At 41.3% G+C, this 59,605-nt stretch overlaps 1 protein-coding gene across 1 annotated transcript; it reads right to left on the bottom strand.

The window, feature by feature from the left end:
• Positions 1–517: 517 nt before the first annotated feature.
• gucy2g (guanylate cyclase 2g) lies at positions 518–41,885 on the bottom strand. The gene is made up of 20 exons (XM_031800029.1): positions 41,838–41,885; positions 38,648–38,830; positions 31,107–31,251; positions 30,277–30,412; positions 30,016–30,119; positions 28,082–28,248; positions 27,779–27,922; positions 27,351–27,439; positions 20,501–20,600; positions 19,320–19,391; positions 19,056–19,224; positions 18,415–18,570; positions 18,007–18,184; positions 14,593–14,733; positions 14,194–14,386; positions 10,939–11,113; positions 7,898–7,996; positions 7,106–7,197; positions 3,380–3,487; positions 518–1,297 (listed from the first exon to the last, which is right to left on the bottom strand). Exons 1-20 carry the CDS (start codon positions 41,883–41,885, stop codon positions 1,220–1,222), a joined length of 2,577 nt encoding a protein of 858 aa, XP_031655889.1. The 3' UTR covers positions 518–1,219.
• Positions 41,886–59,605: the final 17,720 nt, after the last annotated feature.

Genomic DNA, 59,605 nt, shown 5'->3' with positions numbered 1-59,605 from the left:
CTTACATTCCTGTGCCAATCCTCATGAGAGCCAGTTTCATCATAGCGCTTGATGGTTTTTGCGACTGCACTTGAAGAAACTTTCAAAGTTATTGAAATGACTGACCTTCATGTCTTAAAGTAATGATGGACTGTCACTTCTCTTTGCCTTTTGAGCTGTTCTTGCCATAATGTGGATTTGGTCTTTTACCAAATAGGGCTATCTACTGTATACCCCTCTACCTTGTCACAACACAACTGATTGGCTCAAATGCATTAAGGAAAGAAATTACACAAATTTACTTTTAAGAATGCACACCTGTTAACTGAAATGCATTCCAGGTGACTACCTCATGAATCTGGTTGAGAGAATGCCAAGAGTGGTGTCTTTTTGAAGAATCTCAAATATGAAATTGATTTTTGATTTGTTTCACACTATTTTGGTTACTACTTGATTCCATATGTGTTAATTCATGGTGTTGATGCCTTCACTATCATTCTACAATGTTGAAAATAGTAAAAATAAAGAAATACCCTTGAATGAGTAGGTTTTCTAAAACTTTTGACCGGTAGTGTATTTAAGTGCTATCACACGTGGAAACAAAGAAACATACATGCACACATGCTCATCAGGTCTCAGGGAGTGTACGTACACATTCCATACTGTATTAAGCTTTACAAACTGTGCAGTACATTCACAGTGACATTACAGTAACATCCACCTATGTTCTCAGCGCTTCTAGTTATCAGTACATACTTTTACAATTCTAACAATATTCATGTTTAATGTAACCTGCAGTACAAGTATCCTGTTTCAAAATAATAAAGAAGTACAATAATTGTTCCCCATTAGTCTATTTTATATATTAAATTAATTCTAACCTTGTTGACAAAAAGTACACATCTCCACATACATTAATTTACATGTAACTACATTCCATTCAAACCTCGTATAACAAAGGCATGTGACAACAAAGATCAAAAACATGTCTGAAAACATGTAAAATGCCCTTTCTGCAAATAAATTATTCTGCTAAGAAATGACCCGTTTTCATGTGAACAAATCCAGAAACCAGTAATGTGTTGACTAATTCATCTTTGTATTAATGTACTAAACAAGATCATTACTAGAAAAATAGCTGCCATTAACAACCATGTTGGCAAAAAAAATAAAGACTTTCAGTGTGGCCTGAGTTCGCCTATAGGTCATCCTCTCCCTGCCGTCAGCGTGCGTGCCTTGGTCATGTGAAAGTGGTCAGAGTTCTCTGTCCTCTTCCCCTCGCTTTGCTCTCTTGGTCTTTGGATGTTGCTGGTTTGACCTAACAAAGAAATGACCAGGGCTCTGTTTAGAAGGATGTAATGTTACAAAGCATTTAGATATCATAGAACTGTATTGTGTAGAACATCTTTATCGGGAATCATGTTAACTCTATTCATTACATTTCAAATTCACATCATTGAACACACCCCAGGATTATCACCATATGCTTATTTAATTTGGTTCACATCAAACATCTACATTTACTCAAGAAAGGTGTTACCATAACATTTCCTATAATCATCATGTGTCGTCACTAGGGACCTTTTCAGACCGGAGATAAGTTGCCTTAATTAAACATGGACTTAAAGGCACAGTGCAGTAAAAATGATATATTTTCTGTGTTTTGTTTCATATTGTACAACAGCTGATGAAACTAATACTGTAAAAGTGTGAGGAAATTTGATCCGTGTTATTTCCTGATAGTTGCTGGTTGAAAATACAATCTACACAGGACCTTCTAATCAGCAGGTTTGCAGGACGGGAGTTTTGGCTTTCCATGGTGACATCAACATGCGGTAAATAACAACGAGAGTTCCAAACCTCTCTGCCAATAACAGCTACACTGCCTTCAGAAAGGATTCACACCCCTTGACTTTTTCCACATTTTGTTTAGTTACAAGGTCAGATAAAATGTATTTAATTGTCATTTTCTTGTCAATGATCTACACAAAATACTCGGATGTCAAAATGGGTGAAAAAAATTGTAACACAAATCATGAAAAATAAAACACTAATCTCTTAATTACATAAGTATTCACCACCGTGAGTGAATACATGTTAGAATCACCTTTGGCATCGATTACAGCTGTGTGTCTTTCTGGGTAAGTCTATAATTGTAGAACATTTGCACATTATTCTTTAAAAATTCTTCAAGCTCTGTCAAGTTGGTTGTTGATCATTGTTGTTGGTTGTTGATCATCGTTGTTGATCACAGCCATTTTCAAGTCTTGAAATAGATTTTCAAGTTGATTTAAGTCAAAACTAAGTAGGCCAGGAAAATTCAATGTCATCTTGGTAAGCAACTCCAGTGTATATTTGGCCATGTGTTTTAGGTTATTAACCTAAAAGCACTAGTGCTCCCAAATGTAAAAAGTTAGGAGCACAAAATAACATTTATGAGCACCAGAAAATACGATATCTTAAATTGATTGAGATTTAGGCTCTATGAATTATAGCTACTTCTGAAGCACATGTTGTGCCCTAGAAACTACTATGTAAATCAAATAAAATGTTATTTGTCACATGCGCCGAATACAACAGGGGGGGGTAACACCTTACAGTGAAATGCTTACTTACAAGCCCTTAACAAACAATACCGTTTTAAGAAAATACCCCCCAAAAAATAAACAAAAAGTGGCAGATAAGAATAACAAATTATTAAAGATCTCGGGGGGGGGGGGGGGGGGGGGGGGGGTGCAGTACCTGTATTTGAAATTAAGCCATATGTGGAATATTAGGTTGTCGATTATGTAAATGAACTATTTTCCAATTGCAATGCATTACATTGAAAATTGTACACTGCATCTTTAAGAGTGTCAAGTTTGTGACGACTACACAAGATATCGGTCATTCATTCATTGCTATGATCATTGATCTCCTGAAGAAGCTATCCCTTTTCCTTTCATTCTGGATATACTGGTAAAGTTACCAGGTTGTTAACTAGCTAGCTAGTGAGGTGACAAATATGACTGAACAAGGTGTAAAACAAATGAGGACTGCAAGTAGTTTTAGAACATGATTTATGAATGTAAAATGTGCCCCGCCCCCTCCAATCAGTGACAGAATTCTTTAAAAAAGAATTGTGCCGATAATATGCGTCAGATCTTTTGAACTGTTTGGGTTAGCAACAAGCGGTTTTCATTGTATTAATGGTGCAAGTATGACGCAAACAAATCTGTGATTGGGTAACAATTGTACAGCGAAGCCTTATCGTTACAACAATTATCAACAAAACTAAATATTGGATTTTCACCAAATTTCCCAAATTAAAACCAGGTGCAAAATAGATTGGTCCACTTTAGAGACCTGCAGAGGCGTGTATTCTGTTGAAAAGCAAGCAGAGGAATCAACTTGCAAGTACCTCAGTTGGTGGTTTGAGACATGAAGCTGGGGGAGAGGTGTGGACTGGTAGAGGAGGGTTGAAGCCTTCTTTACCCAGCAGCCAGAAGGTCTTCTGACAGCCCTTTCCCTTATGGCATGGATGGATATACACAGAGTTTGTGTCACTCACACACATTACATTGAGGTAACACTGTATTTGAAGGGTACCTACATAAGGACATAACACATTTATAATCAATTCATAAGTCAAATAAGCATTAATTATACTTATGCCAACTTATGTCAACAACCACAAACTAATATTTGCGTAATGTCTTCCTATAACATTTGTTGATATAGATAACAAAAAATGCAGGTGTTGTGTATTAGGGTTGTACCATTTGCACCTCCATACTTACTGTAGTTGTATACGCAGAGCATCATGGGTAATATGTGTTGAGATGAGCACGCTCAGATAAATGATTGAACTTATTCCCGTCTCCTGTTTATCATTATTGAATTGCTACAAAGACCTGGTTATGAAACCACGAGACATAACACAAGATTGGCGAAGAGTAAGTTTGAACCTACGGTTACTATTCTGTCTAGAAGAAGTTGGTTTTACAAGTTTAGAACTGTTATTTTCTGTGGTAAATTCTAGGCTAATGTTAACACAGTGTATTGCGAGCAGAGGCAAGTGCATGGTCGAGCTACCTAGAAAAAGAGTTAGCATCGTCATGGCCAGCAGAAAACATGATTAAAAAAGGAGGAATAAATATACAGTTAGTATAGGAAAGGACTTTTATTAAACTGTGAAGACGAACTTTGGAAATAAAAACTGCTAAACGAAGGAACTTGATGATATAACGTCAGTGAGTGAAGTGAATGAAGATCATGTGAGTGAGGAAAACATTGCTGTGGCTGAGGACAATATTGACGTGAGTGACAATCAAGTGGCTAATGAGAAAAGAAAAATGGCTGGAATTGGTTGTTACATTGGACAGTTTGATGAAACTATTGAGCAGTGGAACTCGTATGCAGAACGGTTTAAATATTTTGTTCTTGCAAATGACACTAACCACGTTTCCATCCACAGTTTTTATGTGAGTAAAGTCAAATCATATGAAAACAAATCATGACAGCTGTGATGCTTCGGTGTAATTTTATAAATGCCGGCAGATCATTTGTTTGTTTGACATGGTGGGATTTTTTGTGTCTGTAAAATGAATCATGCGGGAAATGTCGGTGGAAATGCCTTTCTGCAAATATTAATATAATAACCATCATATCGAAGTCAATTTGGAATCTCGTGATGATATGGTGTGTGGTCCTCCCACTATGACTCAGGAAACCATACAGTTTATTAGGCTACAGATGAAATAAGTTATGATGAACTTCATTGGTGGTGAAAGTGCAAGGTGATGAGCTTGATGCTGCTTTCCAATAAATGTTGAGTGTCTTATTCTGGTGACATGATGATCGATGCTTGACTGCCATTTGACAAATACAAATATCAATAATAATCTCATCATGTAGACTACACAACCCGCACAGCTTACCCACACTGTATCTGCCAGCTGTTGGCTAGAGCGCAGGTCGCAAGACCAAAGTAGGCACATTTGCTATTTAGCGCAAAAGTTTTTGTGATAAAACTTTAGATTTTTATTCGGTACATGAAAACGTCATCACTCACAAATGTATATCTGCAACAAGTCCATTTGGTGGAAACATACAGTACCACTGGTGGGAAAATGTACATATTTTCTTTATGCATATTCTAGAATATTCACATAAAAATATGTCGCCAGTTGGATGGGAACCTAGCTACTGATGAGGACAAAATTGTACCTACATTGTTTGGTGTAATGGGGCCAATTTCATTTAATACGCAGCCTGCTACAGCCAGACAGGCCAGGTAATAAGACATATTGGGATGTTGTGGAAATACTGAAAGGCCACTTTTCACCAAAACCACTAGTTATTGCTGAAAGTGTATTTAATGCAGCAGCAAACATTGTCCCTGATTCTCCATCTTCCTGATTTCTTCTGTGGAGCCTAAACCTATCAGAGCACTGTGAGTTTAATTATGTTCTAAATGACACCATTAGAGACAGACTAGTATGTGGGATACGCAGTGAAGCTACACAAAAGAGACTATTGATTGAAAGTAACCTGACCTTGGCAAAGTCTATTGAAGTCAGAGTGTCCAGGGAACTAGCTGCTAAAGAGGCTCAGCAGTTGAGTTCATTGGGAAAAGTGCACAGAGTTCCAACAAAAAAATCAGAGACAGGGAAATCAAGGTACATGCTTCTGGAGATCAGGCGTCTACATGCTGGTGTAAGGACATGGATTGCCTAGCTTGTGGTAAAAAGGGCAACAAAAAGAACTCAGAGAAAACATCAAAGACAGAATACAAGAAAGACACATACCAACAAAACAAAGAGACAAGTTCACACTATTGATCTGGAGAACACTGAGGTGAGTGACTCATCAGACAAGGAAGTCCCACTGAATATACTGACCGTTGCTGGGGGGCCGCACGGCTACTATGTCTCTCCCTTGCTAGAGGGGCAGCCGGTGCGTATGGAGATTGACACAGGGGCAGCTGTAGCTCTTGTGTCAGGCACAGTCTACAAAAAGACACTGAAATACGTTCCACTTCAGCCAGCACACATCGTGTTAAAGACTTACACAGGTGAAGCTGTCGCCGTGATAAGCATCACTGGGGTCCCACTTCAGTTAAACGGACATACTGAAAAGCTGCCACTACGTCGTGAAAAGAGACTATCCATCACTACTGGGATGTTCGTGGCTGGAGAAAATCCCACTGGACTGGCGTACAATGACACGCGGAGACACAAGCCTACCCTCCATCTTATAGAAACATGGATAAGTCTTTAATGGAGAGCTGGGTAACATGAAATATATTACAGTGAAGCTTAGCATTAAGCCAGACAGTAAACCAAAGTTTCTGAAAGCATACCGTACGCTATCAGAGCAAAAGTTGATGCCAGTCAGTGTGAGTGAATTGGCGACACCCATAATACCAGTCCTTAATTAAGAAGGATGGTAGAATCAGGATATGTGGAGACTTTAAAGTCACAGTTAACCTTGTGTTGTCCACAGAGCAGCATCTGCTATAACACAGCAACAACCCTTTTGTGGGTTTAGCTGGGGGTCAAAAGTTCAGCAAAATCCACCTCAGCCAAGCCTACTTGAAGGTGCACATGGATGACAATGTCAAAGGAGCTGCTGACCGTCGTAACACACAAGAGGCTCTTCAGGTACTGTTGTTTACCGTTTGGAATCACAAGTGTGCAACGTTGTTCCAAAGGGCGATGGACGAGCTCTTGAGTGGATTGCCAGGAGTGCAATGCTACCTGGATGACATCCTCGTGACTGGAAAGAATGAAAATGACCATCTCCAGAACTTGGATGTGACCTCACAGAGATTGAATGACTATGGACTGGGAGTTTGTAAGGACAAATGTGCATTCTTCCAATCATTGGTTGAATACCTAGGAGCTCACAGTTACGTCCTCAGGACTTTTAGAACAGGTTCTCCCTACAGTTCATGTAGTTGTTGTATATTAAGGTTGTACCATTTGCACTTACCATAGTTGTATAAGCAGAGCATCATGAGTAATATGTGTTGAGATGAGCACGTTCAGATAAATGGTTGAACTAATTCCCGTCATCATTATTTCATTGTTATAAAGCGTGGTTATGAAACCCACGAGACAAAACAGAACGGTCAAATGTTCACCTTTATCTCAATGTCTCCTCTCTCCTCCAGCTCAAAGGAGCCTATCTGAGTGAGGATCTCAGCTGTGCTCTGGGATATGTGGATTTTCAGGGCTGTGGAATATATACAGATCAAATCAATAGGAGGGAAAAACTATTGTAATGTAGCTAATACAACAAGATCATTACCAATGTATGGAGAATGCACAATAGTATAAACTGGAGCTACAGCTAAGTGGAGTTGGGATGAAACAACACTATTCACACACACAAACTATGTTTGAGGAAATTCAATTACATTATATTCCATTTGATCCCTGTTAGGCAACTATGAATTTGAACATAGTCCAGAGACACCAAAATGAAACACAATATAATGTGGTTAAGATGATCACTGCACCTGTACATAGCTCATCTGTAAATATCCCATCCAATCTACCTCATCCCCATACTGTATTTATTTATTTACCTTGCTCCTTTGCACTCCAGTATCTCAACTTGCACATTCATCCTCTGCACATCCTACCATTCCAGTGTTTATTTGCTATACTTTGCCACCATGGCCTATTTATTGCCTTACCTCTCTTATTCTACGTCATTTGCACATGCTTTATATAGATTTTCCTGCTGTATTATTGATTGTATGTGTCGAACTGCTTTGCTTTATCTTGGTATCTCAGTTGCAAATGAGAACTTGTTCTCAACTAGCCTACCTGGTTAAATAAAGGTGAAATAAATAAAAATTATGTAGTATCAATTGAATTGACATCAATAGCTTTCCATTAGGTTTCAGGAGCAGGTGTATGGAACTCACGCAGGCTGTTGCTCTCCATCCTGGAAGCAGTGTTCACTGTGTCACCAAACAGACAGTACCGAGGCATGGTTGTGCCCACCACTCCAGCAACCACTGGACCTGCACACGTGCACAGGCACACACACACACACACACACACACACACACACACACACACACCAGTAACTTGCAGATTTTTGGCACAAATGTCCCATTGACATCAATGTGTGATTCCTGCAACAGTCCAAGTTAAAGGTTAACTGTCCCTTAGAACCAACTTCTCTGGTTTTAAACGGCCTATGTGGCATAGATATGAGTCCGAAACATTAATTATAGTGTCAAAATGGACTACAAAGTGTAAATAGGATGATTTTGGTCATAAAGTAATTCTCGTCCAAAAGTGATTTTTGTAAGTGAGTTTGTCACGACTTACTGGCGGGTTGGGTATGGATTATTTGCATGCCCACTTTTGCAAATGATGCGCGATTGCCCAGAGACAACACGTTGTGGTCCATCCCCAGCTGCCATGTGGACATTTGTTGTCAATTCTGAATATGGGTGCAACGCACGCACATTTCGTTTGGCAAATCGGAGTGAAAATGGGCTTCCATAAAGTTGGTGCAAACTTCCAATGCATGTCAACAGTATTGACAGATGGCCAGGAATGGATTACATACAACACGGTCCCTTCTGCTGCCTGTCAACCGTCAAACCACTGGTGTTGGTGAGTACATTAGGCAAGTAAATAGGTGGTACTAGCTAGCTAGTAGCTACTTTTGATTGTGCAACATTATTTGACAATGCTAGCGAGCCAGGCTAGCTAGCTATGATAACACAGATGAAAGGGGAATGATACTGTAGCTAGCTAAATACATCAAGCTAACATGTAATGTGATGTAGCAGGTCAGAGGAAGATGTGCATAGCTCACGTTAGTTAGCTACATTGCTAACAACAGCTAACTGTAGCCCATTGGCATTTGATCTGGTCAATGGTCAAAATACTATCTGTCCTGGAATTCACCTAACCACCATTGTCAAACATGTCAGGGAAATCCTGTCTTATACAAGACACCATACATGAAGGTATGTTATTTCCACTTTGTTATATTAGCAGAAGACACGCTTCTACAGTATAATGTGATGTATTGGTTATTCTACATGGAACTGTTACACTTGAAAGTTATGAACACACTCTAGTCAATCTGTATCGCTGAAGCACTACCGATTGCGCGCTACAAAGTATAGATGGTTTCCGATTGAGGCGACATATGCAGCATTTACCATGAATGCAGACTCTGCTAATACGGGAACGTTGCCTTTACATTTCAATCACGCTGTAACGGTGAATTTCCGCAATACGGATTGAATGGAGTTTAGTTTAGAATATCTTCATAAATTAGCCACTGCACTCTCTTCATATTTCTCTGTAGGCTACTGACCGATGCAAAGCTTCGTCCTGGAGGAAGCTTTGTATTGGCCAGTAGCCTACAGAGGAGTATGAGAAGAGTGCCATCCTCCTGCATCTCACATCTGCCTGTAGTTATTTAATTCTGCCTGCTGGATTAAATAACTACATTGTGACATTTTTGGTTGATTTCACGTTGAATTCATGCTAGTTGACAACTCATCCAAATGTAAATCAAATCTAGACGTTGAACTAACGTCTGTGCCCAGTGGGGTGCATGTCAGTGTGTGGTTAGACTGCCAAATTCTAGTTCTGGTTAGACAGCTGAAGTAGTACTCTACACACAACTTATTTTTATTTGATAGATAGGTGTAGGCGTACTGTCTTTATAAGCACATCAATATGATATTTACAGCACCGAATGTTTTGTCTTTGTATCATAAACACACTCATCGATTTTTGTTGTTGTTGATAAATGTATCTACACTCAAGCTGGGTGATGTTTGAGCAATGTCCACATGTAGCCTACACCTGTTGAAGGGATATCAGTAGTTCTGAGATATGTCCCCTGGGAAAGACCTTTACAGCAGACATAAGGAGAGATGACAATAGACAAAACTAGCCAGTTATAGCATATTGTGTTGTAGGACAACTGATTTGACTCAAGACCAGGCATACAACTCACAGTTGATACAGTTTCCACAGTAACATGTATTTACATGATATGATAAAGCGTTGAAACTAAGTTGCAAGCTACTTTTGTAGCAAGCTACTTTTGTAGCAAGGTGTTATAGAACGAGTGTCTTATAAAACACATTCGACACTGGCTCTTGTTATCTTGCCATAACTGATTTAGCAATGAAATATCAGCTAGATAGGATGGCCAGCTGCAGCTATCACCAAGCTATATGCTAGCTAGCTGTTGTCAGCTTGGCTAAACACAAGGTCAGCGCAGGCTTTAGCCTACACATAGAACGGAATGAGCTGACCATCTTGAGATGGTAAGTCAATCAGGGGGAGAGAAGTCCTCAACTTCAAAACTTTGTTCTCTCCATAGCGAAGCTAGCTTAGCTTACCTCGCCGTATTCACTACTGGCTTTCTTGTTTTGTGATTGAATGGCAAAAAAAAAACACCCAAGAAACTTCCACATTATTCCACACCCCCAAGACAACTCTCTTTTGCCATCCGTCATGGCTGCTAGCATTTCTTCATGGGCAACTCCATTACTTTTCAACATCATTTTCATTATCTCCAGCACAAACCAGTGTAAAAATATGTGAAAATGGTGCATTTCTATATTTCATAGAAAAATCTTTGAGTTCAAAACTGTGATTTTTAAACACTATGAGATTCAAGGTGATGTGGGGAGCAAGAAAATACATTTCCTTGGGCCAGACACTCATTCATTTTTAATGTCATTTCACCTTATGACCATTTGACCATGACCATTTGACCAATTCCTTTGACCTTATCTTTTTAACCACAGATCATAGAAACGTGCTGTTTTCACATATGTAGACACTGTTTTTGTGCCAAATCAGGAAATGCAGTAACCCTTTAAATTATACACACAGATCTCGAGTTAGGATTCGTTACTTCATGGCTGACAGCCGCTGTCTGGGTAATCGATTTGACAGATTGTTCGTACGTACTGACCTGAGTTGATCCCGATGCGGAGAGACAAGCTCTGATTGGGCAAGTGACGAATCTTGAAGAGCTTGATGGCACACAGGAAGTGAAGAGCCATTGTAGAAATCTCAGATGCGTGCTTCATGCCATTACTGATGGGTAGCCCACTAGCTACCATGTACGCATCCCCTATAGTCTCCACCTGATACACCATACACATAAATGGCCACAATATACACTGTACATTTTTACAATATACACTGTCAATTTTACAAGGCTACCTACTGTACAGTGCCTTCAGAAAGTATTCACACCCCTTGACTTTTTACACATTTCGTTGTGTTCAAAGTGGGATTATAATGTATTTAATTGTCCGTTTCTGTCAATGATCTACAATAAATACTTTGTAATGTCAAAGTGGAAGAAATACATGTTAGAATCACTTTTGGCAGATATTGGGTGATTCTCATGAAACTAGTTTTAAAATGTCTGTAGCAAATTGTGTTATAAAACCATGATGCATCTGCAAAAATCAACTATAATTCTGGGAAAACGTCTTATTTTAAATCCATTTAAAAATTTCACCAGAATTTTTAACATTTTTAACACAAATTCTCATTACCAAAATGCATCTGGATTAAATTCTTGGGTCATTTTTTTAAATTCATTTTTTTAGAAAAAACAAACATATTTGAATAAAACACAGTATTCTGCATTATTATCATTTATTTTACCTTTATTTAACTAGGCAAGTCAATTAATAGAAAATTCTTATTTTACATTGATGGCTTACCCCAGCCAATTATCTACAGGAGTATTGCTTAGATGAGCACAAATTAAGTCAATTTATTCACTTATATGCCTTCAGAATGAGGTTCTAATTCTCAAACACCCCCTTCACCTCACTTGGCCTTCTCATTACTGAAACAGCTAAAGAGCTCAAATTGGGAAAAAGTCTGATAATTTTATGATATATTCATATTTTTTGTTTAACTCAGACATTTTTATAAGGGGAGCAATGTAAAAAATGTTTTGGGGGAAATATTGATTTGTTTATTAATTTGTTGAACTTTACATTTTGTAAAAAAGTTTGTAAAATGCTTAATATTTGATCCAAAAACATAATTATGGAATTATGAGAGAATTTTTTTTGTTATTGATGTTTTTTTAGTTTTTTTTATAATGAGATTGACCCGATAACAGTTGACCCGATTACAATTCCACACCTGGATTGTGCAACATTTGCCAATTATAGTTTTCAAAATTCTTTAAGCTCTGTCAAATTGGTTGTTGATCATTGCTAGACAACCATTTTCAAATCTTGCCATAGATTTTCAAGCAGATTTAAGTGAAAACTGTAACTCGGCCACTCAGAAATAATCACTGTCTTCTTGGTAAGCAACTGCAGTGTAGATTTGGTCTTGTGTTTTAGGTTGTTGTCCTGCTGAAAGGTGATATCATCTCCCAGTTTCTGGTTCAAAGTAGACTGAACCAGGTTTTCGTCCAGGATTTTGCCTGTGCTTAGCTCCATTCCATTTATTTTTTATCCTGAAAAACTCCCCAGTCCTTAACGATTACAAGCATATCCATAACATGATGCTGCCACCACTATGCTTGAAAATGTGATGAGTGGTAATATCTAATGTGTTGTATTGGATTTGGCCAAAACATAACACTTTGTATTCAGGACCATTTTTTTTTGCAGTATTACTTTTGTGCCTTGTTGCACAGAGGATGCATGGATGCATGTTTTTGCACACAGGATGCTTCCTTCTTTTCACTATGTCAATTAGGTTACTATTTTGGAGTAACTACAATGTTGTTGGTCCATCCTCAGTTTTCTCCTATCACAGCCAATAAACTCTGTAACTGTTTTAAAGTCACCATTGGCCTCATAATCATTGGCCTCATAATCCCTGAGTGGTTACCTTTCTCTCCGGCAACTGAGTTAGGAAGGATGCCTGTATCTTTGCTGTGACTGGCTGTAATTGATACACCATCCAAAACTACAAGATTATGTTTAATTCTGTTGATGCATCAAATAAGGTTTCTCAGTACTCTCTCATCTATGTCTGTGGGACTTCGTTAGGCCTCTGGGGCTTGGCGCTAGCAATTGATTTATGATGGCTTGGTGATAGAACCTACAGCATGCATTCCATTGAATGATTTGTATCTGTGTGTTAAGGAGAATATAACCCTGTGTAAACGAGCAGTAAATGACCTAGAGACAGAAACCTGGCACAATGTAAATTTCGCTGTCTGTTGCTTGATAGCATAATGTACCTTTGTATAATTATACACATCTGTTGTTTGTCATGAACATTCAGAAGGATGTACTTTGCTATAAAGGGCTGTCAAATATTCTTGTTGGGCTCTTAACGATTATCGATGGGTGGTCGTTGACCAGCTTCATTATTGCAATTCTTAATTGATAATAAAGATTGATTGTTTGAATAAATAACAAAGTCTCTCTCACTTGGTTAGAATTACCACCACACCTTACTGGGTGCTCTTGAGTGGTGCAGCGGTATAAGGCACTGCATCTCAGTGCTAGAGGCGTCACTACAGACACTGGTTTGATACCAGGCTGTATCACAACAGGCCCTGATTGGGAGAACCATAGGGGGGTGCACAATTGGCCCAGCGTCGTTAGGGTTTGGTGGGGTAGGCCGTCATTGTAAATAAGAATTTGTTCTTAAATGACTTGCCTAGTTAAATAAAGGTTCAATTACTGATAATTGTATGTGTGGGGTAAAGAGATGAGGTAGTCATTGAAAAATCATGTTAAACACTATTTTTGCACACAGAGTGAGTCCAGGCAACGTATTATGCAACTTGTTTAGCAAATTTTTACTACTGAACTCATTTAGGCTTCCCATAACAATGGGGTTGAATACTTTTTGACTCAAGACATTATTCCACTTTGACACTATGTGGCATTGTGTGTAGACCAGTGACAGAAATCTAAATTGAATCAATTTTAAATTCAGGCGGTAACACAATTTTTTGGGGAAAAGTCACATGCAGTAGGCACATGCAGAACCCATAATGTATTCATAAACAATAGCCTACATCAGCATTTCATAAGTTATTTATTAAAATGCGTATTTACTGCTTATGCATTATGTAGGGGTTATGAATTCCTTATGTAGGTAACCTTCAATAAAGTTTTACCATGCCCTAATAACTATGTAAGTTAATGGTGTCACTTGAGGTAAAGTTGTACCCCAAAACACTGGGGTCTGTCTAACACTTGAAAAGTATTGTACAGGTATAATGTACCTTGTAGACATCGTAGAGCTTGATGATCTCATCAAAGAGACTGTAGAGGTCATTGAGGACGGTGACCACCTCCAGGGCGGAGCTAATGGAGCACATGGTGGTGAAGCCAACGATGTCAGAGAAAAAGATTGTCACCATGTCATAACCCTGAGGCTCCACCGACTTCCCAGCCATCAGATGGTCCGCTATGTACCTGTCAGTCAAGCCAGTCAATGGAGTGGGTTAAATACATATACAGGAAATGTTACATCAATGTTCTGTCCATAAGTTTCTGTTCACAAAGCAGCACAGAATTTTGCGAAAATAATATCTTATAAATCTCAATATTTGTAGCGTAATTATCTTGGAACGTTTATTTTTAAATAATCCAAATGCTTGTAGGTACAAGGCCTGTGTTACCTTGGTAACATACTGGAGAGAAGCTTGTCCGACCGGGTCTTCTCTGCTGTAAGCTGTTTGGTTCTCTCTTCAACCACCTCCTCCAGGTGGTTGGCATAGCTCTCCAACTTGTTCACCATGTTGTCAAGGATATTCGCATGACTGAGAAGTATAAAATAGATGAGTCGATACACGGTATAGACTGATGTGAGGTGAGGAAAACAATAATCATAGTGAAAACATCATTAGCTTAGGCAAGGGATGCCTGGGACCAAAAACCACCTCTTGCATTGCTAACACACCAGCCCATTTTATTAATTGAGGCCCCATTATTAGCCAGATAATTATAATTTTGTGCAACAAAAACAACAAGTCAGACAGGCCCACTAAGCAAAAAATGGACCAGCCCTTCTGACATTTGCCTGAGTTAAGGAGTGACTAAGTGAATGTTATTGTTTATGCATTAACATTCTATTAAGTATGGCCATTGTAATGTGAATTGGCTGAGGCCTGGTGGGAGTGGCTGCTAGGGGAGGAAGACAACATCGATGCTACAGCTGTCATCATTGAGTTACTCAGCCAGTCCTGCCATTCATCACGGCCGGGTTGGTGTAAGTCCTACCCTACTGATTTGCCATGTGAGGTGTACCACCAAGTGCAGTTGTTTCTCCTAGAGTTTTTAGGAGGTGGCGCCACCTGCTTGCACATCGGATTGTGAGTGGGCCACCCCAGTTCCTGGCTTTTCAGACCTGCAGCTGGAGCCGTCTGAGGCTTTGGGTTCTGATTTCTTGACTTATGAAATCATGAAATATACTTATTCCTTTCACTGAGGGAGAGAGGATGATTTATAACATTTACATTATGTCAGGATATGTTATTGTTAGCCATCAGGGATCCTCTGGGAGAAGGAAAGACACCGTCTGGTACGAGTCAACATGACAGCCGCGAGTTGGGGAGGAGTGAGCACTTTGGGGCAGAGGTCAGGTCAGATGAAGTGAGGAACTTCTGCTATCACTAAGGTTCTGTCTAGCAACAGAGATGCATTGGCTGTGGAGATGACTCAGCATAGGAGAAAGTGTTTACATGTCAGCGCTTGTGTGAATATGTCTTTTGTCTGATGCAGCCGTTTTGACCAAATGGGCGAATAAACTTGGTTTAAGCTTTCATAATGTCCGTTGAGTTCTTACTCTGATAATAAGAACCTAACACGATTGAGGAGACACCTTTATCTGAGGGGTTGGTGTCCCCTACTCTTCCAGCTGAGAGGGAGCTTCAACCGCTTTCTCTTGTCTAGGGCTGTGGCAGTCATTAAATGTAGTTAGCCCAGTGATTGTCAAGCAAATATCTGCCGGTCTCACGGTAATTGATCTTTAACATAAACACCTTTAGCGTCTCCTGGCTTCCACAGCCTACAAGCCACTGATGCAAACTTTTGGAACATCTACATTTTTTAAAAGTATAATAAATCCATAGCCTACACCATCACAATCAATCCATTATGTATTTTAGATAGGTCTGAAGAAACATGACATGAAGAAAATGTAGTCTATTTCAGAAGAACAGAATAGCATACTCTTTGTCCTGATGTTAGGCCCTGGTCTGGCTATGCCATATGTCTGTGGGCCACACTAGTTCATTTAGCAGAGAAGATTTGCTTAGAATTCTGCGGCATTATTTGATATTATTTTGTAGTATGAAGATTACAATTGAACGTAGCTGAATAAAATACTGTAGAAAGGATGTTTTCTCCAAAGGATTTCTGAGTGAGTGCGCACATGTGGCTATTCTGTGTTGAGCTGTTAACAAAGAAACATGTATTCCTATATGCTTGATATAGAGTTATTTATGCAACTTGAATGCCTTGAATATCCCGACAGCATCCCCCTTGTGTGGCCGCAATGCCCCTTCAAAAAATCCATCCCTTTTGCGGCCAGTGGCCGTTGTACCCTTGGGCTGAATAAAATAATTATAATTCCCTTCTCCAGGCTGATTTCTCTAAAGCACCTCTCACTCTCACAGATAGCTCAATTCCGTCCACATTTACTTTTCGTCAGGCTAAATATCGATCGACATGTTTAGGATGAAAATTATCTTCCACAAAGTTGAAACTCATGCCAATTAGGCTCTACACCCATTGTAAACTGGATTCATGTGCTTAATTTAAAAAAAGTTATTGATACAAACCTTATCAAAACATATAGGCCTATGGGCTAGGCTACATGAGGTGAGACTATGATTAGAAAATGTCGCCAACATATACCATGACCTGAAGAACCTTGGGAAAATATTCAAGTAGATATCTTCGGAGATCTACAAGCAGCTCTAGCTCACCAGAAGTACCTGATTGTTGTGACAGACCTGTACAGTAAAAGGCCTGAAGACATAGCCACAAGAAATGTGACCACAGCAACTGTGATCGATTGACTTTAAGATCTGTTCACACAACAATGCCTCAAGTTCTAGTGACTGATAATGGCCCGCAATTCCAAGCTGACTTCACGTCCTACAAAGAAAAAGATGGAATGGTGCACCAGAAGACCCTGTTATACTATCCATTAGCCAACACAGGTGTAGAGAGGTTTAACGAAGTCCTGAAGTATTGTCTTCGTGCCCTGCTCCAAGAAGGAAAACAGTTCTCTGACGGAAAAACACCTGTCGAGCTCATGATTGAAAGAACCTGGACAGTCCCGCTGGATACAGTCCTTCCACCGAACTCAAGAAGATTGTTTTGTACATACCAGCCCGCCATATAAGAAATATCTGGGTTGCCTGGGCTGGTTAGTTCCTGTCTAGGTTGGTCTCTACCTGTCTGGGCTGGCAGGTCTCTCCCTGTCTAGGTTTGTATTTGTATTTGTATTTATTATGGATCCCCATTAGTTGCTGCCAAAGCAGCAGCTACTCTTCCTGGGGTCCAGCGAAATTAAGGCAGATTATACAATTTTAAAAACATTACAATACATTCACAGATTTCGCAACACAATGTGTGCCTTCAGGCCCCTACTCCACTACGACCACATATCTACAGTACTAAATCCATGTGTATCTATAGTGCGTATGTTATCGTGTGTGTGTTTGTGTGTGTGTGTGTGTGTGTGTGTATGCATGTGTCTGTGCAAATGTTTGTGTTGCTTCACAGTCCCCACTGTTCCATAAGGGATTTTTTTATCTTTTTTTAAAATCAAATTTTACTGCTTGAGTCAGTTACTTGATGTGGAGTAGAGTTCCATGTAGTCATGGCTCTATGTAGTACTGTGTGCCTCCCATAGTCTGTTCGGGACTGTGAAGAGACCTCTTGTGGCATGTCTTGTGGGGTATGCATGGGTGTCCGAGCTGTGTGCCAGTAGTTTAGACAGACAGCTCGGTGCATTCAACATGTTGGTCTCTTCCTGTCTGGGCAAGGCTGTCCCTGTCTGGGCTGATCTCTCCACGACAGACCTTTCTGGGCTGGTCTCCTTCAGCTGTCTTCTGATGGAGCCAAAAGAGGGTCTGTAGTCAGGGTTCTCACTCCAGCAGGCCTTGAGAAGGTCGACCAGCCCCTCGTTGCACATCTGGGGGCACACGGTCGGCCTGAGGGGCTCCCCTAAGAGAGGGACCCGCAATTGCTTGATAATCTCTGGAGAAAACCAATGAGACACAAACACTTTCTACACAACGTGATACCAAGTACAACAAAACTACCATTTCCCAGTATCTAATGGACTTGATACAGATTTCACACATTCTTAGATCTACTTCAGGTAGCTCAAATCCAATGTTTTACCACTTTACATAATTTTTTCCCCCACAAAGGATGGATTATTTGTGGTGTTTTCGAGGACCTTCTAGAATGAATTAACAACGCACCTTTTGGCTCCAGCTGGATATCGTTGTATGGACCCATCTCTGAGCTATAGATCAGCTCACGCATAATCATTGCAAAGCTGTAGATGTCCCCCTTGGGTGTGCCATTGAACGTGAGCTGGTCTTGCCTCAGAAGTTCTGGAGCCGTCCAGTACATCTCTGGACAAAGTTGCATCAAACTATGGTTAATTCAACTTGTGGTAAGACTTTACTTGAGAGGGGCATACATTGATAAACACATTCATGAGCTCTGTCTCAACATTCGTAATGGATTTCATTACGTTTAATATAACATTGATGTAATTTATGTCCATTTAAGGTCCCACAAACAACAATTGATAAAGGCATCATAGGGTGTTCATTAGTCTTCATAAGCCCTACATAGATGCTTCACAAATTATTTTAAGCAAAGTAATACTACATAATGGTTAATATAAAAGGTCACTACATCTGTTGCTTTGCCAAATGCGGAATATCTCTTTTGCCCTACTTTATATAGCATGATATTTGCTTGTGAATGTTTTCAGAAGCATCTATAAAGGTCTTATAAAAGGAAGGCTTCATAAACATCTCCAAACACTGGTCTGAATAGTGATTACATCAAACTCCTCAGTTCTACTCCCATGATCAATTGAACTATTAACCTTCAAATTTGGGATTTTCCAGAGGGATGACTTTGTGTTTATTGCCGTATTTGAACTCCCACAGTCCAAAGCCAGAGAGTTTGACCTGAAGTCTGCTGTCCACCAGACACGTGCTGGGTTTCAAGTTGCCATGGGACTTCAGGCTACTCTTGTGGATGTACTCCATCCCCTGCAAGTAAATCAACAGGGTCAAACTAAACCGGGAAAAAGTCTAGCCCTGTTCACATAAAGGACGTACCAGTCTAAAGGGATTTTGCTACTCACATTAACAATATCATATGCAAAGGACAGTTTAAACATCCAATCCAGCTCAATGTCAGTGCATTTCAGAACATCCTGCAGTCACAAACAACAAAAAGGATACATTTTGTAGCAATCCTTTACAACCCAATGATTGACATCTGAGTCGTGTCCATTGGGGAGGGTTTTTTGGTAAACAGAGATAAATGAGAAAGTACTACCTGAACTTTCATTTTTTTACTAAACACAACGCACCACATAATATGATACCTCATACAGAGTGATACAAGAAAAGCAGCAGTGGTACCACTTTAAATGAACATCAACTTGAACCCTTCTCTTAGGTTCGATTCGGCTATACACAAGGTATGTTCTGGGTCAGTTTGATTCGGTACAGTGAACACAAAAGGTATGGTAAGTACAGTTACCCTTATCTAAATGTTGCTGAGAATGTCACCTTTCAGATTTTTTTCCCCATGGGTTGATAGCTCCAACCTTTCTAAACTTAGACCCACATGTTTGATTCATGTAAAAAGTCATAAATACGTAAGATCGTACAATCATAATTTGTCAAAACTCAGTTTTGTTGCTCAGATCAGTGTTGCTCAGCCTCAAGAGTTAGAAAATGGTCAAGTTCAAGGGTCAAATTGCGGGTCAAATTGACTTCAGATCTTTGTTGCTCAGCCATTGAGCGTCATAGGAAAAAAATACTGTGATCAGCATGGTTGCACCATTCCTGTGCAGAAAGCAGCTTGTTTCTAGGACATAACTTTCAAGAGATATATAGACCAAGCTCACGGTCAAATTCTCGGTCAAATTGACACAGAACATCATGGATGTCACTTTTCTTGTACCGGGTAGGGTTTTATTGTGTGTACATTACGCGTTTTACAAGTTTGAGACTCATACCTAGGAGAGTAGATTAAGTATGTCAGTGATAAAAATGTTTTTTTAAAATTTGTCAAATTGACCCGGAACATAAGAGATGGGTTAAAAACTTTATGAAGCCTTTATAAACTGTTTATATGGCATTCACAGATGTTTGACAAATAGCATTCTATATACATTGTTGTAACAGAGTTTATATAGTGTGAATTTGTTTATTTGTAAAGCATCTACGAAGGACTTATAAATAATTTATGGCGGCCTCATTAATTAAACTTGTTGTCATTTCAATCCGGACCATCACAGTCCTATGCTGTTACCTTCAGGCTGCCTTTCTTGCAGTACTGCATGACCATACAGACCTTTGGAGGGTCAATGCAAACCCCAAAGAACTGCACCAAGTTTTCATGCTTCATCTCTCTCAACTGTTTTATAAAAGGAGTACAGAGCATTATTTACAAAAATACTTACAAATGGGCTTTTCAATAATAATTCATTATTAATAAATATTAAGATTACATTTTTTTATTGAATTCATTGTGCAATTTAAAAAAAATGGAATAATCATAAGCATACAAACTTCAACTCCCAGCATTGTGTTTTGGACTCAATATTGTAAATCAATTATGTAAATAATAAATCAATTATATATATATATATATATATATATATATATATATATATATACACACACACATCATTGATTTATTATTTACATTTACAAAACAATTGCTGGGAGTTTAAGTTTGTATATGTGTGTATATGTGTGTATATATATATATATATATATATATATAACCAGCCAAAAGTTTGGACACACCTACTCATTCAAGGGCTTATCCTTATTTTTACTCATTTCTACATTGCAGAATAATAGTGAAGACATCAAAACTATGAAATAACACATATGGAATCAAATAGTAATCAAAAAAAGTGTTAAACAAATCAAAATATAGGTCATTTCAAGCAGCACTCCATCACTCTCCTTGGTCAAATAGCCCTTACACAGCCTGGAGGTGTGTTGGGTCAATGTCCTGTTGAAAAACAAATAATAGTCCCACTAAGCACAAACCAGATTGGATCGCGTATCACTGCAGAATGCTGTGGTAGCCATGCTGGTTAAGTGTGCCCTGTATTCTAAATACATCACTGACAGTGTCACTAGTAAAGCACCCCCACACCATCACACCTCCTCCTCCATGCCTTACGGTGGGAAATACACATACGGAGATCATCCGTTCACCCACACCGTGTCTCTCCAATTTGGACTCCAGACCAAAAAACAAATGTCCAATGGTCTAATGTCCATTGCTTGTATGTCTTGGCCCAGGCAAGTCTCTTCTTCTCATTGGTGTCCTTTAGTAGTTGTTTCTTTGCAGCAATTTGACCATGAAGGCCTGATTCACGCAGTCTCCTCTGAACAGTTGATGTTGAGATGTGTCTGTTACTGAACTCTGTGAAGCATTTATTGGGGCTGCAATTTCTGGGGCTGGTAACTCTAATGAACCTATCCTCTGCAGCAGAGGTAACTTCCTTTCCTGTGGTGGTCCTCATGAGAGCCAGTTTCATCATAGCACTTGAAGGTTTATGCAACTGCACTTGAAAAAATGTTCAAAGTTCTCTAAACGTCTTAATGTAATGATGGACGGTTGTTTCTCTTTGATTTGAGCTGTTCTGACCATAATATGGACTTCGTCTTATTACCAAGTCACAACACAAATGATTGGCTCAAATGCATTAAGAAGGAAATTGCCACAAATTAACTTTTAACAAGGCACACCTGTTGAAATGCATTCCAGGTGACTACCTCATGAAGCTGGTTGAGAGAATGCCAAGAGTGTGCAAAGCTGTCATCAGGCAAAGGGTTGCTACTTTGAAGAATCTCAAATATAAAATATATTTTGATTTGTTTATCACTTTTTTGGTTAGTACATGATTCCATATGTGTTATTTCATAGTTTTGATGTCTTCACTATTATTCCACAATGTAGAAAATAGACTCCCTGGTCTGCCACAAGTGGTGGAGAATGCGGGAAATCTGATAATGTGGTCAGATCAGGGTTGATGTTTACACAGCATCAGCATGGACGAGTTGATAGCTCAGTTTGTCCAGGCCCAACAAGCACAACAGGCGATTCAGGAATGAACGCTGGAGGAACAGCAGCTACAAAATATCCGCCTCGTTGAGGAAATCAGGAAGCTACAAGGAGGAGCGCCTACTGAATCGCATCCAAACGGAAGACGACCTCATCAAAACATACCTCTGCACGTTTGAACAGATAGCACTATGGGTAGGATAGCCAAGGCCGAAATGGACAAGTCTGCAGGCCCTGTTCCTCTTCGGGAATGCCCAAAAGGCATATTGGGACCTTAACGACGAACAGGCGGCTAACTACAACAGACTCAAACAGGAGATACTCAGCCGCTATGGGCACAGCCTGGCCCATCGGGCTCAACTGTTCCACAACTGGAGGTTCGTGGCCGACACATCCCCCGGAGCCCAGATGTGCGTCACCACGGCATGGCTCCTATTCGACGTATCCATCCTCTCCATCCTATTCAAAGTGGACCTGGATCGCTTCCTACAGGCGCTACCCCAACAACATGAAGAGTGCAGCGAGTCTATGCTAGCCCCAGACCTCGGAGGGCCTCCTGGGAGCCGTGGGGATGCATCAGAACACTGAGTCCCAGCTGATTGGGAGCCCGGCCGAGTCGGGGACCCGTCCGAGCGGACAGAAGGACAGCCCCACTGCTGTACACCCCGAACTGACAGTCCGCAGGGCCAAAGGGCCGCAGACCCCTGGAGAGACGGCTGGGGGAGAGCCGACCTGCCACCGACGACCCCAGATAGATGGAGATCAAAGGAGGTGTTTGAGTCTAGCACCGGGGGCACCTGGCCTGGAATTGCACTGCTCAACAGGAGTCAATGCCATCAGCAAGCACCGGAGGAAAGGTGGGTCATGCAGTGGACTACGTTACCTCCTGTTGGGCGCACCACAATCCAATGTCACCCATGGCCCGGTGAAGGTCGACGGACACGACACAGAAGCTCTATTAGACTCCGGAAGTATGGTTACGCTCGTAACCACGAGCCTGCTGTACCAGGGGACCAAACGTGGTTGGAAGATGTTAGTTTCCTGTGTCCATGGTGACACAAAGCGGCATCCAACCGTACGGGCCAATATCGTGACACCACAAGGGAGCTGCCAGATGATGGTGGGTGCCATACCGGAGTTGCCGGTACCCCTTCTCGTGGGACGAGATTGTCCACTGTTTGCGCCACTGTGAAGGCAGGAGCTGAGGAAAAAGGTGCGAGCCGGCCGAAGGCTAGAGCGAGGACGACCCGTCGCCTGGGCGGCCCAGAAGCAAGTGGTTGACAAACCTGTACCTACGGGTCCGGAGTTGGAGGGGGCGCCGGAATGCAACCCCACTGGTGAACCACTGGAGGAGAAGCCCATCCTCCCTCTCGGTTTCGAGGGACCAGTCGAGACCCTCGCTGGGGGCCAACTGAGTGAACAATTTGGGACTGCCCAGTGGGAGGATCCGAACTTGAAAGCCGCTGCAGCCCAAGTGATAGCAGTGGATAGAGAGCAACTTCCAGGGGTGAGTGACAGGCGATACCCCCATTTCCAAATGAAGAATAACCTTTTGTATCAGGTGTTGCGCCAACAGGGAGAATTTCGAGAGGTACTGTTGCTGCCCTGACGGTACGTGGGAACCGTACTTCAGCTTGCCCACACCCACCTGTTGGCGGCGCACCTGGGAATGGAGAAGACCCGGGAACGGATCGCTGCCCGGTTCCACTGTATGAGGAGGGCCATGGAAGACTATTGTCGCAGCTGCCCAGAGTGTCAAATCACTGCCCCAATAGCACACTTCCAAAACCCGCTGGTCCCCCCTACCAATTATCGGTGTGCCCTTTGAATGCATCACCGTGGACATAGTGGGACCCCTGGTAAAAACAGCATGAGGACACCGGTACATCCTGGTATTAGTAGATTATGCCACCCGGTATCCTGAGGACATTCCCCTATGGGTGGCGATATCCAAGGGAATCGCCCAGGAGTTGTCCCACCTCTTTAGCCGGGTGGGCATCCCGAACGAGATCCTGACAGACTAAGGTACTGAGTTTATGTCCCGTCTAATGAAAGATTTGTGTGCTCTCCTGCATTAAGCAGATCCGGAACTCCGTCTTTCACCTGCAGACGGATGGGCTCATCAAGCCGTTCAATAAAATGCTCAAACAAATGCCGTGGAAGGTCATCGAGGAGGACGAGAAGAACTAGGACCAGCTACGATCTCACCTAATGTTCTCTATCTGAGAAATATCCCAGTCCTCCACCGGTTTTCCCCTTTCAAACTCATCTACGGGAGGAGGCCATGCGGCCTACTGGGCCTCACCAAGGAGATGTGGGAAGCCCAACCGACCCCCTTACGCAGCATGGTAGAACACGTGGAAACGATGAAGGAGCGGATGACAGCCCTATGGTCAGTGGTAAGGGAACATATGGAGAAAGCCCAACACGCCCAAACCCAGGTCTACAATCAGGGAACCCAGCCCCGAGAATTCCAGGTGGGAGACAAGGTGTTGGGCTTAATCCCGACGGCCGAAAGCAAGTTCCTGGCAACATGAAGCAGGCCGTACGAGGTGATAGAGAAGCTGGGACCCGTCAATTACCTCGCACGGCAGCCAGGGAGACAGAAACCCCAACAGATTCACCATGTGAACCTGTTGAAGAAGTGGCACCATAGGACAGCCTTGGCCGTGTTATGGCCGGGACCCAAGAAGCCAACGATACCAGTGGTGGTCCCGAGCAATGAGGACCCAAAAGAAAGAGCTCAGGGAGCTCATCGATCAGAACATGGCGGTGTTCTTTGAGAAGCAAGGCGCACGACCCTCATTGAACACCACATCCGCATCTGGCCCGGGGAAATGGTACAAGAGGCCATATCGGCCGGCCGGGGGAAACGGTATAAAAGAGACCATATTGGTACCGGGTGCTCCCATTCGGTCTCCACGGAGCCCCACCCACATTCCAGCACCTGATGGACAAAGTACTTCGACCCCACCAACAGTACGCAGCGGCCTATTTGGATGATATCATCATCCACAGGAAGTGCTGGATGCGCTCAGGCAAGCCGGGTTGACAGCGAACACAAAGAAATGCAAACTTGGGTTCGATGGGGGAACGTCAAGCCCCAGGAGAGGAAGGTCCAGAGCCCAGAAGACGGTATCCCAGATAATTATTTTGTTTGTGTTTGTTTTTTAAATAAACACCTTTGAAACCGAGCTAATCCATTTCTGTCCGTGTCTGATCTGTGTAAACGTCTTGATCAAACCCCCTGGTCTGTCTCAAAATATACAGTATATACAGTGGGGCAAAAAAGTATTTAGTCAGCCACCAATTGTGCAAGTTCTCCCACTTAAAAAGATGAGAGAGGCCTGTCATTTTCATCATAGGTACACTTCAACTATGACAGACAAAATGAGAAAAAAATATCCAGAAAATCACATTGTAGGATTTTTTATGAATTTATTTGCAAATTATGGTGGAAAAAAAGTATTCGGTCAATAACAAAAGTTTATCTCAATACTTTATGATATACCCTTTGTTGGCAATGACAGAGGTCAAACGTTTTCTGTAAGTCTTCACAAGGTTTTCACACACTGTTGCTGGTATTTTGGCCCATTCCTCCATGCAGATCTCCTCTAGAGCAGTGATGTTTTGGGGCTGTTGCTGGGCAACACGGACTTTCAACTCCCTCCAAAGATTTTCTATGGGGTTGAGATCTGGAGACTGGCTAGGCCACTCCAGGACCTTGAAATGCTTCTTACGAAGCCACTCCTTCGTTGCCCGGACGGTGTGTTTGGGATCATTGTCATGCTGAAAGACCCAGCCACATTTCATCTTCAATGCCCTTGCTGATGGAAGGAGGTTTTCACTCAAAATCTCACGATACATGGCCCCATTCATTCTTTCCTTTATACGGATCAGTCGTCCTGGTCCCTTTGCAGAAAAACAGCCCCAAAGCATGATGTTTCCACCCCCATGCATCACAGTAGGTATGGTGTTCTTTGGATGCAACTCAGCATTCTTTGTCCTCCAAACACGACGAGTTGAGTTTTTACCAAAAAGTTATATTTTGGTTTCATCTGACATTCTCCCAATCTTCCTCTGGATTTTCCAAATGCTCTCTAGAAAACATCAGACGGGCCTGGACATGTACTGGCTTATGCAGGGGGACATGTCTGGCACTGCAGGATTTGAGTCCCTGGCGGCGTAGTGTGTTACTGATGGTAGGCTTTGTTACTTTGGTCCCAGCTCTCTGCAGGTCATTCACTAGGTCCCCCCGTGTGGTTCTGGGATTTTTGCTCACCGTTCTTGTGATCATTTTGACCCCACGGGGTGAGATGTTGCGTGGAGCCCCAGATCGAGGGAGATTATCAGTGGTCTTGTATGTCTTCCATTTCCTAATAATTGCTACCACGGTTGATTTCTTCAAACCAAGCTGCTTACCTATTGCAGATTCAGTCTTCCCAGCCTGGTGGGAATTTGGTTTCTGGTGTCCTTTGACAGCTCATTGGTCTTGGCCATAGTGGAGTTTGGAGTGTGACTGTTTGAGGTTGTGGACAGGTGTCTTTTATACTGATAACAAGTTCAAACAGGTGCCATTAATACAGGTAACGAGTGGAGGAAAGAGGAGCCTCTTAAAAAAGAAGTTACAGGTCTGTGAGAGCCAGAAATCTTGCTTGTTTGTAGGTGACCAAATACTTATTTTCCACCATAATTTGCAAATAAATTCATAAAAAATCCTACAACGTGATTTTCTGGATTTTATTTCTCATTTTGTCTGTCATAGTTGAAGTGTACCTATGATGAGAATTACAGGCCTCTCTCATCTTTTTAAGTGGGAGAACATGCACAATTGGTGGCTGACTAAATACTTTTTTGCCCCACTGTATGTATATATATATATATATATTTTTTTTTTACATAAGCCAGCAATTCAAAAGCTCAGTTCTTACCTTTCTAAATGTACTAACCATGTGATGTGTTTGTTGGATTTATACTTTAGAAATGGTTGGAAGTTAAAAAGGCATTGTACTAAAATTGTATGTTGTGTCGTTTGAAAATGCCACAAAAGGGCTTCAGTCTAGTGAAACCCAACTTTACCATGTTGAACTCTGCGATGATGGATGGCTTCCTGATATCGCTGACAGATTGATTCTGCATGTATTTGATGGCCACTTGATTTCCCTGAACAAAATAGAGGTAGGTAGTAACACAGTGTCAGTAACACATTGGCAGGCACACAGAGGCAGTTAAAACATATATTCTATTCTAATCTGTTAGATTGTATCAGTTGCAGGTAGGGGCCTTTTATGGATAACACTTTATTTGAAAGGGGTATACATTATGCATTCATAACACCTGACATGATAAACAGTTCAAAACATGAGTTTTGCTTCAACATTCCTAACGGCTTTCATGCTAACATCTATGTCATTTATGACATGGCTGTGGAACAGTATGTTAATTTAACCAGCAGAGTCATCCTGCTGTAGAGTAAATTGATTGTATTCTGTCAATGTATACCTGAAAAAGGCCTATAGTGGAGTAGATGTGCTCTTTCCCTGCATTGTCTCTCAGTCCGTAGCTAGTGGAGGAGAGGATGGTCTGATAGGAGCATCCACTTCCAGTCTTACTGGCTGTCGTGCTCAGAGATAGGGCCGGCACTCCCTAGACGTTAACCATATTTTTGTTAAGTTACATACATACTTTTGAATACATTCAGTTAGACAAGTGACTAGGTATCCCCTTTCCCTTTGGTTTCCATTGATACGCAATGTTTCAGACGAGAGGAATCTCAGACATGTCCATTTTTTAATTGGCTCATACTTTAGGCTCTTTGATAATAGTGATCTCATTGTAGTTGATGATACACCAGCAGGAGCCGTCCAGCCTGGTCTGCAGCCGGAACTTCTGCAGCATAAGGAGGCCAATGAAGACCAGGGCTGACACACCGATGAGAGGGGACACCACCAGCAAGATCACCAGAGATATATCTGTTTAAAAAAAGCCCAGGTTTCGCTTTAAAGTGACCATTTAAGGGACAATTGAACATAAAAGTTTCCAGATATTTTCAGACATCAATTGAAGACTAATATTGAGATACCACCACGTCCCAGGTCATCTGGTGTGTAGACACACTTATGTTTCGATCTTAAATACATGTAAAACATAAGCACCATATAATTTCCAGATTTTATTCTGCGCTGATCTTTTCCATTAATTTCAGGTTGAGGCATATAGCTGGATTGATACACAGACTCAAAGACATGGGACGTGGATTCATTTTGACGTTAGAATATTTTTGAGATTTAAAAACATTTGATCATCTTTGATTATGGAGTGTAATGTCCCTTTAACAGCAAGACCACAATGTACAGCTATGTATATATACATTAAAATGAGCATATGTATATTATAATACTGTTATAGTGAAATGGAAACACTTTAGGAGGTATTGCTAAGAAAATATATGTATTCAATCCACTAATATTAAATGTGCATTTTTACATAGAAACATCTCTATTTTTAACATTTTGAGCTTGAACAATGGTTTATTAGAGGTATGGGTAGCACCATCTTGAATTTACATAGTAACGACTGTTGCCAATGTGTCATTGGTAGGCTTGACCAAATTGTGAGGTTTAGCACCGTGACTGAAAGTGAATGCCGCCACCAGGAGGAAGCGCCTCGCCTCCACTGGACCTGAAAGGTTTCTCACAACTTTGACAGCTCTGCTTTTGAGATCAGGATGACAACATTAAGGTAAGAAACTGTGTACAATTAGTTTCTATGTTGGTAATTATAATATTTACATTTTAGAGGATAATAAATATATAATATGGTCTGTTTACATTTATTTTTGAGGCTATTTATAGAGATTTTTTTTAAATAAAACCTGTATAAACTGTATTTATAATTATATGATAATATTATAGCTTGATAATAATTCTATTACACTATTTCTGATATGTCTTACTGCCATTCATTCCAATTAGACTGATTTGGATTTCCCCCTCACCAATATGTCTGCCATTTGCACCCCATTATGGAACTTTGAAGGTTTATGACATTACATTTTTTAATACGATCTATATGATCTTCTACTACAATTTTTTGCACAGATATTCTTAATTTTAGGCAAAAAAAAGTGTGTCACTGGCCACTCTATATTCTGCTGTCTTTTGGATTTTTGTTTATTTTCCCAGTTTTTGCCATGGGTAACAGTGCATATGATTTATGCATTTGTAGGCCAATTTGGAAATTGTAGGAGGACTACATTACCCATAATGCTCAGTGACTGAACATTCCAAATTACGATGGCAAATTTGTATCACAATTGTAATTATATTTATATGGTGAAGGGCCTTCTATGATGTAGGGCAGGCCAGTAACTGATTTTACTGTGCATCACAATAGTCATCCTATTTCTATAGTAAAGGGTCAGTCATTTTTGTAAACAAAACATCTTATTGTCACACAAGATGCCACTGGTAGATTCAAAATGAGTAGCTTAATAATTATTTACATGTCCCAAGTTGCATTTGCAAACAAATTATTTTTCTGTATACATAATGTGAAAAGTGAGCAATGAGCAAAATAACCATAGACAGCAAATTGACAGTGTATAAATAGTATTTCTATGGATGCAGTCCTCAGAGTGAACTGCATTGAATTTTAATAATCAGATCCAATGATTTACCGCCTGTAGGGTGGGATGCGACTAGTGTAGATTATTGTTGCATGGTGATATTGGGAATTACCATTGGAGAGCCATTGACAAAGCTTGTTGTCAAAGCCACAGTCAGGGTTATCAGTCGGAGGCTTTCCCTTTGGCCAGATCACAGATACAAACTTTGGGGTCGGTCTGCAAAGGAACAACATGACATGTATTCTATAAACCTACTATCCGATATTCATGGCGGGCCCAATTATTTGTACGATACAGAAATGGCCAGGTATTTACAAAGAAATGACATGGTAAAATGGCAATATATTTGAAATTAACTTCTACATTGTGTCACCTGATAGATTTGGAGTTGCTGTCAAAATGAAGGATGGGCACAAATGTGGTGCCGTCATCAGTATGCTGCAGATCAAAAATGGAGTAGTCCAAGTTCCTCTCACCCTCCTCATCAAAGTGGACCAGTCCAGATGCTCCTGTAATACACAGGTCCCCACATACAACGATTATGCTTACATTACACTCTTTTATAAATCATCCATAGCAGTGCAACACCCATTATTAATATTCTGTAAATGGGTTAGCTGACAACATCATGAAAAACAATGTGCACGCTTCAATGGGGCAGAAGGCAGTGTGTTGTTATGATGGCCAGCTAGGAATAATGACAAGCAGCTGCCACGTGGGGAATTGTAGGTGGCTCGTTTCAGCTAGTTTTATTATTGACAATGGCAGCTGCTTCTCAACAGAAAAAAATCTGTGAACATGTAAATTCATTTAAATGAATGGATGAAATAATATAATTTAGCATATGCTCTTCTCCAGAGTGACTTACAGGAGCAATTAGGCTTAAGTGCATTGCTCAGGGGCACATTGAAAGATGTATCCCCATGTCAGCTTAGGGATTCAAACCAGCAACCTTTCGGTTACTGGCCCAACAAGCTTAACTGCTAGGCTACCTGGCCACCATTATCATGCTTTCCCATAGACTTGAGTGTAGACAGCTGCTCAGGGCTTGGATTTCTGAATGTCACTGCATTGTAATAGGACCAAATAAATGAAAGGTTTCATTTATTTGACAGGGACAATGAACATTCCAGAGTCTAGACATAAATGTGCTGGAGTTTTTTCTGTCTAGCCATGAATGAATAGAAGCTGAATTGAAGCTACCATAGAAGTGGATGTTATTCTTGTTCTTCAGTCTCTGGAGCAGTTCACTGCCGTCATGGGGGTCTTTGCCATCTTTGAGGACTTCCTTCAGTCCCATGGCGTAAAGCAGGACTGCATCGTGCAAGTAGGCAGAGTAAGGGCTAACCTGGAACACAACATCACCCACAGCAGAATCTCATGCTTTTACTAGATCTCAATGGAAAGGGTAAGACTTGCTTGAAGGGACTTCATAAAGCATTCACAACCCATTCATAAGCAATACATACAATACAGAGTTACTTTCTGCCAAGCTACAAGGGGTTAATGGGGGCATGGTTTTGGGCGACAAAGTTGAGACTGTTCTAAAGTGATCTTACCACACATGTGAATGTAATGTTGATCTGAAAGGTTTTTAGTAAAAAACCCTGTCTTCAGCTGTCCTAATTTACTAGTTGAGAGATGTGATGCAATGCTTATTGTCAACATCTGCAAGACATAACGAAATATCAACTTAAGTTGAAAAACTGCTAATGAATATTGTTTAAAATGCTCATGTATGTGATATGTATGAGGTATGAATGTGTTAGGAAGTCCTTATGTAGGTACTCATCAAGTAAAGTGTTACCTTAAAGATATTAGGTGCTTTTGAGTGGTAACACTAATGCAACTGACTGTCGAAGAAAGTCGAGGAGTGAAGTCAGACACTAATGTGGTTTTCCAACAGCAAGGCTCAGATTAACATGGCAGTGTTTCCATTGTTTATCAAAGTTGTTCTTGATAATGTTTAAATAAAATGTTTTTAACCCCATATCACACACTCACAAACTGAAATATATGTGTGTGTACATTGTACAATCAATTAGTGAGAGAGAGACAAAATATCACTTTCATTTGAATATCCACTGTAGCCTGCTATAAATCTTGGCAAAGTTGGTTCCTGTTCCAGTCATGTCTTCTGTCATGTTCCCGTGAGTCAAACAAAAACTCTCTAATGATTGGTTTACAATAGAGCCTGCCACAATGCAGGTGATGGCTGCGGGATGAAGTTTGTGAAGAGCAACTGCAGAAAGTTGCAGTCGACTGCAGTCAAATCTTCATAACCTTTGATCACATTTTGTAAAGTTTGGGACCATTTTTATCCCCATAACAGTTCAGCTCAGCTATGGCAAAGTGGGGGTTGGAAGTTGAAGCTCATTTACTGCATTTTTACACCATTTAAAAACTCTAAAATGCTATTTGGAGAACAGGAAAAAATGAAAAAAATTGACCCCAGCCTTTGACCCCAGCAAAAATAAAAGGTTTAAATATATGTGGAACGGCATATACAATGTTAACAACTACTGAACCTCATCATAAATTGACTAATTTACTTTTGAACGATGCATGCAGTGCAATGTGAAATAGATGCCTAATACATGCAAGTCACAACAAGGGCGACTTCAAATGCTGACATCCATAAGCGGTGCGTCAGTTTAAAGCTGTTTTTCACCATGAAATTTCACCTTTATAATAAAGGATTGCGTGCGTCTATCATCGCACTTGCAAACTAATGTAATATAAGCTACTATTCCTAATGTGATGAGTAGATTGCATAGTCATAATTTAGGCTAATAATATAACTCAATCATTGTTAGCAAAACAGACTGTTCTGAACAATGCATGCCTGAGCACTTAATGACATAGAGTAGGCATTTTATAAATACATTTCATGCAATTCTACTACATTTTATATGACTGGAAACTGGATATATTTTATATGACTGGAAGCTACCTCATCTTGAAAGCAACCATCTAATCTAGACCTACGAAAGGGAGAGAAACGAATTGTACAATATGACGTCCATCTAGCCTGGAGCAGGATATTAGTGCCCCCAAAAACATTTCCAGTGGTACTGATCCAATGATACAGTGCATTCGGAAAGTATTCAGACCCCTTGACTTTTTCCACAATTTCTTATGTTACAGCCTTATTCTAAAAGAGATTTTAAAAAATGTCCTCATCAATTTACACACAATACTCCATAATGACAAAGCAAAACAGGTTTTTAGACATTTTTGCAAATGTATAAAAAAAGAAAAAAACAGAAATACCTTATTTACATAAGTATTCATACCATTTGCTATGAGACTTGAAATTTAGCTCAGGTGTGTAAAAATGCAGTAAATGAGCTTCAACTTCCAACCCCCACGCACCCCACTTTGCCATAGCTGAGCTGAACTGACGCCACTGTTATGGGGATAAAAATGGTCCCCAAAAAATGTCAACTGCATGAACTTTACAAACGTCATGTGATCAAAGGTTATGAAGTACCACCTGTTGTACATTCAATTGATTGGACATGATTTAGACAGGCACACACCTGTCTATATAAGGTTCCACAGTTGACAGTGCATGTCAGAGCAAAAACCAAGCCATGAGAACAAAGGAATTTGAGCTCTGAGACAGGATTGTGTCGAGGCACAGATCAGGGGAAGGGTACCAAAACATTTCTACAGCATTGAAAGCCCCAAGAACACAGTGGCCTCCATCATTCTTAATGGAAGAAGTTTGGAACCATCAAGACTCTTCATAGAGCTGGCCTCCAGGCCAAACTGAGAAATCGGGGGAGAAGGGCCTTGGTCAGGGAGGTGACTAAGAACCCGATGGTCACTCTGACAGAGCTCAAGAGCTCCTCTGTGGAGATGAGAGAACCTTCCAGAATTATAACCGTATCTGTAAGACTCCACCAATCAGGCCTTTATGGTAGAGTGGCCAGAGAGAAGCCACTGCTCACTAAAAAGGCACATGACAGCCTGCTTGGAGTTTGCCAAAAGGCACCTAAAGGACTCTCTGTCACGACTTCCGCCGAGGTTTGCTCTCCTGCCCGTTCGGGCGGTGCTCGGCGTTCGTCGTCACCGTCCTACTAGCCACTACCGATCCCTTTTCGTGTATCTGTTGGTTTTGTCTGATTGGTTTCACCTGTGTGTTGTTTAGTTAATTAGTGTCTGTATTTAATGTAGGTTGTCCCACCCTTGTTTTGTGCGGGATTGTTTATTTTGTCATTCTTTTTCGTCTGTCGTGGTTTTCGTGTTTTCTTATTCTCCGGTTTGTTTGTTATCCTATGTTGGATCATTTCACCCTGTGTTTGTTTGGGTTGACCGTGTTTGTTTGTTTACCGGAGAATAAACTTCAAGATCGCATTCTGCTCTCTGCGCCTGATTCCACCCACCTTGATTAGACGTGACAGAATCCCGCAACACCATGGAATCAGCAGGAGCAGCAGCGTCTCCTCTCCCATCGATGGAGGAGAGGGTCCTCCATCATACCAGCCTGATTCACCGGATTGGTTCTGCTATGGACCAAATGATGGAGAAAATGGATCGATGGGAGAGGAGTGGCCTCCCCACCTCATCTTTAGCAACCCCTTCTCCAGCACCTCCTGTTTCTGCGACCACATCTGGCTCTGGGGCTCTTCGGCTGACACTCCCACGGGAGTTTGACGGATCGGCGGCTGGGTGCCAGGGTTTCCTCCTTCAGCTGGATCTATACCTGGCTACCGTGCGTCCTGCTCCCTCTGGAGAGGAGAGCGTGTGCGCCCTCGTCTCCTGTTTGACTGGGCGAGCCCTCGAGTGGGCCAACGCAGTGTGGAATGGTCCGGACTCGGCTAAGGATAATTACCCAGAGTTCATCCGCCGATTCTGAGCTGTTTTTGACCATCCACCCGAGTGTCACGAGGCGGGTGAACGGCTGTTTCACCTGCGTCAGGAGACGAGGAGCATACAGGATTTTGCCCTAGAGTTTAGGACTTTGGCAGCAGGAGCAGGATGGAACGACAGGGCCTTGATTCATCATTTTAGATGTAGTGTCAGTGAGGACGTCCGCAGGGAGCTGGCATGTCGGGACGCCACATTCACTCTGGATGGACTTATCGATCTGGCTATCCGTCTCGACAACCTGCTGGCTGCTTGCGGGCGTTCGGATCAGGTCCTGTCGTTTCCAATCCCCAGTCCCCCTGTTCCTATCCCTATGGAATTAGGAGGTACGGCTTCATGGGGGACCGGAGGAGGAGTGTCCTCCTGCACCAGTTGTGGTCGACGAGGGCACACGTCCGACCGGTGCTGGAGGAACTCGTCTAGGAGTCGGGAGGACAGGCGGAACACTGCTCGATCACCCCAGGTGAGTAAGCACCAAACTCAGAGCTTCCTGTCGGTCATGTGTTTGTATTGATTTCTTTCCCTGGTTTTTCCCCCTCTCTACAGCATAAGGCGCTAGTCGATTCAGGCGCAGCTGGGAATTTTATGGATCGCGGGCTTGCGTTAAGGCTAGGGATTCCCCTGGTGTCGTTAGATCGACCTTTCCCCGTGCACTCCTTAGATAGCCGACCATTAGGGTCAGGAGTAATTAGGGAGGCTACGGTGCCGCTGGACATGGTAACGCAGGGTAATCATAAGGAGCAGATTAGCCTGTTCCTTATAGATTCACCTGCGTTTCCAGTGGTGTTGGGGGTTCCCTGGTTAGCTCAACACAACCCGGTGATTTTCTGGCGACAGGGGGCTCTTAAGGGGTGGTCAGAGGAGTGTTCAGGTAGGTGTATAGGAGTTGCCGTTGGTGCGACTACGGTGGAGAGTCCAGACCAAGTTTCCACCGTGCGCATTCCCTCTGAATATGACGATTTGGCTATCGCCTTCAGTAAAGGGAAGGCGACCCAATTACCACCTCATTGTCGAGAGGACTGCGCGATAAACCTTCTGGAAAACGCTGCACTTCCTAGGAGTCACGTGTATCCATTGTCCCAGGAGGAGACAGTTGCGATGGAAACATATGTTTCCGAATTGCTGGGACAGGGGTACATTCAGCCCTTCATATCACCCGTCTCCTCAAGCTTCTTTTTTGTGAAGAAGAAGGATGGACGTCTGCGTCCGTGTATTGATTATAGAGGTCTAAATTCCATCACAGTGGGGTTTAGTTACCCACTACCTCTCATCGCTACGGCAATGGAATCATTTCACGGGGCGCGATTCTTCACAAAACTGGACCTGAGGAGCGCGTATAATCTGGTACGTATCCGGGGAGGAGATGAGTGGAAGACCGCATTTAGTACTACTTCTGGTCATTATGAGTACTGCGTCATGCCATACGGGTTGAAGAATGCTCCAGCCATTTTCCAATCCTTCGTAGATGAGATTCTCCGAGACCTGCTCAGGCAGGGAGTGGTAGTGTACATTGATGACATCTTGATCTATTCTGCCACATGCGCGGAGCATGTGTCTCTGGTGTGTAAGGTACTTGGGCGACTACTGGAGCATGACCTGTATTGCAGGTGGAGAAATGGCGGAGAGTTTTTCAAACAGTCCGTTTCCTTCCTGGGGTATCGTATTTCCACCTCCGTGCGTAATTGGCCGACTCCGACCACGGTGAAAGAAGTGCAGCGGTTTTTAGGGTTTGCCAATTACTACCGGAGGTTTATCCGGGGTTTTGGTCAGGTGGCTGCTCCCATCACCTCACTGCTGAAGGGAGGACCGGTGCGCTTGCGCTGGTCAGCAGAGGCGGGCAGAGCTTTCAGTCGTCTGAAAGAGCTGTTCACCAATGCGCCCGTGTTGGCGCATCCGGACCCCTCTTTAGCGTTCATAGTGGAGGTGGTGTCCCAACGCTCGGGCGTGCCATCCAAACTCCGCCCGTGTGCTTTCTATTCGAGCAAGCTCAGCCCAGCGGAGCGAAACTATGATGTGGGGGACCGGGAGTTGTTAGCTGTAGTCAAGGCTCTGAAGGTGTGGAGACATTGGCTTGAGGGGGCTAAACACCCTTTTCTCATCTGGACTGACCATCGTAATCTCGAGGACATCCGGGCAGCTAAGAGACTAAATCCACGTCAGGCTAGATGGGCCATGTTTTTTACTAGGTTCCAGTTTACCCTCACATATCGGCCAGGCTCCCAAAACACTAAAGCTGACGCACTGTCTCGCCTCTATGATACCGAGGAACGGTCAGTAGAGCCGACTCCCATCATTCCACCGTCATGTCTCGTGGCACCGGTGGTATGGGAGGTGGACTCTCAGACCATGGGAAACAAGATTCTCTGGTCTGATGAAACCAAGATTGGACTCTTTGGCCTGAATGCCAAGTGCCACATCTGTAGGAAACCTGGCACCATTCCTAAAGTGAAGCATGGTGGTGGCAGCATCATGTTGTGGGGATGTTTTTTCAGCAGCAGGGACTGGGAGAGTAGTCAGGATCGAGGGAAAGATGAACGGAACAAAGTACAGAGAGATCCTTGATGAAAACCTGCTCCAGAGCACTCAGGACATGTGAGGGTGAAGGTTCACCTTCCAACATGACAACGACCCTAAGCACTAAGCCAAGACAACGCAGAAGTGGCTTCGGGACAAATCTCTGAATATCCTTGAGTGACCCAGCCAGAGCCCGGACTTGAACCCGATTTGAACAATTCTGGAGAAACCTGAAAATAGCTATGCTGCGACGCTCCCCATTGAACCTGACAAAGCTTGAGCGGATCTGCAGAGAGGAATGGGAGAAACTCTCCAAATACAGGTGTGCCAAGCTTGTAGCGTCATACCCAAGAAGACTTGAGGCTGTAATCGCTTCCAAAGGTGCTTCAACAAAATACTGAGTAATGGGTCTGAATACCTATGTAAATGTGATATTTCAGTTTTGTATTTTTTTTTAATCAATTTGCAAAATTTTCTACAAACCTGTTTTTGCTTTGTCATTATGGGGTATTGTGTGTAGATTGAGGGGGGGGGGGATGCTATACATTTTAGAATAAGGCTGTAATGTAATAAAAGTGTGGATAAAGTTAAGGGGTCTGAATAGTTTTCGAATGCACTGTAAATAGTTAATAACTGCTAAATGACTTCTAAATAAATAAATAACTGCTAAATAGTTAACCTAATAGCTATCCGGACAATCTGCATTGACCCCATTTGACTCATCACATACACTGCTGTTACTGCTCATTATCTATCCTGTTGCCTAGTCACTTTGCCCCCACCTATATGTACATACCTACCTCAATTACCTCATACTGCTGCATCGACTCTGTACTGATACCCCGTGTATATAGCCAAGTTATCGTTACTCATTGTGTATTTATTCCTCGTGTTATTATCTTTTCAACTATTTTTATATAACTGGCCGCGAATGTTTCAAATGCCGACATCAAATTCAAAGCAATCAGTGCATTAGCTAAACGGCTGAATGGCAAAGCAAACTGTCTGTCACTGTCTCTGCTCTCTGCCTTCTTAATTTGAGAGAAAGGAGGTCAGGCTGGAGGTTTCTCTCCGAGCGATGTTTTGCATGGTCCTAAAGCCAGCCAAATAAAACTCTAAAACAGCCTTTACATTTGATTCGGGATTGGAATGATTTTAGTCTACTGTTTTGTAGCCTACTTTAACATTATTGGTCTTGAGCTAGGGTATTAAGACTGCCATACCCAACTGACACCAACGCTTCATAATGCAATACACATTGAAAGGCGATTTGACAAAAGTGATTCGCTCGAATGCACCCATTATGATGGATTATGCAAAAAAAATGGTAACATTGAGAACCTCTTTTCTCTCACCTCTTTTTCTGATGTAAGTTTGCTGTGAAAAGGGTGCGTCTTCAGCCTCTCATAGACTTGCTCAAAGAAGTCGTAGTAGTCATAACCCTCGTTGGACTTCTGACCAATGACAAAGGCCATGTCGAAAGCCCTCATGGTCGCCAGGTCTTTCCTGTTGTTCATGGCATATTTCCACAGGTTGTCCTGTTCAAACCAAAAGTTGTGCACAAAGATGGGTTTTTATGGCTGCATTCCAGTGTAAAATGTTGTTCCCCTCTCCTCTGCTCTTGTTTATTGTACCTCTCAAATTTGAGCAAAGTAAAGCCAGTACTTAGCTGGTTATCGGTATGAGACGTACACCAAACGACACATACAGTTGAAGTCGGAAGTTTACATACACCTTAGCCAAATACATTTCAACCCAATTTTTCAACAATTCCTGACATTTAATCCTAGTAAAAAGTTAGGATCACCACGTTATTTTAAGAATGTGAAATGTCAGAATAATAGTAGAGAGAATTATTTATTTAAGCTTTTATTGCTTTCATCACATTCCCAGTGGGTCAGAAGTTTACATACACTCAATTAGTATTTGGTAGTATTGCCTTTATATTGTTTAACTCGGGTGAAACGTTTCAGGTAGCCTTCCACAAGCTTTCCACAATAATTTGGGTGAATTTGGTTCCATTCCTCCTGACAGAGCTTGCGTAACTGAGTCAGGTTTGTAGGCCTCCTTGCTCACACACACTTTTTCAGTTCTGCCCACAAATGTTCTATAGGACTGAGATCAGGGTATTGTGATGGCCACTCCAATACATTGACTTGGTTGTCCTTCTTTGGAAATATGCTTGGGGTCATTGTCCACTTGGAAGACCCATTTGCAACCAAGCTTTAACTTCCTGACTGATGTCTTGAGATGTTTCTTCTATATATCCACACCATTTTCCTGCCTCACGATGCCATCTATTTTGTGAAGTGCACCAGTCCCTCCTGCAGCAAAGCACCCCAACAACATGATGCTGCCACCCCCGTGCTTCACGGTTGGGATGGTGTTCTTCGGCTTGCAAGTCTCCCCTTTTTCCTCCAAACATAACAATGGTCAATAAGGCTAAACAGTTCTATTTTTGAGTCATCAGACCAGAGGATATTTCTCCTAAAAGTACGATCTTTGTCCCCATGTGCAGTTGCAAATCGTAGTATGGCTTTTCTATGGCGGTTTTGGAGCAGTGGCTTCTTCCTTGCTGAGCGGCCTTTCAGGATATGTCGATATAGGACTCGTTTTTACTGTGGATATAGATACATTTGTACTTGTTTCCTCCAGCATCTTCACAAGGTCTTTCGCTGTTGTTCTGGGATTGATTTGCATTTTTTGCAAAGTACATTCATCTCTAGGAGACAGAACGCGTCTCCATCCTGAGAGGTATGACGGCTGCATGGTCCCATGGTGTTTATACTTGCTTACTATTGTTTGTACAGATGAACGTGGTACTTTCAGGCGTTTGGAAATTGCTCCCAAGGATGAACCAGACTTGTGGATGTCCACATTTTTTTTCTGAGGTCTTGGCTGATTTCTTTTGATTTTCCGATGATGTCAAGCAAAGAGTCACTGAGTTTGAAGGTTGGTCTTGAAATACATCCACAGGTACACCTCCAATTGTCTCAAATGACATCAATTAGCCAATCAGAAGCTTCTAAAGCCATGACATAATTTTCTGGAATTTTCCATGCTGTTTAAAAGGCACAGTCAACTTAGTGTATGTGAACTTCTGGCCCACTGGAATTGTGATACAGTGAATTATAAGTGAAATAATCTGGGTGTGGGTGGGGGGGGCTGAGGAGTATTTCTGTCTGTAATAAAGCCCTTTTGTGGAGAAAAACTCATTCTGGATTGGCCTATGCCCTCCCAGGCCCACCTGGCTTCGCCCCTTCCCAGTCATGTGAAATCCATAGATTAGGGCCTAATGAATTTATTAAAATTGAATGATTTCCTTCTATGAACTGTAACTCAGTAAAATCTTTGAAATCGATGCATGTTGCTTTCATATTTTTGTTCAGTTGATAGTGCTATCATCGATCATAACTCCGATATTTAACCCTGTTTAATATTTAAAACACTGATTGCATTTAGAATGCACTTCCCCTATTATATGAAAAAAGGGGAGAAGTGCTAGGTTTTTCTAGCTGGTTACTGTCACGTTCGTTATAGCGATGAGACAAAGGCACAGCGTAATGAGAATACATCTTCTTTAATGAAACGAAGAAACTTAAACAAACTTACAAAAACAACAAAATGAACGTGAAGCTATAATAATAGTGCTGACACAGGCAACTAAACATCGACAATCACCCACGAATTACCCAAGGAATATGGCTGCCTAAATATGGTTCCCAATCAGAGACAACGATAAACAGCTGCCTCTAATTGAGAACCAATCTAGGTAACCATAGACATACAAAACACCTAGACTAGTGATCAACCCCATAAACAAACAAAAACCCTAGACAGGGCAAAAACACAACAAACCACCCATTGTCACACCCTGACCAAACCAAAATAACAAAGAAAACAAAGATAACTAAGGTCAGGGCGTGACAGTTACAAGGACAAACTTGTGTTTTGATGGGCCTCCCAACTGACGCAGCACCAGGTGCATGCACACTCACACGGTCGCCAGTTCTACAGTGTTTCCTCCCACACATTAGTGCGGCTGTGTCAAGAAGAAGTGTGGCTTGGCAGTGTTTTGGAGGACGCATGGCTCTCAACCTTACCATATCCCGAGTCCGTACGGGAGTTGCAGCGATGGGACAAGACTGTAACTACCAATTGGATATCACGAAATTGGGGGAGAAAAAGGGCTAAATGAAATAAAACATTTTTTTTAAATGACGTGTTTTGACATGGCAGGAATCAATAATTCAGTGGGAGATAAAGATGCTGTTCTATTCCACCAGAGCAGACCGGCATGATATGTGCACTCGTAACAACATGTTTGCTTTAATCCGTTATTTGTTAAAATAATGATTGGAAATGATTCCAATCGTTTTTCCACCATTCATTCAAACACTTCAAATGAGGGCTGTGTTTTGTGTAGACTCACCCTGGTGTGACATTTTGATAACTGTGTAAATCTCTTTCGGACAAGTTGACTTTTATCAATATATTTATCCCCCAAAACAAATGGCTAATTAGCTGCTAATGTGGCTATCATACAGAACTACACATGCCTGTCTCAAGCTTCACATCACTCCCCAGGGCCATGATGATCTGGACGAGAGGTAAGAATCTCTGGATTAGCTATCTAATGTTAGCTAAATTGAGCAATTAATCAATAGGCTACACCTGTTTAAATTTACAATTCTGTGAACTGTCTTTACATTTACACAATACATGTTATCTAGCTAGCTAGCTCATGGTTAGCTAGTTATCAACCATAGCCTGGCTAGATGGGTACATTAGCCATTTACTTGTCTAGCCATTTAAATGCATGAGCAACTAATAAAAACTAGTTAAACTTTCTTTGACTTTTATAAACCAACAGTCTAGCTTGCTAGTTAACTAGCTAGCTATCTTAGATGGTGATGCTAGGCGTTCTTGATAATGTTTGTTTGTGTCTGTGGGTGAGGGTTGGGTAGCCTACTTCAAGCACTACTTAACTTGTAACTACCCTAACTACAGTGCCTTGCAAAAGTATTCATCCCCCTTAGTGTTTTTCCAAATTTTGTTGCATTACATCCTGTAATTACAAAATGTAAAAGTGGTGCGTGCATATGTATTCACCCCCTTTGCTATGAAGCCCCTAAATAAGATCTGGTGCAACCAATTACCCTCAGAAGTAACATAATTAGTTAAATAACGTCCACCTGTGTGAAATCTAAGTGTCACATGATCTCAGTATATATACACCTGTTCTGAAAGGCCCCATATTCTGCAACACCACTAAGCAAGTGGCGCCACCAAGCAAGAGGCACCATGAAGACCAAGGAGCTCTCCAAACAGGTCAGGGACAAAGTTGTGGAGAAGTACAGATCAGGGTTGGGTTATAAAAAAAAGTCGAAAACTTTTGAACATCCCACAGAGCACCATTAAATCCATTTTTCTTTTTTAAGAATATGGCACCACAACAAACCTGCATAGAGAGGGCCGCCCACCAAAACTCACAGACCAGGCAAGGAGGGCATTAATCAGAGAGGCAACAAAGAGACCACAGATAACCTTGAAGGAGCTGAAAAGCTCCACAGCGGAAATTGGAGTATCTGTCCATAGGACGACTTTAAGCCGTACACTCTGAGCTTTATGGAAGAGTGGCCAGAAATAAGCCATTGCTTACAGAAAAAAAATAGGCAAACACGTTTGGTGTTCGCTAAAAGACAATGTGAGAGACTCACCAAACATATGGAAGAAGGTACTCTGGTCAGATGAGACTAAAATTTAGCTTTTTGGCCAGGGACTGGGCCATCGGCAGGGACTGGGAAACTGGTCAGAGTTGAAGGAATGATGGATGGCGCTAAATACAGGGAAATTCTTGAAGGAAACCTGTTTCAGTTTTCCAGAGATTTGAGACTGGGATGGAGGTTCAACTTCCAGCAAGACAATGACCCTAAGCATACTGATAAAGCAACACTCGAGTGGTTATCAAAAATGCACGTCAGGGAAAGCCTACATGAAACACAGACCATGTTTAAAGTGGTTCTAAAATGAATGGTGAAAAAATGATTGGAACCATTTCCGTGTTTGACCGTTAGGTTTTATGGGTATTATGACACGTCCACTTCGGGGCTCTATAATTCTATAATAAGACCATTAGAGGTCCTTCTTGAGCTGTCATCCTGCCAGCAGTTGACATGAATCTTGAATAACCTATGGTTGCTAAACTATGACTGGAGTAGGGTGAGGTTTTCCATAAATGCTGATCTTGGGTCAGTTTTTCATTTGCATTTCCCCCATTAATGGAGGGCTAGGTGAAACTGGAGGGTGCACAATTCAAATAAATAATCATAAATATGATGGATTTTAAACATTTATGTGTCTTATATCGGCTGAAAGCTTAAATTCTTGTTATCTAACTGCACTGTCCGATTTACAGTAGCTATTACAGCTAAAACATGCCATGCGATTGTTTGAGGACGGCGCCTCACATCAAAATATTTCTCCACCGGCACAGGTTTCATACATTCACATATAACGATAAAATATTCACTTACTTTTTGAAAATTGTCCTCTGATTTGTCCCAGCTATAACATGTAATATCGTTTTGTTAGATAAAATCCTTCTTTATATCACAAAAAAGTCTGTTTAGTTGGCGCCATCGATTTGAGTAATCCGCTTGTTCAACTTGCAGAGAAAGGAATCTGAAAATCTACCTCTAAACTTTGTTTCAACAAGTCAAAATATGTTTCTATTTAATCTAAAATGTAATCAAACTATAATATTTATTTTGGAAAGAATTATGTTCAATAGGTAACAGATTTTAGCAGGTGCGTAATGTCTTCATGGCACGCGCAAACATACATTTCCAAGACTGTATCCCTCTACTTAAACTGTTATTTGTTATTTGTTTTTGAAGTTACAAGCCTGAAACCATGAACACAGACTGCTGACACCCCGTGGAAGCCATAGGGATTTTCAGTATGACCTTTCTCTTGCCTTTCTAAGAGGATGGTCTCTCAAAAGAATAATCTGGTTGTTTTTTCTTTGGATTTTCTCCTACCATATCTATTGTGATATACATTATTTTAACATTTCTACATACTTCAAACGTGTTTTCTTTCCAATGGTAACAGTTATATGCATTTCCTGGCTTCAGGGCCTGACAAACAGGCAGTTTACTTCGGGCACGTTGTTCGGAAGGGAGGTGGAGAAAAAAAGAGGCCTAAGCCCTAAGAAGTTTTTAAGGTTAGGATTGGGGGAGAAGATTCTGATTGCTGATCCTAAATCTATACATAGGGTGTAAACATTGACAACATTGATGACGTGATCTGGAGCAGCCAAAACTAACCTTTTATAGGCACACTGTAGACACACTACAACTTAGAATATTTTAATTAACCCTAACTTTAGCTAACCCTAACTGTGGCATCAAGCTACACACTCACGCACAATGACACTCCAACACACACACATAATAACATGCACACACATTTATACCAACTGTACACACACGCACACACACTCGCATGCAATCATAATTTATGCTGCTGCTTCTCTGTTTGCCATATATCCTGATGCCTAGTCACCTTACCCTTATACATATCTAGTTCAATCACTCCATGCACATTGCAAATATGGTGTTGGAACTGACCCTGTATATAGCTTCTTACTTTCTCGTGTTCTTCTTATTTTTTATTTGTTGTGTGTTTTTGTTCTACCTTACGTTATTTTTAATGCTACATTGATTTTGATTAATGCATTGTTGGGTTTGGAGCTTGCAAGAAAGACATTGCACTATATTTGTGGACGTGACATTAACAACTTGAAACTTGAATTAAGAAAGGCTTACTCACCAAATTGCCACTGACCTCAAAATGCTGCAGAAGGAAAAAAACATACTCTCCAGCCATTAGGTCTTGCCTCTCCGCCTCCATTAAAAGGTTAATTGCATCCTCAGCGTTGGTCATCACCACAATCACTAGGAGAAGATGGGAAATTATGGTTTCGGTAACTCAGGTTTCAGTAAGCATTTTTGAAAGCAGTTTCCTTGACAGATAAAACCTAGTCCTGGACTCAATAGTGCTTTTAATGAAATTCATTCAGAATCCAGAATGCATTCAGAATGCTTTTTAGTTCAGGACTAATATTAATCTGTTTCTGGGAAACCGGCCCACAACTGGTTGGTGTAGGAGCTTCGTCTCGCAAAATGAATAGACCTGAGTAAAATTATGTCAGGTCAATACTTTCAATTGCTTTAGCAAACTCACGCAACGCCTATTCCACCCATGATCTTCCAAGGTTTTCCAGCAGACAGCTTTTGGCTAGTAAAGTATCTATGTTGGTACTGTCTTTCAAATTATGTGTAGGCAGGTTGCTTGGGATTCAAACCTTCTTGATATTAACAGCTGTTTTTCCCGAGGGAAGCGAAAAACCAGAAACCAATTTCAACCAACATGGAGTAAAGACAATTGAGCAACTCCTGGAATATACACAAATAATCAACATGTACACATGAACTATTTACAGTGTATTCAGAAAGTATTCATACCCCTTGAATTATTTAACAGTTTGTTGTGTTATAGCATGAATTCAAAATGGAATAAACATATTTTTTTCTCACCCATTTACCCATTTACACACAATACCCCATTACAAAATGAAAACAGTTGAAGTTGGAAGTTTACATACACTCAGGTTGGAGTCATTAAAACTTGTTTTTCAACCACCACAAATGTCTTGTTACTATAGGCAAACTATAGTTTTGGCAAGTCGGTTAGGACATCTACTGTGTGTGTGACACAAGTAATTTTTCCAACAATTGTTTACAGACAGATTATTTCACTTTTATCATAATCAGAGGTGTGGACTCGAGTCAGACTCGACTTTGACTTTACCACCAATGACTCGTGACTTGACTTGGACTTGAGCCTTATGACTCGACCTAACTTGATACCCTTCCCAAGCCCAAATATAAAAAATTATGCAATTTTTAAAAGTGTGCAGCGCATCAACTCTTCATTTAACGGTTGACAGTTTGAATCGGACAGCAGCCAATCAAATTGTGCCAGCTGAGAAAAAGTTGTGTTTGGCAGTGCAGAGGAACGTCGGCGGGTGAATTCAGATGGAGCCCTTGGAAAGATGATATCCACAATTATTATTTTCGGATATAAAGACGACGCTGTATCAACAAAAAACTGATTTCAACTTGCAAAACATGCGGGAAGAAAATTACAGATGGAGGTGCAAAAATGTCCAACTTTGTTCGACATTTAAAGCTGCGCAAAAAACAGTAAGTCGTGGCTAATATAGCCGACAGATATATTTTATTACTTTACTAGTGTATCATGTAGGCTAACGTAACGTTAAATCAATGAGCCTCCACACAGTCAGTCAGTGAGGGAACGTGATCATTGCACCCAAGATTGAGCTACAACTGGCTGATGTTACTACTGTTACTAAAACCATTGACATATGTTAGCCTACTGTAACCACACAGAGAGAAAGTGTGTGTGTGTGTGTGTGTTAAGGTTGGGCGAATGTGTGCAAGCCTACATCGCCTGATTACGCCCCATAGCCATCCTTGATAGTTGATCACTGTTGGGAGGGGGGGGGGGGGTCTTTCTCATGGCTACCTATGTATTTCCAAGGAAATATAACATATATTTGGAAAGTAATAAATATATAGATATAATCTAAAAGCAGTCATGATTTGCGTAAATGAACTATTACTCTTGTTAAAAATATGAAATGGTATTACATTTGGTGAAAAGCACATTATGAATTGTTTAGGACTCGAAACTCAAAGTTTAAGACTTGAGACTTGACTTGATACTTGACGGTCTTGACTTGAAACTTGTCAAGACAAGCAAGTCCAAGTCTTGGGACTTGAGTGCTAAGACTTGTGAATTGTTAAACAATGACTTTGTCCCACCTCTGCTTATAATTCACTGTATCACAATTCCAGTGGGTCAGAAGTTTAAATACACTAAGTTGACTGTGGCTTTTAACAGCTTGGAAAATTCCAGAAAATTATGTCATGGCTTTAGAAGCTTCTGATATGCTAATTGACGTCATTTGAGTCAATTGGAGGTGTACCTGTGGATGTATTTCAAGGCCTACCTTCAAACTCAGTGCCTCTTTGCTTAACATCATGGGAAAATCAAAAGAAATCAGTCAAGACCTCAGAAAAAAGTTTTTAGAACTCCACAAGTCTGGTTCATCCTTGGGAGAAATTTCCAAACGCCTGAAGGTACCATGTTCATCTGTACAAACAATAGTACGCAAATATAAACACCATAGGACCACGCGGCCGTCAATCCGCTCATGAAGGAGACGCGTTCTGTCTCCTAGAGATGAACGTACTTTGGTGCGAAAAGTACAAATCAATCCCAGAACAGCATAGGACCTTGTGAAGATCCTGGAGGAAACAGGTACAAAAAGTATCAATATCCACAGTAAAAACTAGTCCTATATCGACATAACCTGAAAGGCTGCTCAGCAAGGAAGAAGCCACTGCTCCAAAACCGCCATAAAAAAGCCAGACTACGGTTTGCAACTGCACACGGGGACAAAGATCATACTTTTTGGAGAAATGTCCTCTGGTCTGATGAAAACAAAAATAGAACTGTTTGGCCATTATGACCATCATTATGATTGGAGGAAAAAGGGAGATGCTTGCAAGCCGAAGAACACCATCCCAACCGTGAAGCACGGGGGTGGCAGCATCATGTTGTGGGGATGCTTTGATGCAGGAGGGACTGGTGCACTTCACAAAATAGATGGCATCATGAGGATGGAAAATTACGTGGATATATTGAAGCAACATCTCAAGACATCAGTCAGGAAGTTAAAGCTTGGTTGCAAATGGGTCTTCCAAATGGACAATGACCCCAAGCATACTCCCAAAGTTGTGGCAAAATGACTTAAGGACAACAAAGTCAAGGTATTGAAAAGTCAAGGTATCACAAAGTCAAGGTATCACAAAGTCAAGGAATCACAAAGTCAAGGTATCACAAAGCCCAACCTCAATCCTATAGAACATTTGTGGACAGAACTGAAAAAGCGTGTGCAAGCAAGGAGGCCTACAAACCTAACTCAGTTACACCAGCTCTGTCAGGAGGAATGGGACAAAATTCACCCAACTTATTGTGGGAAGCTTGTGGAAGGCTACCCGAAACGTTTGACCCAAGTTTAACAATTTAAAGGCAATGCTACCAAATACTAATTGAGTGTATGTAAACTTCTGACCTACTGGGAATGTGATGAAAGCAATAAAAGCTGAAGTAAATAATTGACCTAAGACAGGGAATTTTTACTTGGATTAAATGTCAGGAATTGTGAAAAACTGAGATTAAATGTATTTGGCTAAGGTATATTTAAACTTCTGACTTCAACTGTAACCCTTTGCATATGGATTGAAATAACACCAGGCATCATCAACAGAGAGATCCCTGCATAATGTTGTGATGATTCGGAGAGCTTTGACTCATTCTAGGTGGAAAACGATCAGTAGAGTCATCAGGTGTTTTGTTAAAATTCCCTGATAGAATTAGAAAAACCTTTGAGTATTTGTTGCGTCAATCCTGTAATTTTCTGGTAAATTTGGCAAAAAGGGTCTTATTTGGAGCATGTGACTTATGTCCATACACATTACAGATGATGAAAGTAGAATTGTCAAGTTTAACCATTACTGTGACCAATCTCCCATCCTTTGAAGATGTGGATTTTAGAATGTCGCCTTTAAACTTGTGGATAAAGCATCAAAACACCAGGAGAATGGTTTGATCCATGACTGAAATAGGCCATGTCTCCCCATTGTGACTTCCAAAATTTCAAGTCACTTTCACATGTTGAGTTTCCTGAAGAAGGATCAAATCTGTGTTATTGTGTTTTCTTGAAAACAAACTCCTGCATTAAAAAAAGAAAGAGACACAAAACAGTAAACCTTGAGAGCGCTACTTCGACGGAAAACTACGCTCAGTTGAGGTAGCGGTGGTTAACAGTATAACAAATCTATTTTTTTATTTTTTTGGTTGGCAAGTGTTCCTTAATTGTAGTTCGGGCGGTAAATTTACTCGTGGCACCACAGTAAATGTACTCTTGGCAGATACTCATAGTTCAAGTGTGGTTCATGTCATCAGAGTTAACCAGTAATCTTTCTTCTTTTGATGAACGTGTGTGGGCCCTTGAACCCAGCCTCCTTTCCCTCTTGTCGTGCCTTTTGTATAAGTGGCCACAGCTTCTCCCTGGCAGTCTGATCCTATGGTATCAGAGCCTCTGGTGGCCAGAATACGTCACACGCTTACAGTTGGATTTTTGCATGGAATCGACACTGAATTTCACTTTCAGCGTTTTCAAGTCTCTCACAGATGAGATAAGATGTTACTACAGTCAGCTCACGTACATAGCTTAACAGTACGTTTCTGGTTGTTTTATTTTCAGTGTTTCTGTCCACTGCTCTTTCTCAGTATTTTTCTCATTGACATTCACTAGCTGAGCTACACATTGCACTTCACTCTGTTTCACTTTAATTGTCCCAATGAACATGTCCTCATTTTCTGCTGTTATCCCCCTGTCTATACTGTGAATCCTCTTGTTTTCTGCCCGTGTGTGTGTGCGTGAGAAGCACTTTTTGGCACAATGATTTTTTCCTGTAACATACTTGATACTGGACACTTTTTTGGTTCATGTTTGTATCCACAACGTGAGCATTCTCCCTGTGATCTCTCTTTTACTATGTGCACAGTCTTTGTCTTCGCCATTTCTGTGTTTTCTTTCGGTAATGCGATTTGTGAAGCTCGACTAACTCATGAAGCATTCTCAAATGTCTCTGGCTCACTTCACTAGCACGGCAAATGTCTATTGCTCTAGCTGGCAGGAGATCTGGTTCTCTGAGTAATCTGCCTCGCACTTGGTCATTTGTGATTCCACACACAATTCTGTCCTGTATCAGTGACTCGGTATGTTGTTGAAACGTAGTATTTTGATTTATTTTTTAGATCAGTCACACAAGCATCCATTGACTCTGTTTGTCCTTGTACTTTTGTAAAAAAAGATATGCCTCAGGTATGTCCAATATTTTTCTTGGCTCACAGCACGTTCGGAAACGCTCTTTTAATACATCCAAGTCATCTACATCACTGTCAAAATTGAATAGATTGATTGCATCTTCTCCGGCTACGTGCAGGAATGTGGCACATTTCACTTTTTCGGATTTCTCTGAGATGCCACTGGCGATGATATAAAGGTTGAATTTCTGCATCCACACTCCAATTTCCCTCTAGGTTCAGAGTAGATGGTGGTCTCATTTGTTCCATGTTTTGTAATGTTGAGCTTTCCTTTGTATTACTTTTTAACATGACACCACATAATATATTAGCACACTGAGGCAGGGTAACAGCGCCACCCTCAGGCACTCCAGATAAGTACATGTACAGTGCATTCAGAGAGTATTCAGACCCCTTGACTTTTCCATATTTTGTTATGTTACAGCCTTATTCTAAAATTGATTAAACAAAATGTTTTCCTTGTCAATTTACACACAATACCATTTAATGACTAAGCGAAAACAGGTTTTTAGAAATGTTTGTAAATGTTTTTAAAAACAAAAACAGAAATACCTTATTACATAAGTAATACTCAGGTGCATCCTGTTTCCATTGATCACCCTGAGATGTTTCTTTATTGGAGTCCACCTGTGGTAATTGAAATTGTTTGGACCTGATCTAGAAAGGCCCACTCCTGTCTATATAAGGTCCCACAGTTGTCAGAGCAAAAACCAAGCCATGAGGTTGAAGGATTTGTTCGAGCTCCGAGACAGGATTGTAAACAGCAAAAAATATAGATAGCATTGAAGGTCCCCAATAACACAGTGGCCTCCATCATTCTTAAGTGGAAGAAGTTTGGAACCACCAAGACGCTTCCTATAGCTGGCCTTCCGGCCAAACTGAGCAATCGGGGGAGAAGGGCCTTGGTCAGGGAGGGCTCCAGAGTTCCCCTGTGGAAATGGGAGAAACTTTCAGAAGGACAACCATCTCGGCAGCACTTCACAAATCAGACCTTTACGGTAGAGTGGCCAGACGGAAGCCACTCCTCAGTAAAATGCACATGACAGCCCGCTTGGAGTTTGCCAAGAGGCACCTAAATGACTCTGACCATGAGAAAGATGATTCTCTGGTCTGATGAAACCAAGATTGAACTCTTTTGCCTAAATGCCAAGCATCTGGAGGAAACCTGGCACCATCCCTAAAGTGAAGCATGGTGGAAGCAACATCATCCTGTGGCGATGTCTTTCAGAGGCAGTGACTGGGAGACTAGTCAGGATCAAGGGATCCTCGATGAGGATCAGAGGGATCAGTACAGAGGGATCCTCGATGAAAACCTGCTCCAGAGCACTCAGAACTTCAGAATGGGGTGAAGATTCACCTTCCAACAGGACAACGAACCTACACACACAGGCAAGACAACTCAGGAGTGGCTTCGGGTCTCTGAATGTCCTTGAGTGGCCCTGCCAGAGCCCAGACTTGAACCCGATCTAACATCTCTGGAGAGACCTGAAAATTGCTGTGCAGCAACACTCCCATCCAAACTGACAGAGCTTGAGACTCCCCAAATACAGGTGTGCCTGTATCTGCCCTGTGTGCAGTGTCATACCCAAGAAGACTCCAGGCTGTAATCGCTGCCAAAGGTGCTTCAACAATGTACTGAGTAAAGGGTCTGAATACTTATGTAGATGTGATATTTAATTTTTTATTTGTTATTTCTTTGCAAAAATGTCTAAAAACCTGTTTTTGCAACGTCATTCTGGGATATTGTGTGTAGATTGATGAGGATTTTTTTTATGAACAGAGTGGACAAAGTTTTGTAGACTTTACCCTTTGCAAAAGTTTTAATTTTTTTAAATCGTGCTTGGCTCTGCCCACCTCATGGCTTGTTCTGCCCACTATGACTACATTGTTGCCATTGGAAATGACAGGCTGGTTTAGCGATACCAGCTAACACCAGCTAACCAGCTACCTAGCTAATCAAAATATCTGTTTGCATTTATTGATTTACCTCAGCTTGAATACAACCATATAGCTAGCTATCTACAGTAGCCTAGGTTTGTTCGCATACACTTCTTATGACTGGCAGCCTGGTGAAAGCAGCTGTGTTGTTGCTGAGCAACCGCCCGGTGTTAGAACTCTAAGCTTCGGCTAAAAAAGATGTTAGCATTGTCAGAAATGCTACAAAAAGGTAGCACATCGTTGGTTCTTAATGGACAGAAATGAGCAAGTAAGAGCAATAAATTATAAGTTTAATCAAATCTGTTGCCCCTACAAACGTATTCGGTCCGAAAGGTCCGCAAGTCTAATGGTCACTCTATGGACGCTGTAGTCTCGTTCTCATCCTAAACATTTCATTAATTCTGGGCACAAAGTTGTCTGAGAACCCTAACATGCTGGCCACACCGCTCGCGCGTATGTTGATTCTGTCCCCCCACACCTGACGCGATCATGATGGGTTAAAATATCAAAATGAACTCTGAACCAATTATATTAATTTGGGGACAGGCCGAAAAGCATTTATTGCAATTTAGCTAAATATTGGTTTGTTATTTTACCCAAAATGCACAAGGTCCTCTACTTCGACAATTAATCCACAGATAAAATGGTAAACCGAATTCATTTCTCGTCATCTTTCCTCCTTCCTTCAGGCTTCTTTTTCTTCTTTGGACTTTATATGGTGGTTGGCAACCAACTATACGGTGCATTACCACAACCGACTGGAGAGTGGACCTCAGTTCATATTTTAATCACCCATGTGGGGTATATGCTCCTAAAAACTAATGAGAAGATTTGAGAGGCAAGACTTGCAGCGCGTTGAGCATCACAAATAGAAGAAAGATCTATTTTAGCACCCGGCTACGCAGACGCTCGCTGACGCACGCGAGCAGTGTGGGCGCAATAATTGAATAACATGTATGTGTACATTTATTTTGCAAAGCTCGCTCACGCGATGCGTGCAGTGTGGTCAGCATGTAATGCTAACGGCCCTGTTAAAAATCCAGTATACGGTTCTTGGTAATGGATGGATGGCTCATGACGAGAGGTGAGAGTGTATTGTGTACCTCCAATCAAGTTGATTTGCTAATTATGGCGTCATATTGGCTTAAATATGATGGCAGGGAGATCTGAATTTAACATTGAGCTTCAATCGATGCCTATGTAATAGAATAGGGAGATAATGCAAGTCTTCAGGTCTATAGCAAGGTTACTCATCATGCAAGCATAGTTGATCAGGCCATCTGCAATACAAACCCACTTACCACATTAAATTACAATACAGCATTATATAACTGATTAACTGAAGTAACTGAAGAAAATAGAGGATGAATATTTGTTTGCTTACCTCTTGCCACTGTCGAGATGTACTTGACATTCCTGTGGACAAGTTCCATGTTGCTGGTGTCAAACTTAACACTTGCTGTTACGGTGAGTTGAGCTCTGAGCTGATCCTCGACAGACTTCCATAAAGCATCGACTTTGTCCCACGTGTTTGAATCTAACCCCCCTCCAATCAGAGCCACATGGTCCCACCCAAAATATTGCAGTGTCCTAACTAAGACCTCTCCACTTCTTTTAAGGGGGGGCACAACTTTGATGTATGTATCGTAAATGGCAGTGTTGTCCATCTTGGAGGATTGTCCGACAAAACCAAACATCGGGATGTTCCAAGTAGATGCAATAAGACCGGTGACCTGTAAAACAAAGAGTAAAATTATTATTATATTCATAAACATTGTTCATGTTTGCCCATGCAAAATGTATACATTTTAAAGGATACTACAGTGCCTCCAAAAGTGAATACATAGTCATTAGGGACTGTTCGATAATTACTGGGGGGAAGGGGGGAGTGTAGGGGGTGCAACATGTTTTTTTACTTTGTGGAGGGTTGCGTGTTTTTCTTTTGGGCACAGGGGAGGGATGTGCATTTTTCCCCCGGTTTAAAATTCACAGTTTTGCAGGTTTTCCTATATAATTTATTCCAACCTAGCCAAGTTTACCCATATACTTGCATACCTTGGTTTGACCATTAGAAAGTGTTCTCTGGGACAAGTGTTCGTTCTGTCACCGATAGGTCCGTTGTTGAATGAATGAATTTCTCTGTTTCTCAGGTAGGCTACATTTATAATGCATCAGTACTGCAATGTACTGTACCAATGCATCACCACCAGCCTATATGATCACATTTGTCCTACACCCGGGCTACACACTCTGGCCATTCAAACTTCCCCGCCAGTTCATTGCCAAAGATTCAACAAACAAGAGTACGTCTTGTCCTCAAACATTAGTTTTAAAAATTCCTCAGAATAAGTGACCAAACTATAGGCCTATTCAGTGCTATTCAAGTCCAATGCAGCCGTTTTATCGCAAAATCAAATGGTCAAAAAGAAACAAAAGTAGCTTCTTAGCAAAGAACAATTTCTCAAGTAAGAATTTTGCGTGGACTTTTTGGGAGTGGTCTGAGTGGGGAGTGGAATACTGAAAACTAGCTGTTATTTGCAGAGAGGTTTTGAACCTGATGATATCACCAGGCAGGCCAAAACTCCATCCCACCAAAACAGGCTGAAATTTCAGGCGGTCTTTTCCAACAGTTCTTACACTTAAAGGGCATTATCATAATTTTCACAATTTCACAGTATTATTCCAACCTCAGTGTGGAAAAATATATAAAACACAGGTAAATCTAGATTTTTACTGTGCTGGACCTTTCATTTGTAAATTGGGAGGTGCAGAAACACAAAGTGAGCACAAGAGGGGTTGACCTGGGGGTTCAGAGATACTGGAATGCATGAGAAAAAAGTTACCAACACAATGTTCAGCAGACAAATCACATTAGGCAACTATCTATGGTAGACTTACTGTAATGGACAGCAATCTCTCATGTGCATTTTAATTCAAAGCTTTTTAGATATTACTACAAAACACACATAAACCCAAAATTCAAGCCTGAACCTACCGGAGTTCTTCCTACATGAAAACTATTTGATGTGTCCATGCCAGAATGATAAAACATGATTGTGCGGTTATACATATTACAAAGAAAAACATAAAAGCCCATAGATTTAGAATGTCTTTGGTAAATATTTAGTCTGCTGCAAAATTAAACAAACTCCAGGAATCATTTTTGACTGTGAACTGTATTATATTATGTATATATTGTATGGAATGGTTAGGTTCTATTTATGAACATAGCCACGAGAAGGGTTGTTGCAGCACCCCCTGAAAAATCTGAATGAAAAAATGACAATCAAAATGGTTGTTCACATAAGTAGTACACCGAGCCTCTAATAGACCTGTATTAGTGGACCGATATATCCGTCTGCAGTTCTGTGCACAATAAGCGTTTTCTAAACAGTTTCTATACATTCAATAAACATTCATATATCAACCAACATTTCTTCTATACATTTTCCGTACCATAACGAAATGGCTCTGACAGGTACATCATACAAATTAATAATTTCCATTGTTAAAAGTAAACCAAGCACATAGGAGCTACATGTAAAACGCAGGACACTTAGCCTGAATTACACCCCCCCCCCCCCCCCCCCCCCATCCCCTCCCGATGCAATATCTTGGCACGACTGAAGAAAATGTTGATAACATTATGATTGAGTCATATATTTAATCCATTATACTATGGGTATCCTTTGCAGCATATCCTATGCAGCAAATTTGTTTGATTTTACAGGATAATAATGGTGCATAAAGCAACTATGGAATGTGGTAGACTAAAGGTGTCTGTTTTGCAGGTAGCCTAGCAGTTAGAGTGTTGGGCCAGGAACTGAAAGGTTGCTGGATCGAATCCCTGAGCTGACAAGGTAAAAATCTGTTGTTCTGCTCCTGAGCAAGGCAGTTAACCCACTGTTCCCTGGGCGCCTGAAGACGTGAATGTCGATTAAGGCAGCCCCCCCGCACCTCTCTGATTCAGAGGGGTTGGGTTAAATGCTGGGTTGGGTTAAATTTAGATATGTATAGGACAGTTTTCAGATTTGATCTGACATTTTGAAATTTGCTTCCTTATTAGAAACTGTAGGAGATAGTGGGGTAAATTGATATTTTTTTAACATTCAGCATCCCTCCATCAAGGGAAATATATTATTATTTCTAACAAAGATATCTACGTATACACTGAGTATACAAAACATTAAGAATAACTGCTCTTTCCATGACATAGACTGACCAGGCGAATCCAGGTGAAAGCTATGATTACTTATTGATGCCACTTGTTAAATCTACTTCACTCCGTGTAGATGAAGGTAGGAGACAGGTTAAAGAAGGATTTTAAAGCCTTGAGACGATTGAGACATGGATTGTGTATGTGTCCTGTCGTCATACGAGGGTGAATGGGCAAGACAAAAGATTGAAGTGACTTTGGGAATGTCCTCGGTTGCATCACTCAGTACCGAGTTCCAAACAGTACCGAGTTCCAAACAGTACCGAGTTCCAAACAGTACCGAGTTCCAATAACTGTTCATGAAAAGTAAGTTCCATGGCCAAGCAGCCACACACAAGCCTAGGATTACAATGAACAATGCCAAGCGTAGGCTGGAGTGGTGTAAAGCTCGCTGCCATTGGACTCTGAAGCAGTGGAAACTTGTTAGCTGGAGTGATGAATCACGCTTCACCATCTGGCAGTCCGACAGATTATTTTTAAATATTTTTTTAGTAGTCCTGTCCAGACCGGCGATATTTTTGGGTTGATTTTTGTTCTGCTCTGTGAAGGAAGAAACCACATGGAAAAAGTAGCAAGCAAGTTAGGTCCAAAAAACAGATTCCGGGACGGTCCGGACCTGATCAAATCTAAACCAATCATAGATGTCTGTGTTTTAGCCACATCAAGGCCGCTCCGGACCGGACCAAATCTGATTCTATCATAGATGTCTATATTTGGTTCTGACTTGGTCCGGTCTTGATTTCAACGTCCACAGACGTCCAGCCTATTTGGGCCAAACAAAGACGTGTATAATTGTTTCAGATTTGGTCTGGTCAGTACAGGGCTTGATTTGTCCAAACATAGACGTCTATTTGGTTAAGATTTGACCCGGGCCCAGCCGGTCTTCATTTCAATGTCCACAGACATCTGGTGCTGACTGGCCTATATTTGTCTCACCCTGGGGATCTAGAACCATTTGAGTGCAGCGTTGTGTGTGAGTGGCGGCCAGCTGACTTGGGTCACTGAGATCTATTGTTGTCTGTCGTCATTCACAGCACCGTTCTGGAAGATATGCCACCTTATTTATCTTCTCTGCCTCCTGCAGTATATGAGAGAGAGAGATACCATGATGCCAGTCGGCATTGCCACGGGCACCTGCAGTGGCTTCAGCTGCTGATGGATGGTGGGTGTCAGGGCTGACACAGAGGGCATGTTTGCATACATGTAGGTGCTGTTAAGCTAAACCACCTCTGCTACTACTTCTTGAAATATTTGAGGAACACCTTGTTTCCATAAACCTTTCCATATTTCACTGTATTCCCCTCTTCGTGTGTAAACCTACCCGTGAGTGGCATGCTGTTGGATAGGGTGACATAAAGGGGGACTTGGCTATCTCCTATTTCTGTACCGTGAGGCATGATGTTCAATTATAGCTACATTAGATATAGCTACATCATTGTCTAGCTAGTTACTGTAGTGACAAACTGTAGTGACTAACTGCAGTGCAAATCATTGGCTTTGTAGACATTGAATAAGATGAACAATAGCTAGCCATTAGCTACCATTTGCAGAAAGGGGTAAAGAAAAATGTGCAAGCAAAGAAGACAAGCTATTATTTTCGAGCAAAAAAGAAAAGCTACTGCAATTGTTGCTGGTATTGTCCTGGCTAGCTAACAACAGCTAGGGCGGAAATGAGAAAACCTTCACCTTCATATCACAAGTTGAAGCAGCTTGATATGATGGTGTCCATCCGTCTTGATTTCTCGGACAATAGCTAGCTCTAGCTAACGTTAGCCAGCAAAATTTTACTCTCCAAAGAGATTATGTGCTAGCTAATTGGCAAGTTTAAGTAAATATCTGACCAACTACATAGCAAATGTTCCCTATTCCAGACTGTAGATAGATACTAACTACAGTGCCTTCAGAAACTATTCATACCCCCTGACTTATTCCACATTTTTTTGTTTTACAGCCTGAATACAAAATGTATTGAATATATTTTTTCCCTCACCCATCTCCACACAATACCCCATAATGACAAAGTCAAAACATGTTTTTAGACAGAAATATCTCATTTACATAAGTATTCACCCCTGAGTTAACACTTTGTAGAAGCACCTTTGGCAGCGACTACAGTTGAGTATTTCTGGGTAAGTCTCTAAGAGCTTTCCACACCTGGATTGTGCAATGTTTGACCATTTATTATTTTCAAAATTCTTCAAACTCTGTTAAATGTGTTGTTGATCATAGCTAAACAATCATTTTCAGGTCTTGACATATATTTCAAGTAGATTTTAGTCAAAACTGTAACTCAGCCACTCAGGAACATCACTGTCTTCTTGGTAAACAACTCCAGTGTAGATTTGGCCTTAAGTGTAGGTTATTGTTCTGCTGCAAGGTGAATTTATCTCCCAATGGTCTGTGGGAAATCAGACTGAACCATGGTTTCCTCTAGGATTTTGCCTGTGCTTCGCTCCATTCATTTTCGTTTTTATTCTGAAAAACTCCTTAATTATTCCATTAAAGCATACCCATAATATGATACAGCCACCACTATGCTTGAAAATATGGAGAGTGGTACTCAGTAATGTGTTGTATTGGATTTGCCCCAAACATAACATTTTGTATTCAGGACAAAAACATATTTGCTTTGCCATATTTTTTGCAGTATTACTTTAGTGCCTTGTTGTGAACAGGATGCATGTTTTCGAATATTTGTATTCTGTACCGGCTTCCTTCTTTTCACTCTGTCACTTAGGATTACAATTACTCCACAATAATAACCTATCACAGCCATTAAACTCTGTAACAGTTTTAAAGTCACCATTGGCCTCATAGTGAAATCCCTGAGCAGTATCCTTCCGCTCTAGCAACTCAGTTATGAAAGACGCCTGTATCTTTGTAGAGACTGGGTGTATAAATACACCAGCCAACGTGTAATTAATAACTTCACCATGCTCAAAGGGATATTCAATGTCTGCTTTGATAATTTTTTACCAATCTACCACTGGGTGCCTTTCTTTGCGAGGCATTGGAAAACGTCCCTTGTCTTTGTGGTTGAATCTGTGTTTTAAATGTACTGCTCGACTGAGGGAACTTTCATATAATTGTATGTGGGGGATACAGAGAT

Source organism: Oncorhynchus kisutch, linkage group LG20, assembly GCF_002021735.2.
Source record: "Oncorhynchus kisutch isolate 150728-3 linkage group LG20, Okis_V2, whole genome shotgun sequence".
NCBI classification, from domain to species: Eukaryota; Metazoa; Chordata; class Actinopteri; order Salmoniformes; family Salmonidae; genus Oncorhynchus; species Oncorhynchus kisutch.
The sequence above is the reverse complement of the archived record's forward strand: the minus strand, read 5'-3'. Positions and strand labels throughout refer to the sequence as shown.

Excerpts from the sequence above, each read along its gene's own strand:
- gucy2g (XM_031800029.1), bottom strand. The coding sequence starts at position 41,885 with ATGGCCCTGGGGAGTGATGTGAAGCTTGAGACAGGCATGTGTAGTTCT. Across the intron at positions 30,120-30,276 it reads AGCAACTCCAAATCTATCAG|ACCGACCCCAAAGTTTGTAT; the intron begins GTGACACAATGT and ends GTTCCTTTGCAG. Across the intron at positions 27,923-28,081 it reads CTATTATCAAAGAGCCTAAA|GGAGTGCCGGCCCTATCTCT; the intron begins GTATGAGCCAAT and ends GTTAACGTCTAG.